Raw genomic sequence first — 72,089 nt, 5'->3', positions numbered from 1 at the left:
AAGAGTTGTGTCATCTTTACTGTGAATTGAGCTACAGGCTCAGTATGATGTTGCTTGAGTGACTTCAGCTTTGCCGTAGGGCTGTCTGAGTTATATTACTATGGGTGAAATCTTGTATCAACATTGACTTGAGGGTATTCCAATCATGCTTTACTTCTTGTGATTGCTGTATGTACCAGGTAGCAGCCACTCCTTCAAACAAAGTACTAGCTTCCATGACCTGTTTATGGGCTGACCAATTGTGGTAGGTAGCCACATTCTGAAAATGATCTAACCAGGTAAGAACATCCTCTGTGGGTAAACCTGAAAAAGGTTTGGGACGGATTTTGGGATCAAGACGGGTGTGATTTGGTGTAACTAAGTGATTAAGGATAGTCTGATTAGTGTGATTCTGGCTTAGCAGGGCTTGATTCGTCTGATTCACTTGGACAATCAAATCACTCATAGCGTGAAAAATCTGCTCCATGTGAAGGGTGGGCACCCCAAACTCGGGATTCATTGATGTGGTTCAAATTGGGGAGAGCCAGGGGTTTGATGGGGTGAAACAGAATGGCTCATCTCGGCCACCAGGTCTCTTACAAGGCTGAAGAACAACGTAGGGTGCTGAAGGGACAGAGTGTGCACAGAGGGAAAGTTGGTACCCCGCGGTCTCCACCAATGTAGTGTGCACACAATTAGTTCAATACTCCGACTCCCTCCCTGGTGTTGGGCGTCCTCTTTCATTATGTAGCCAAGTCTCAATGTACATCAAGAAAGGTTCTCCTCAAGAAGGAGTCATAACTGCCTAACTACCAAGGGCTCTACTTGTGGACCAGCCACACTACAATATTATATTTAATATATAATGTTATATTATACTTATTAAATATAAAATTTTAATATTAAATGTTATAATAATATATTATTAAATATAATTTTAATATTTATTTAATAAATATTTATATAAACAAATAATATATTAAATATAGCATTATGTATTAAGACATGTGTTATGTTTATTATATAGCAAATTATTTACATTATGTATTAATATATTTAGCATAAAGTATTAATATATAATGTTAACTATATAATAATATATGAATATAAAGTTAAATATATAATCTATCTACTATATATTAACAAAAGGTTTTGCAAGGGGGCCGTGTGGCACACGTGAAGCCCCCTCGCAAAACCTTTTGGGGCCCCATCCACATGCATGCCCACCCAATTCTGACCCACCCCCATGCCCATAGTGTCCTCCTATATATGGTTGAGATGCAAAAAATTGTGTTATTCACTCATCCTTTTTTGGTACTTTGATATTGCTATAAGTGCTAGAAGTGTAGTGTAGGAACCCTGAGTAAGCAAGGATGTATGAGAGAAGGTAAGGTGTGATGAGCTATAGGACAAGGGAAACCCTAACCCTAGCCCATAATGAGGCTATATAAATAGCCTGGAGGTCACTCTCAAATGAAGAGAGAGTGTACAAGTTGTACTTGTGAACAACTCATTAAGCAAGATTTCCTTCTTGTTATTGAGCTCTATCTCCGTCTTGTGCACACATCCTTTGACTCCCACTCTACTTTTCAACATGAACATCAGAGCCATCTCTAATCCAACAAGCTTCCTTTAACTCCATTTCACACTAAGTGCACATGAGTATGTCATTTCCTCATCATACCTCTTCACCTCTGTAGCTGCCTACCATACCCACCTCCTCTATATTGGACGACCTAGGGAGAGCAAAAGATAGCATTTTAGCTCACAAGATCTCTTCTGAAGATCTCTTCCCCATCTTAGAGTGCAACATCTTGGAGCATCAAAGTCCGACATTGGGCAGCTAGGATGCTGGTGGTGCTACTGTTTCCAACAATGGTGGCCCTAGTGTGGTCAATAATGATGGTTTGCCATTGTCTAGAAATGGTGGTCAACATGCTCCAATTGCTCCACTTCCCACTACTGCTCCAACCTGTAATACACGTCCTCCAACACATAAGAAGTGAAGATGGAGACCAAGCACAATTGCGCTACGTGAGATAAGGAAATTCCAGAAGAGTGCCAACTTAATTATTCCTAAGGCACCATTCTCTCTAGGTTGGTGTGAGAAATACTGCAAGATCTGCAGTTAAGGCATCGATCCGAGTTTTTTACAAATCAGATTTCTAACACAAAATTTAGCAAAAACCCCTATCAAGAGCCTTACACATAGCTTAAACATGACATCTTATTACGTTGGGTTTACTCTTCAAGCACTAGGTATGCTACATTGCTTCTCGGTTATGATAACTCTAGCAAGTGGGGGGAACAAGTTCTTAGGAGAGATGTCAATGTAAAGGGTAAAAGGGATGGGTTATCTTAGTGAAGGTGGAAATGGATTACACATAAGGGTTGAGTGAGTACGTAGATTTTATCAAAGGACTAGCCTCCAACTACACATGGGTTCCACCTGCATCACCAAGATTTGGGATCTATCACCATCATTAGAGGACACCTCACCCTTGTATACAAGTCAATGTCCACATCATGATGTCATTTGGATCTTACACAAAAGCTTACAAGCATGGACCCCTCTGTCACATGCTTATATTTATTTATATATATATATAAGGAACTAAAATCAAAGCAGCTTTTGGAAGCCATTTTTTATCATTTCAATAAATCCTAGGAGAAAGCGAATTTCAAGAAAATTCTCATGCTACCCAATTGATTTTGACATGGTCTACAAAGTTGCAGAAGAAACTTTTTCCAGATTCTTCACTGATTTGAAGTTACGGAGGCACAGATGTAACGTGTCCACTAGAACTATTCAGGACATGTCTTAGCAGTCCATCGGAAAGGATGTCTAGAAAACTCCGCCCGGCACACCCATAGAATGTTACGGGTTTTGCAATCTAGGTCTTCCCGAGTCTGCCACGTAGCGGAAGTATCCTGGCCGTTCCCACTTTGGATCGACCTGAATTTGGGTTTCCATGTTTGGTCATTAGCTAGCAACAACTAGCGTCAGACCCGAGCGAACTACTTTACGCAGAAACGCCAGGTTTGAAGCGGATTCATGCTGCACTTGGTTCAAGGAGAATGGGAAACGAGAGGGATGCAAGGCTCGACCTCTCTGCCAAAAGGCATAGTCCCATTCCGTTCCCCTAAAACAGCCTGAATCGGGTAATCGGTACTTCCAAGTCATTGTTCTCTTTGCTTGTTTCGGTGATGACGATCGTCCTTCTGTTCGTCAAAGGTTTTGAGAAAAGTTCCCGGCTAACCGGGACCACCCATCCATAGGACGGACCCATGGTCCATCCTCCGCACTTTCCTCGGTTTGTTTTAGTTATGTAATTACCTACCACATTAGTTTGACATATACAAACAGCTTCCTTGATTAGCCCTGTTAAGCACTGGTTCCTTCACGTAATCTTATCACAGGACATAAAGAAAACAATGTCAAACAACTCCTTTATTATCATTATATCCTTTTATCTTTGAAATACAAGGAGTTCCCGCCCGTAGGCGCTTTCATAATCCGCCCGAAGGCTATCCAGTAATCCTTCCTGTGATTACTATCCCAAGTTTTCGCCCGTAGACTAGTATGCGGGCCTCGAGATCCAATCCCGAGTCACGTTAGTCTCTTGTGCAGGGCCCGGAAGGCGAGGGATTTACAGCCAGAGCCCCCCCTGGCACCCAAGCGTCCTCCTGCTCCAAGCAGAACTCAACGGAGAGACCTCTCACGGCGGGTTCGGTCCACGTTCCCGGCGCGGTTCACAACCCCCTTGGTTAGGGTCAGGCAGGCAGTCGGGGGTAACTGAAGCTGCCTCTCAGGCACCAACCTGAAGCTTTAGATATATTTTCATCCTTTAGTTCATTGAGCAAACAATGCAAACAGTCCTTTCTAAACTGTTACAAGCACAATCAATTTCAGTGGTCTTTTAGCTGGCAAACTGTTAAGGAATGACTCCTTTTCTCCGAATGCAACCCGCATTCGATCCGGAATCAGTTGCAACTTGGCAAGATTCCTATCATTCTTGGGTTAGGGTCATACCCTACCAATGCTTAAGATCCAGCGACCATGTCGCTTTAGTTTATTGTCGGGTCATTCGCAAATACCTAACTTTCCTTTTCCTTGGCAATTATTCCCCAAGAAAAGTGAGTAACAGGATGATTACTCATCCTCTTGTAAATTAACTTGCCAACCTCATTTCGAGAGATGACAAAACTCTCTTGTGGACAAATCTCAAGTCTATACAATGTTGCAGCTTTTTGCACATGTATTGCATCTAATTTCCACGGGATCATTCCATTGCTTAGTGTTTTCCGTTCACGGAATTTACCCCAGCCGAGTAACAGGGCTTTATTGGGTATCCTTCAAATCATCCCTAATTATGTTGGGCCATGGTTCTAGGAATATGCAACTCCGTCGGAGTTTCGTCATGATCCTTAGGATAAAACCTTAGTTCATTTCAAGCATGAACATCTAATTGTTTCGCCAATTTGTGAACGTGTGTAGGATCTTTAGATTCACGGTTTCCGTCTAAAGCTAGGTCAAATTGCACTAATCCCTAGTTAACACTTAGGATTCCTATCATATCGACTCAGTCATGTCTATACGAATCCTTGTGGTTTAGATTACTTAGTCAATTCAATTATGCTTGTCCCGCGACAAGGATGATCCTTCTCAAGGGTAATAATCTAAATCTAACGGAGAGCAATAGATACAATTCCACCACTACGCGTAAGCATGCGATTAATTTCCTCTACGTGTCACATGGTTCATGATAACCTATCTTTCCTTGGTGCACGATAATCTGGCTATTAACTTTTCCTAAGACCTACTAAGTCTTTCATCAATAGTCGTACCTACAACCTTGTTGTTTACCCTTTGGCATCTTATGCTTTTACTCCTAATTGCGGCTCTTAATGAATGACATTTTTCTTATGACGACTACGCAATTTGTAACATTCTCCTAGCTACGAAGTAGTTGATGAAACTCATGCAAAACTAGTGTTAATTTATTCCATCTTACAAGCTATTTTTCAAGTCCATACGTACACTTTAGTACCCTATTAAATTCTCTCCGAATGAATGATACCTTATGGTGCTAACCTTTTCCTATGAAATCATTACGAGAAGCATGTTACCTAAAGTGCAGTATACGCTTGTTTCTACCATGTCTAGGACGAAGATAATGCACTTATAAGTTCCATTTCATTGCCTAAGTTTAGACCCATTACTTTGATGATGTACCAAAAATACATGCAACTAGCCTTCTATTCGTTCACATTCACGACATATTTCAATCTTACATAACGCTCGAGAGATGTCCTATCACATGTATTCCTTTCCAATTTCCATATGCTTTTAATTTAAACGTAAACATGAAATTTCCTTTCTAAGCGCGCCTAATCATTTCCTTATGCGGAATTAACACGGAAGAACCTGGACTTGTGGAGTCGGAGAGATGTCCACTTGTACATTCGGAGATGAGCCTCCCGCGGTCGCCTCTTGGGATCTTTTTGGAGCCATTGCACACGTAGGTTAGGTTTCTGAACTCGCTTTTGTCGCCTACGGATTTTTTTGCTTTGACGAGCAACCTTCCGGCCTTTGCCTCTCCTCGTAGGCGGAAGATTCTGTAACGGTAGGTCGCTTGCGGTGAAGAGCCTTTAAAAGACTTATTGCGGGACCTTTTCCGACGGTCTAGTGGGATCCTTATGGCCCTCTTCGATTCCCGGGGAAGGGGTGTTAATGGCCTATTCGGAATTGTGGTGGGAAGGGTATTTCAGGACCGTGGTGGGAAAGAGCCTTTGGAAAAGGGTGGGAAAGTGTCGTGGGAAAGGAGGTTAATGAGGCCCCCTTTGGAAGCTTCTAAAGAAGCTTCCAAAGAAGCTTCTTCTTCAGAGAACACGTGGGCAGGGGAAACGTCGTGGACAGCGTGGTGGTGGGATGGCGGCCTGGCGACTGTGGCGGCAGCAGCGGCGGACTGGGGCGGCAGCAGCGAGTGGCGTTGGCTGGGCGGCAGCGCGACGGACTGGCGGCCTCTTCACGGCGACGACTTCACCTCCTTCACGTCTCCTTCTCACAGCTCCTCCTTTCCACAGTCTTTCCTCTCTCTCCCTAAACACACCCCCTTGATGGGGGGTGTTTTTATAGGCTTTGGGGGTGGGGAAGGGGGTCTCCACCCACGTGGTGATCTTCCCCATGCAACCCCCACTTTGCCATCCTCCCCCCCACACTCCCTTTCCTCCAGCCATGCATCGGCTGGGGGAAGGGATAAATATAAAAAAAATTTGCATTAATTTAATTAAATTGCCCCTCCCAAGAGGGTGTTTTCGTGCGGCTTGCGGTTTTGAACACCCGGTTTGATTTACCATTTGCAGAGGACCCTATTTCCCGCACGCGGCTCACACATTACGCGGTCAATGATTTCAATGCAAAGAGATACCCTTTGTACAGGGTTTACCCGGCGTACACAAGGTTAATATTTACGGTACGATCACGCGGAAATATTACATTCTCTCCCCGTTAGAAGAATCGAGATGTCCTCATCTCGAGATAAACTGGGGATATTGAAGATTGAGAGAGCTTTCATCCATCCAGGTAGCATCCTCTTCGGGGTAATCTTTCCACTAGACGAGGCATTCTCTCAAGGTTCTAGATCTCAACTGTCTCTCCCTGACATCTAAAATCTTTTCCGGCCTTAGTTCAAGGATTCCTTGACTAGGCATTACAATTTGTTGGTCATCAAGTACATGATTTGGGTTGGGTACATACTTTTTCAAGAGACTAATATGGAATACATTGTGAACTTTTAGGTTATCAAGAAGTTGCAATTTATAAGCATTGGGTCCTAGGCATTTGAGGATTTTATATGGTCCACAGTACCTTGGACTTAGCTTCTTGCATTTACCTAGAGATAAAGAACTCTTCTTGGGGCGTACACGAATGAAGACCATGTCTCCTTCTTCGAAGATCCTCTCTTGGCGCTTTAAATCCGCATATGCCTTTTGTCTATCTTTGGCTGCCTGTATGTCTTGTCTTATTGACCTTACTTGGTCGTCCATGTCCTCCAACATTTGTCTTGAAGCTTCCACTCTCAGGGTAGGATTTGAAAAATTTAGAGGACTTCGACAATCATGACCATACAATGCCTGAAAAGGAGTCATTTGAATGCTCTGCTGATAAGAAGCATTGTAGGCAAATTCTACTAATGGTAAGTATTGAATCCATCTCTTTGGCTCTCGACAGTAGTAAGCCCTAAGAATATCCTCAATGATTTGATTTACTCGCTCTGTTTGTCCATCTGTTTGGGGATGGTAGGCAGTGCTAAAACAGAGTTGGGTCCCAATAGCTTCAAAAATAGCTCTCCAGAAGTGAGAAGTAAAAAGAGAATCTCGATCGCTAATGATCCTTCTAGGTAGCCCATGTAGCTTGAATATTTCTTTGATAAACACTCTTGCAATATCGGAAGCTTTATAGTTTGTCTTTACTGGAATCAAGTGTGCAACCTTAGTAAGTATGTCAATTACAACCATAATGGAGTTGTATCCTCCTTGGACTTGGGGTAAGCCCACCACAAAATCCATACTGACGAATTCCCATTTCATTTGGGGAATGTCAAGTGGTTGTAATTTTCCTGGCATCATGACATGTTCAGCCTTGATACGTTGGCAAGACAAACATTCGGTGACATATTTGAGGACGTCACCTTTGAGCCTCTCCCAATAATAGCTCTTCCTAACTGCATTAAGAGTTTTTGCATAGCCGGGATGTCCTGCAAACGGGGAATCATGAGCTTCCCACAATATCTTCTGCTTAAGTGACTGGCTTGCTGGTATACATAGCCTTGTTCTATAGTAAATAAGTCCATTGTCAATAGAAAATTCATGATACTTTGCCTGTAACTTCAAATTCTGATCCTTGGTAGATATTTCTTTTATCATTGCTTGGTAAGCTAGGTCATGGCATGCTTCCCCTCTAGCTAATTCGAGTATAGGGTTGCTTGGCATAGATACCTTTGTAGCCAGAGATCTGGCTGTTGATGGATTCTGCAAGATTAGGGAGTTTAGGAATGCCTTGCGACTGAGTGCATCGGCAACCACATTCTCCTTTCCTGGCCGATACTTGATTTCAAAATCATATTCCTCTAATACTTCAATCCACCGACGTTGCCTCATGTTGAGCTCGTTCTGGGTGAAAATCCATTTGAGGCTCTTATGATCGGTTACTAGAGTAAACTTGTTATCCAATAGGTAGTGTCTCCAAAGTTTTAGAGCATGGATGACAGCTAATAACTCCAGATCATGAGTAGCATAATTCTTTTCGTGACTCTTCAATTTCCTTGAAGAATACGCTACTGGATGACCTTCCTGTATAAGAACACACCCCAAGGCAAGAATGCTAGCATCAGTTACTACCTCGAACTCCTTACTGAGATCAGGAAGTTTCAGAATAGGTGCTGATACCAAACATTGCTTCAATTTGTCGAAGCTATTTTGCTCGGGAGTTGACCATGTAATAGAAGTCTGCTTCTTTAGTAAGTCGGTAAGAGGTGCTGCAATCGAAGCATAGTTTTTGATAAAGATCCTATACCATCCTGTCAAGCCAAGAAAACTACGTATCTCTTTGACAGATACTGGTATTGGCCATTCAAGTACATCTCTGACTTTGGCTAGATCTACTGATGTTCCTTCTGATGATACTATGAATCTTAGATCTTCAATCTAACGTTTGAAGAATGTGCACTTCTTCATTTTCGCATACAACTTATGAGACCTCATTGTCTCCAACACAATCCGTAGTTGGGGTTCATGATCTTCTTCCTGTTTAGAATAGACTAAAATGTCATCGAAGAAGACAAGCACGAAATCATCAAGATATGGCCTAAAAATATCCTGCATTAACCTATTGAAGGTGGCAGGTGCATTTGTAAGGCCGAATGACATAACCAAGAATTCAAAGTGCCCATATCTCGTATTGAAGGCCGTTTTTGGAATATCCTCATCCTTGATCCTGATTTGATAGTAGCTTGACCTGAGATCAATTTTTGGAGAAGATCTTTGCACCTTGAAGGCGATCAAGAAGCTCATCTATTCTAGGAATAGGGTACTTGTTCTTGTCTGTTGATTAATTCAACCTACGGTAATCAATACATAGTCGAAGTGTCCCATCTTTCTTTTTCTGGAATAATACTGGAGCTCTCCATGGGGAACTGCTAGGTCTGATGTAGCCTTGGTCTAACAGTTGCTTGAGTTGCTCCTTCAACTCAATAGCCTCTGGAATGGACATTCTATAAGGTCTCTTTGCAATTGGCGCAGTCCCGGGTATTAGCCCTATTTCATGATCAACTTCTCTTTGAAGTGGGCGTTTTGTTAACTCTTCAGAACTATGTCCTCCTATTCTTTTAGCCAAGACCAAATTACTTTTATCAATATTCATGTCAAGACAATTGTTGATTAAAAAGTTTTATTCCATTCATATCAGCATAGCCCTTTCGTGGTACAATTATTCCTTGGAGCGATGGAACAAGTTAATACATTAATTCGAGGAGAATAAGATATTATTGCATTCAGCTACAGGAACTGAGTAGTAGTACGGATTAGGGTCATCGATTTTCAGGAATCGATAGTTCATTGGAAGATTAGGGTATCTCTTCCTTCGATATCCATTCTTCTCACGACGCCCCAAAACCTTGATTCGGTTGGCAGGGATTCTTTGAATCACTTCTCCGTACACATACTTATTCTGGTTAACCCTTCGACCTCCAACCTGTAGGGTCGCGTTTGCGTGAGCCTCAATAAAGACGAACAGCTTTACGATCTTCAAATCCTCCATCCACTTGATTCTCTTCAAGTTAATTTGAAGGTACGCAGGTTGATAGGCAGTTATGTAATAGATCCCTGTAACACCCATCCATCTCCATTCCACGTACACAGGTGATGGATTGTAAATGCGATCTAGGATGTTCATCATCTCAACCCTTTGTCGATAATCCGTGGAATGCATCGCGGTCATAAACATGATCCGGAATACCAAAAACTTATTCCACGCCTCGTAATTCTGCAAGACAGTACTGAAGATGAGAAAATGTTTGGACAGGAACAAATTCTTTACTTCACTTCTAATGAAATCTTATGAAAACAATTCCATTGTAAGTCGGCTCTGATACCAACTGTAACGTGTCCACTAGAACTATTCAGGACACGTCTTAGCAGTCCATCGGAAAGGATGTCTAGAAAACTCCGCCCGGCACTCCCATAGAATGTTACGGGTTTTGCAATCTAGGTCTTCCCGAGTCTGCCACGTAGCGGAAGTATCCTGGCCGTTCCCACTTAGGATCGACCTGAATTTGGGTTTCCCTGTTTGGTCATTAGCTAGCAACAACTAGCGTCAGACCCGAGCGAACTACTTTACGCAGAAACGCCAGGTTTGAAGCGGATTCATGCTGCACTTGGTTCAAGGAGAATGGGAAACGAGAGGGATGCAAGGCTCGACCTCTCTGCCAAAAGGCATAGTCCCATTCCGTTCCCCTAAAACAGCCTGAATCGGGTAATCGGTACTTCCAAGTCATTGTTCTCTTTGCTTGTTTCGGTGATGACGATCGTCCTTCTGTTCGTCAAAGGTTTTGAGAAAAGTTCCCGGCTAACCGGGACCACCCATCCATAGGACGGACCCATGGTCCATCCTCCGCACTTTCCTCGGTTTGTTTTAGTTATGTAATTACCTACCACATTAGTTTGACATATACAAACAGCTTCCTTGATTAGCCCTGTTAAGCACTGGTTCCTTCACGTAATCTTATCACAGGACATAAAGAAAACAATGTCAAACAACTCCTTTATTATCATTATATCCTTTTATCTTTGAAATACAAGGAGTTCCCGCCCGTAGGCGCTTTCATAATCCGCCCGAAGGCTATCCAGTAATCCTTCCTGTGATTACTATCCCAAGTTTTCGCCCGTAGACTAGTATGCGGGCCTCGAGATCCAATCCCGAGTCACGTTAGTCTCTTGTGCAGGGCCCGGAAGGCGAGGGATTTACAGCCAGAGCCCCCCCTGGCACCCAAGCGTCCTCCTGCTCCAAGCAGAACTCAACGGAGAGACCTCTCACGGCGGGTTCGGTCCACGTTCCCGGCGCGGTTCACAACCCCCTTGGTTAGGGTCAGGCAGGCAGTCGGGGGTAACTGAAGCTGCCTCTCAGGCACCAACCTGAAGCTTTAGATATATTTTCATCCTTTAGTTCATTGAGCAAACAATGCAAACAGTCCTTTCTAAACTGTTACAAGCACAATCAATTTCAGTGGTCTTTTAGCTGGCAAACTGTTAAGGAATGACTCCTTTTCTCCGAATGCAACCCGCATTCGATCCGGAATCAGTTGCAACTTGGCAAGATTCCTATCATTCTTGGGTTAGGGTCATACCCTACCAATGCTTAAGATCCAGCGACCATGTCGCTTTAGTTTATTGTCGGGTCATTCGCAAATACCTAACTTTCCTTTTCCTTGGCAATTATTCCCCAAGAAAAGTGAGTAACAGGATGATTACTCATCCTCTTGTAAATTAACTTGCCAACCTCATTTCGAGAGATGACAAAACTCTCTTGTGGACAAATCTCAAGTCTATACAATGTTGCAGCTTTTTGCACATGTATTGCATCTAATTTCCACGGGATCATTCCATTGCTTAGTGTTTTCCGTTCACGGAATTTACCCCAGCCGAGTAACAGGGCTTTATTGGGTATCCTTCAAATCATCCCTAATTATGTTGGGCCATGGTTCTAGGAATATGCAACTCCGTCGGAGTTTCGTCATGATCCTTAGGATAAAACCTTAGTTCATTTCAAGCATGAACATCTAATTGTTTCGCCAATTTGTGAACGTGTGTAGGATCTTTAGATTCACGGTTTCCGTCTAAAGCTAGGTCAAATTGCACTAATCCCTAGTTAACACTTAGGATTCCTATCATATCGACTCAGTCATGTCTATACGAATCCTTGTGGTTTAGATTACTTAGTCAATTCAATTATGCTTGTCCCGCGACAAGGATGATCCTTCTCAAGGGTAATAATCTAAATCTAACGGAGAGCAATAGATACAATTCCACCACTACGCGTAAGCATGCGATTAATTTCCTCTACGTGTCACATGGTTCATGATAACCTATCTTTCCTTGGTGCACGATAATCTGGCTATTAACTTTTCCTAAGACCTACTAAGTCTTTCATCAATAGTCGTACCTACAACCTTGTTGTTTACCCTTTGGCATCTTATGCTTTTACTCCTAATTGCGGCTCTTAATGAATGACATTTTTCTTATGACGACTACGCAATTTGTAACATTCTCCTAGCTACGAAGTAGTTGATGAAACTCATGCAAAACTAGTGTTAATTTATTCCATCTTACAAGCTATTTTTCAAGTCCATACGTACACTTTAGTACCCTATTAAATTCTCTCCGAATGAATGATACCTTATGGTGCTAACCTTTTCCTATGAAATCATTACGAGAAGCATGTTACCTAAAGTGCAGTATACGCTTGTTTCTACCATGTCTAGGACGAAGATAATGCACTTATAAGTTCCATTTCATTGCCTAAGTTTAGACCCATTACTTTGATGATGTACCAAAAATACATGCAACTAGCCTTCTATTCGTTCACATTCACGACATATTTCAATCTTACATAACGCTCGAGAGATGTCCTATCACATGTATTCCTTTCCAATTTCCATATGCTTTTAATTTAAACGTAAACATGAAATTTCCTTTCTAAGCGCGCCTAATCATTTCCTTATGCGGAATTAACACGGAAGAACCTGGACTTGTGGAGTCGGAGAGATGTCCACTTGTACATTCGGAGATGAGCCTCCCGCGGTCGCCTCTTGGGATCTTTCTGGAGCCATTGCACACGTAGGTTAGGTTTCTGAACTCGCTTTTGTCGCCTACGGATTTTTTTGCTTTGACGAGCAACCTTCCGGCCTTTGCCTCTCCTCGTAGGCGGAAGATTCTGTAACGGTAGGCCGCTTGCGGTGAAGAGCCTTTAAAAGACTTATTGCGGGACCTTTTCCGACGGTCTAGTGGGATCCTTATGGCCCTCTTCGATTCCCGGGGAAGGGGTGTTAATGGCCTATTCGGAATTGTGGTGGGAAGGGTATTTCAGGACCGTGGTGGGAAAGAGCCTTTGGAAAAGGGTGGGAAAGTGTCGTGGGAAAGGGGGTTAATGAGGCCCCCTTTGGAAGCTTCTAAAGAAGCTTCCAAAGAAGCTTCTTCTTCAGAGAACACGTGGGCAGGGGAAACGTCGTGGACAGCGTGGTGGTGGGATGGCGGCCTGGCGACTGTGGCGGCAGCGGCGGCGGACTGGGGCGGCAGTAGCGAGTGGCGTTGGCTGGGCGGTAGCGCGACGGACTGGCGGCCTCTTCACGGCGACGACTTCACCTCCTTCACGTCTCCTTCTCACAGCTCCTCCTTTCCACAGTCTTTCCTCTCTCTCCCTAAACACACCCCCTTGATGGGGGGTGTTTTTATAGGCTTTGGGGGTGGGGAAGGGGGTCTCCACCCACGTGGTGATCTTCCCCATGCAACCCCCACTTTGCCATCCTCCCCCCCACACTCCCTTTCCTCCAGCCATGCATCGGCTGGGGGAAGGGATAAATATAAAAAAAATTTGCATTAATTTAATTAAATTGCCCCTCCCAAGAGGGTGTTTTCGTGCGGCTTGCGGTTTTGAACACCCGGTTTGATTTACCATTTGCAGAGGACCCTATTTCCCGCACGCGGCTCACACATTACGCGGTCAATGATTTCAATGCAAAGAGATACCCTTTGTACAGGGTTTACCCGGCATACGCAAGGTTAATATTTACGGTACGATCACGCGGAAATATTACAACAGACTACTAGCTACACGCAATTTTCTTCTCTCTTTCACCCTTATCATTTCAACTTTCCATTTTATCCTTCTTGTAAATATATTATAATAATGTGCTTTGGGAACCCATCTCTTATAATCTAGCTCCCTTTCTTTAGCTTGTCTGCCATCACCCTTGGCTTCTTGCATGATGACCAAGGTGGAGACTTGTCCCATCCACTATTCTCCATATTATCAAAGATTCCATACATCATCTAGGATTATGTTAATCAAGAAGATTAGCTTAATCTAATCCCTCATGGAGACTATAAAAGGTGCCTATGGAGATGTAAAGGAGACACAATCACAAGCACATGAGAGTACTCTAGATCACCAAGCCCAAAGGGGAGCCACTAAGAGCACATTATGCAACACCCTCATGCTAGTCCATCTCTTTGAGGTAAGCTATGAGTGAGTCTATTTCTTTATGTAACATTCCATGAATACATAATGGCAAGCTTCCTCTATCTCTTCTCCTCTTGTCTCCCTCTCTTCTCATATTCTCCCTCTCTCTCATATTCTAATATGATATTTAGATCATATGGTGTCTGTATTGGGACTAGCAACCATTCCATGGGCAACCGTGGAAAAAAGGTGCCCAAACCTAGTACTAGAGAATAAGTAGAGGAGCCTCAAACATCAAAGCAAAAATACTTTTTCCAAGCTAGAGTTTGTTGGGATGGTCTTGAAGGGTCCAGCCTTCGTCAATGCCCTCAACTTCAAGAAGTTGTCAACAAAATCCGGAGAGCATGTCTCACAAGCTGGCCGATATACTCCTTCAATGCCGAGTCCTGCACCCTTCCTTGGCTACCAAATCAATCACCTTGTCTAGATGAAAATTCATCTATATAGACAATGTCTTGCATCATACAAATTCATTGTCAGACTCACTGTGTTTGACTCGCTGATGCAACGTGAGCCTCTGGCCAGCCTCTGGCTAGGGTTGCTTTGGGGGCTCGATCCCGCCAAAATTTAATGTGCATACTCTTGATGCCCTAAAGGCCTTGCTGGTAAATTTTTACGCAAATCGAATTTTGATAAAATCAATATGATAATATTACCTTCTCAGCATCATCTATCTGCTGCTACAATGGAGCATCCAAGTCTGTTCCTGCAACTGGGCCACCCTCATCTCTCTCTTGGAAATGTACTGCATAGTTGGGTCAAGGTCCAAAAATGCTTTCTTGCAATTGCTCAAACTCCTCATTTGAGATCTCATACTATGGCACCACATTCTCAATCTACTCTTGGATGCTCACAATGGCAGAGATGTCATCGACACTCGTACCATCATATCGAGCCACCTCATCAACATGTGCTGGCGTATCTTGTATATCAAAATCTATAAAATCATCTGGTGCATCACGCACCATGATACAATATAGCTCTTCTTCCCTTAGCTCCAAAATTTCTAGTACATCCTACATAAGTAAATATTCCACCCCCTCGATGATGATAGCATGGAGAGAAGCGAGGGGTGGCCCATCACTTGTCAGCGTCTCAACAGGGCAAGGAGGTGGGTGCACAATGGTTAAGCTTTGTGCTACCTCTACTCTCGAATAGAGTGTGACCTTCTCAGGCTCCCTCTTGAAATACTCTAGCTGTGGCCAAGAGGGTGTGTCGATGTCTTCCTTGCTATCCTCTTGCACCTCAGTGCACAAAACATATATGGCAAATGCTGTATCACACTCGATGAGATCCATCGTGGAGTGGTCCTGGGATGAGGTGGGCACTGCTTTAGCGTGAAGATGCTGCCCCACATGCACGAGGGCTCAATTTATTACCTTTGCATGGCTTGATCCAGAATGTAAACTATATAAGAAATCTATGGGGACCCATCTAAGAGCAAAGTCCGAAATAAAACATGTGAGAGGGTTTGTCGCATCACAAAATGATCCCAGTATACTAGAGCTAGAGTCTACGGCCGAAAGTGAGCTCTCTAGACTCAAGGTCACGCAAAACCTAGGGTATATCTGGTCTCCTATATGTGTGTAGCATGTGAAGCTAATCCATGCGGCGAAGGTGGGAGTGTAGGGAAGTAGAGAATGAAAGTGAAAATAAGTTTGGAGTTATAGCTTTTATGTATCTAGGGTTTTAAATAAAAGTTATTTTTAAACCCTAAAGTTTCAAATTGAAACTCTTACCTTAGTTTCTTTATTTTAATACTTTAAAATAACTGTTATAAAATTACTCATACAAACAAATGCTTTGTTCAACATTATTATATCCTCGAATATACTTGGATCGCTGAGTATAGAAAATATAGAAAAATTTTAAGAAAAGAAATTTAAAAGACCTTTAAAATCCCTTGGATCCAATTTAATATTTACTTTTAAGAAACAAGTAGAAGAGATGAGCTACAAACATCAATTATGCAAAGACAATATTGCATAGATTATAGAACTCTAGCATGCAATTTAATTATGATTTTAACTAGCACGATTAACTAATTACAATATATATTATCATACACTTGGATCATAGTAAACTAAGATTATCTAAATTGAAAGTACTCAAAAGTTTAAAAAAAGTTTATATTCGTTCTTTATAAAGAAAAAAATACAAGGATTCCACTATCTCAATGATATGTGGAGAAGCACATTGTTTACATGTCATGGATTGCTCACTACTATGAATCCTAACTTTTCTATTATCCAACTTGAAATAGAAGTTGCAGAGGCGCTTGTTGGATATTAATTAGATTTCTTGTCTCAGAAAAGAAATGGGCCAATGGCTCTCTACACTGACCACAAAAAGATGATGACCATTCCACAAGATAACCACATCTATGAGAGTTGTATGTGTCTCATCTCGCGTATCTTGATCCAAGCTGATCCACTCCCCTCGCAAAAGTCACCATCTTCTATATCGAAAGCAAATGCACAGAGTTTGTTTAGCGATGAAATACCTATAATAAAAACAAAAATAATGGTAAGTAAATGCGAATAACACAACAATTCATCTAAGCAAGTCAATTAAATCAAGGCATTCAAAGTAGTAAAAAAGATTTACCTGAATGTGAGATCAAATTGGTTGATCGTGCACTCAATCGTCTCATCAAAATGTGTTCTTTTGACTTGCCAAGTCTCACCCAATAGCTGACTCATCCATTCCTTAGATGGACACTTGCATTGATAAGTAATCTTTGTTTCCTTCAAAACATCACATGAACCAAACAAATGTGCAAACAATGAGAAAGGAATAAACCAACTAAGATGCACATCTTTGGAACCTGTGGCGGATTTCATAGCACTATTGATGTCAAATTTTATATTGGTCTTACATGCTCTTGACAACTCCAAGCTACCAATCAACCATTCACCACTAGATAGTGGCGGCAATGGGACATGCTGCAATCTCTGGCTTTCTACTAGATACAATTAATTATAAAAAAAGATATTTTGAGTTACAAGTTGACTTGCAGATTTATTATCATAGATCAAAGAACCTATGCCTTCATGCCAAACATGTATCTTGCTACTCAAACATTCCACATTCTGCCATTCATGCAAAGTTGATGGATATAGAGCTGTTAATAAAACAAGATTGAATTAGAACACTGCAAAGATTTTTAAAAACAAATCTGATGTAAAGAATAAACAATGATAAAATTTAAAAACTTACTATTTTGTTTATAATTTGCAATGTAGTTCTTATCATGTACATAGATTTGTTTGTGCGTATAAACATGTTGGATCAACACTTCTATTACTGTACTTGTTCCATTAAACACTTTTCTGAACTCTAAAATTCTACCTTTCCAATGTTTGCTAGGGTTTGCAACATCCTTACACCTGACCTCGAAACTCCCTCGACTACTTGGGTGCATCAAAATCCAATCCAACTTATAGTACTTATCACAAATCCAATTACCGCCACTATCTTTCCTATTGAAGACCTCCACTGCAAGTATATTACTGATGTTTTTCCTTTGTGAAGACATCTATGATAACCAAATAGAAAAGTTACCTATGAGCATGTGTACAATTTGCAAATGTTCTCTCCGAATGAAAATAAATTTAAATGGAGCAATTAAAAATAAACATTGTACCTCTAATTCTTTTCACAAAGAAGGCCAAAGATGTTGAACAAGAAGTGGACTTATAACAAGACCATTGTTCCTTCACTGACAAATTCCTGGAGTACAAAAACAAAAGAAATATGGAGTCAAAGCATACATATAACTTACATAGGCTTTGTCCAAATGAGTTAAAACTTAACCATGGAGCAACTGAAAAAAGTTACAATATACCTATGGCTCTCTTTGCAAAGAAGCCCAAAGAAGTTGAAGAAGAAGACTCTTGGAGTAAAAAAACAAAGGAAAACTTAGTATGCATATAGCTTGCATACATTTTGTCCAAATGAGATAAAATTTAACTATGGAGAAGCAAGATAACAAGACAACATACCTGTAGCTTTGTTTACAAAGAAACTGTAAGATGTTGAAGAAGAAGTTGAGTGTTCAAAAGATCATTGTTCTTGACTGTAAGAGACTCCTAGAGTACCAAAACAAAAGAAATTACATGTCAGAGAATGCACATAACTTGCACAGGTTTTGTCCAAACGAGATAAAACTTTATCATAGAGCATCCATGGAAGAGAACAATATACTTGCAAAGTTTTGTCAAGAAAATCTTAGGGCTTTGGTAGAACAAGCTTCGCTCTCATAAAACATGTGAAACTCACTCTGTGTTTGTGTAGAGGAAATGAAATTTCACAGTTACAAACATGGCAAGCAACAATGAGACTGTAAAATTTCGTCAGGAAAGAAGAAGCGGGGAAAGAGATGTGATAAATTTGAGTTCCGCCTAAGAAAGAGGGGAAAACTGAAAAGGGGAGAAATGAAAAGTCAATCATAAAAAAATAAGAAAATGAAAATTCGAGTCACAAACTTCCAGGAAGTGTCAACATTGTATTTCCCACATTTCCCCTTATTTTATTGCGGAGGGAAGATTCGGGCCAAGATATGGCTAGAAGATTCATGTTACATGAATTTGGAATCCCAACTCTCTCATTGGTTAGGCCTATATTTTTTAATTCACTCCTTAAGGGGCAAAAAAGAGAGTCCATATTTCTCCTAATGCTTTTCTCTCAATGTTTGTCTTTGGCCATGGGAGATTGCATCCTCTAAACTACAAACTGGCGAGCCCCTTCTTTTGGCCTCTACATAAGTTTTAGAGCTAGTTAGATTGACTGGGATCACTCTTTTTTAGTGGTGGTGGTGGAGGGCTATGATCGGGCCAAATTCATGGTTTGCTACTATAATTTCTCGCCAATGGTTCAAAATTAGTGGGCTAACTTCTTTTAGTATGGTTTAGGGGCAAGATAATAGTAGACCTACTTTAGATCAATATAAGGAGGAGCAAAGTGCTTAACAAGGAGATGTGATTGATTTTTCCTAGTTCTCACAAGTCATGATAATCATTTTGGATGCATCAAAATTGAGCACAACATAATCTTGTACACAATCACCAAATTATGGGGCTTCCAATCTTTGCAATATTTACCTAATCTTAGACAATAACTATTCTTCATATTTTCGTGCATTTTATATTGCTAAAGAGGTATATTATAGTCTTTTGTTAGAGAACTTAAGTGCACTATCGAATTCTAGTAAAAATAGAGTAAAATTGATAAAATCAGGACATATGGAAGGTGAAACTAAATTTATGGATTAGTTGTATTATTAAGATGGGTTTGAATAAGTTGGGGTTATAGAGTAAACAAGTCTCAAAAGAAGATACATTACATTCTCTTTCCTTTCGAGGAATCTAGATATCCTCGTCTCAAGAGAAACTAGGGGCAATCTTTGCATAGAGTGGCTTTATCTGTCCAAGCAGCATCCTCTTCAATGAAGTATTTCCATTCCATAAGATGCTCATGGATGGTCTTGTTGCTAAGGGTTCTCTCTTTAGTATCGAGAAATCTTTTAGGTTGCACTTCAAAAATCCCTTGTCTAGGCATTACAATCTAACTAATGTCAAGCACATGATCATGATTATGTATGCCTTGAGAAGGTTGACACGAAACATGTTGTGAACTTTAAGATGTTGCCAAAGATGCAAATTTGTATGCATGTCTCCTTAGACACTTAATAATGTTGTAAGGATTGCAATATCTCTGGCTTAGCTTCTCAAATTTCCCCATTATAAGGAACCAAACCCTTAGGAAGATCATATCCCCTTCCTTTAATATCTACTTGATCTTTTTGGATTTGCATATGCCTTTTGGAGATCTTGAGCAACCTTGATGGCTTAGTGGATTGCCATTACTTTCTCTTGCATGTCTTCAAGAATTCTCTTGGATGCTTCCACCTTGAGTGTAGGGTTTGACAAATTTAGAAAGCATACAAATCTTGTCCATAGAGTGCTTGGAAAGGCATCATTCCAATGCTTTGATTATACGAGATATTGTAATCTTTTGTTTACATGTTTATTTTGTGGATAGCTAATTTATATTTGTTGTAATTACTTTTGATATAGTAAAAATGACTTATGTTACCAACGATTCTCATGTTAACATTGATTGATTTTAGATTCAACCGATATGTAGAGGTATGGTAAATTTGATTATTAGGCCAGGTTGAGTACTCTTATCAAAATATTACTTTATTTTTTTAGATTATTTTACTTTATTCAATCAGTTTCTTATTCAAAGCTCGTTGTCGAAGGGTTTTCGAAAACAAAATCACATCCACAGAGGACCTTGACGAATTTCAAGATAGAAGATCAATCAAGCGAATAAGCAAGACGAGAAAATGAAGCCAAGACTCTGTTTTATTTCTACCAATAACAAATACAAGGTACAAGAAGAAGAAATACGAGCGGCCTCTGGACTTAGGCCACCCATACATATCGAAGAGAATTTCCAAGAGTATGGTCTTCATCCATGAGTGAGAAAGTGGATGAACATGGATCATCTTCTAATCCAAGCTCCATCATGGTGGCCATTTGCTGATACCGAGATGGCTTACGGCTAGAGACAGTCTTCAAATAGTCCATATTTATAGATTATATCGGCCTTCGATCTGCCCTGTTCCTGGATGTTTTTCATGAAAGCAAACACACAAGTTTTTTTTTTCCTTTCTGCTTCCTCCTTGGCTTGCTTTAATCATGCTGCTTTAGCGGCCACGATGATTTGCTATGCCTCCTGCTCGGCTGCAAGAAGCATCTGTTTCTTCCTAAACTTGGCTTCTCGTCGTGCTTGGTATGCCGCAACTTCCCTCTATGTCAGTCTGAATAGTGTCTTCCACTCTGCCGATTTCAGAGTTGCCTTCTGACGACCTTCTCAATCTCCACAAATTTGTTGTCACGATCTTCCCAATCACACACACACTTCTCAATCTCCACAAACTTGTTGTCACGATCTTCCCAATCACACACACATTGCAATGTATGAAGCAAATTACAGGTTGCTTCTGGAAAATCAGATCTGAAACATAAAGCTTGACTTGTCATTGTATCTGCCGCTTGACGATCTTCTCTGATGCTTTTTTCCCCAAAAGCTTTACATAGCCAAGCTTTTTGATTATCCTGCATTGCCTCTGCATCACTACCTACATCATTGCAAAAATTTTCAGCCCTGGTTCGACGTTTATTCGTGGAGAAAAATGCTTTTTCCATCAAAGCAGAAGCTTTCTGTATCCTTCTAAGAAGCTTCTTAGTTAATCATTGGAAATGCTTAAGTTATCTCTTTTCACACCTTCATACTTGAACTCGTTTCAGTTAGTGGCCTTTCACACCTTCAAGGCTTCTCAAGCTCGATTTTAACTCTCGGCTTCTTGTATTTTTTCTTATCTTAAATCCAGGATTTCTTGTACCGCTTTGACAGCTTCAGTAATCTTCCTTGGCATTAGTTTTTTCAATATTTTTGACACGCACACCCTCACAAGCATTCATTCACACACGCGCAGAGATAAATGCACACAGATAATATTATTTACAATGGAACGAAGTCCCAGCACACACACATGTTTGAGATGATAACTGGAAACACACTTACGGGAAACCTAGGGTTCATACACACACAAGCACGCAAGCCACACACAGAACAAAATGCAAACACAACGACTAGGTATACATGAAACACGAATGTCACACACACAAACTTTCGGTGGATTTTCACACTTTGGATGCGCAACAGTACGACATCCACCCCCTCTGGTCCTGTGCATCCTCCAGATGGGCCAACTACCCATGATCATTGTCGTCCAGATCCACGAACAAGTCAATCTCTTCATCTTCTACTTCGGTTATACCTATAAGGTTATCTGACACATCATCCATTTTATCTGTCTCTTTTGTTGGAACTTCTTCTTGTTGCTCTTCTCTTGCAAATTCTTCCAATGCATAATCCTCCTCATCTCTTTTCTTGAAAATATTGATTCTTTTTCCTGCAATGGGCACTCTAAGCACTGTCCCATCCAATTCTGTCAGCTCATATGTTGCATTGTCAAAGACATGTCTGACTATGTACGGCCCAAACCATCTTTTCACCATCTTCCGAAGTGCAGTATGCTGATTTTCAAGGCTGATATCAAAGACTAATACCCAGTCTCCCTCTTCTATTGCTCTAGGCCGTAAGCGATGCCTGCTGTCAAATGTATCCTTATTTCTAAGTCTAGCAACCTTTAACCTGTCAATAGCTAGCTGAATATCCTCTGTTCTTCTCTCCAACTGCCACATCCGAAGAGCTAAGAGCTCCTCTCTTGTCAAATACTCCTGCCAAGGTAAAACTAACCAAGTCAAAGCACAAGTCTCAGTCGGCATAACCGGTTTTTGGCCATACATCAACTCTGCGGGCATATATCCTGTGGCAACACTGTGAGTCGTACGATCAGCCCACAAAGCAAATGGTAGAAGTCTCAGCCATTCTCCAATCCATCCTCTGCATGCTTTGGCTAATGCTTTCACTATCAACGGATGCCCTCTTTCACTCTTTCCATTTCCCTCTGGATTGTATGCTGTGGTTAGAGCCAACTTGATTCTTAGTTGAGAGAAAAACTCCCTAGCTTCATCTGCATCTAATTCACCGCAATCTGTAGTGATCTTACCCACACAGCCATACCTGTAGAAAATTTCTTCCAATAAGAACTTACACACTGCACTAGTGGTCTTCATTCTCAAAGGTTTGCCCTCAACATGATTGGTAAGATCCTCTCTAGCCAATACAATATATCTCATCTGCTATAGACCCATCGGCATAGTAATCAAGTCAACTACCCACTTATAATGAATGCATAGCGGATAGGTCGGGTGAAGCTCGTCTCGATGACGCACTACAGAATACATCTGACAATCTCTGCAAGTCTCTACAAAGCGAGAAACATCTATGTACATGCCTTTGCACCAATAATTTTCCTTGATTTTCTCATAAGTAGCCCACACTCCTCTATGACCAGCCCAAGGACTCTCATGAAACTCTCTCATCACCTGTAACTGGGTCTCTTTATCGCAGACAACCCGCAAGGGTAATCCACCTCTTTTCTTCGGGTGCTTCCAAAGATATCTGTCCTTGAGAAAATAACCATAGGCTTTTCTCCTGATCTTGAACTCTTCATCTGTCCATTCATCTCTTTTGCTTAGTATACTAAGATACTTGCCAATCTGCAACCAATCTCCAGCATAGAGTTCTTCTATGAAAGCCACAATATCATAGACATGGCAAACATGATCAACCATAGCGGCTGAAATTTTTGCATCATCCTCTTCTACAAGTAGTGTCTCCTCATCATCATATCTGGCTCTAGACAGCATATCTGCCATTGGATTATCCTTCCCTGCTATGTGTTTACATTCTGGATTTAATGACTTGATGTATGCAATCCATCTCAGCATAGCTATGTTTGGAGTAGAGCAACTCGTAATCATACCTATCAATGGCAAGCAATCTGTCTCTACCACAACTGGGGCTCCAATAAAATACTCCTTGTCGCATTTGAGAGCCGTAACAACCCCCAGTAATTCCCTCTTGATTTGCAGATACCTCCTCTGTCTCTCGTTTAGGACTTTTGCCCCAAACCAAATAGAGTACATGTTTCCATCTGCATCATCTTGACCCACAACCCAACCTATGCCAATTGGACTAGTATCAACTGTCAATACAATAGGCTTTCCGCAATTATAATCCACTTTCCTGAGAGTAGGAGCAGTCTGCAATAACTTCTTCAATTTCCGCATGGCTCTAGTGTGGCTCTCATCCCAATAAAATTTCTGCCCCCTTCGAAGCAGATGATATAAACAATCTGCTATGTGTGCAAAATAGGGTATCCAAATCATGTAAAACACACAGGCTCCAATGAATCTCCGTACCTCTGAAGTGGTAGAACAATACTTTGTGATCTTTCCTATAGCATCCACCTTCGTAGGTGAAGGTTTCTTGCCATAATACCCACACATATGTCCAACAATGATGACCTCATTTACTCCAAAAATAGATTTCTGCCCTGATAGTGTCAAGTTCACTTCTTCTAACCTGGCCAAAATCTTTTCACAAGCTGTAATATGATCAGCCACAAAGTATCTGCATCCCTGCTCATTTAGACTCTCATTCTTCTCTTCTTCTGCACACCCCTTAATGGGCACATCATCCAAGAAAGGCATGGTAAGCTGAGGTATGTACTCGCGAAGGACCTTATGCATGGCATTCATCATATGCGCGACAGAATTAGTGGCACCTTGAGGCAAGGTACACATCCTGACAAGCCCAATAGGAGTTCTCATAGTGGTTAGGTCCCTGCTTTCCAAGGCCAACTGAAACTGATCATATCCCAAATACAAGTCACCTAAAGAATAGAGGGCATGTCTAGCAAATGCTTCTGCAAACTCATCCACAACTGGACCTATACCAACATTCCTGATAGTAACTCTGTTTACTGGCTGCATGTCCTGTATAAATCAGAGAGTACCATTCTTCTTTGGAACCGTAAACCACCTATTTGAGTATGGCGCAAATGACGGCTCTAGGATTCCCATCCTGATTTTCTCATTCAGCAAGTCAACTAGCTTTGGCAGGTGTGCCCTAGGCACTGGAATAGGTCGGAGGTTCCAGGGAATATGAGGGATAGTAAAGATCACCATAGGGGCAACAATATCCGGATTCACACAGCCAATCTCATGTGAGAAGAAAGCAAACCCCCTTCCATGTCGCTCAAGCATATCCTGAAAGCACTGCTTCTCTCAGGGTAGTAAGAAATCACCATTTCCAATTTTTAATTCAACAAGAGTCTCTGCTAAAAATTTATGGCCTATATGCTCTGGGTTCCTCAAAATTGGTTGCTTGGCATCCCTCTCTATTTGCTGATCACTGTCAAGTGGAAGCAGTCCAGCTACCGGCTTCACCTTCTTATCCATAGTCTTGTATTTCGTGTCAACCCTAGCTTCATTATGATCCTCTGCACTACTCAAATCTTGATGTATATCAACAATTCTACCCTCTGGTAGGGCTGAATATCCTCAGCCCTCTGCTCTATGGACTGCATAAGAACAGCCCTAAACTCTGGATGCTGAAATATTTCAGCAGTAAACTCTGTTGGCTGAAAGTTTTCAGCCCTCTGTGTCTCTATAGGCTGATCATAATCAGTCGAAAACTTTGTTTGCTGAATTTCTTCAGCACTCAACACTTTTTGCTGAGTCACCTCAGCCTCTGACTCTATCTGTGAGACAGAAAATCTGAAATTTCATGAAACATGTCCAAGGATTGCACTGATACATTACTGGGACAACTCTGCATATCAGCTTTCAGCATATTTTCCATCTTTTTCATCGTATCTGCACAAACCATACTATCATACATCCCGTCTATATGCTCATCATCCTCTAAAATACCTGCATTTTTCAAATCTTTCTCCTTCCTGCATATGTACTGCCTGGTAGCTCTAGGCAACTCAGAAATCTTATGATAACTCATTGAACTGTTTGCTGAAATTCCAACAAAATTGGAGGAGAAAACACTGCTTCCAGGAGGTGAGAACTCCAATCTCCTCTGCTCTATACCACCATCGTCTCACAGAACAGTAGTACCTAATGAAAATCCGAATCCCTTGTAGTGGGCAAAGGCGCATCTCGAAGAGTATCCCTATTTCTAGCATGATTTACACACACAGTCATAAATTGGACTGCTCTCATACTATCTTTACTACGAATCCGTGCATAAGCAGACCCGTCATCCATTACTTTCATCTCCATGTGCGTCTCTGTGATGAATGGCTGTCCTAGGATTATAGGGTAAGAGCATGAATCCTGCACAAAGAAATGGAAATCCTCCTCTACATCTCCAATAGAAATCCTGACATTGGGACAGGCAGCATACAAATCACTTGCAGTGTTGTTGGCGACTCTCATACGCCACCCATGCTCTGCATCCATAGGCCATCTATTACTTTCATAAACTCTGCGAACTATTAGATTAATCTCTGAATAATGATCCACCAAAGCACATAAGGCACCTGTTTCTCTCCAATTTTTACCATTGTTTCTGTAGTTGCCCTAGCCCAATGACTCCGCGAAAAGTGACTGCGTGGTACCAAGATAGGCTCATCAGTTTCAGCATAATGCATAGGTTGAACCCTCTTCTCTATCAGCGCGGATAAACAGAAGCATTCTCGACCATAACCTCATCCTCATCCAACTCCTCAATCAAAAATCCCTGTGTATCACTAGTAGGCAATGTATGTCTTTTTCTCTTCAAGACTTCTTGGAAGTGATCTTGAAACTCTCTTTTCGAGATGCCCAAAACCTTAGAAATAGTAAAAGTCACCTCACTGCCAAGTATCTTGTCATTAAAGATTTTCTTCATGTCCGTAGATGTCTCAATATCGGACATTAATCTAAATCCTCGCTGCTTTCTTTGTCTAGGTTCCTGCCTCTTTTCTTTCTTCTAAGCATCCTCCATTTGTCGTTCTAGCCCTGGTCTCAAAGACGGCTCTGTAGTAGGTGGAGTAACAAACTCATCCCCTCTAGTCTTTTTAGCTGCATTTGGATTCTCTTCATCTCTCTTACGCTTCTCCTCAACAAGTACATATGCTCCCTGAGATTTAGCCAAGTAGGCATAAATAGTGTACCTGTCAACAGGAGAATCCCAACCTGTCTCGGATCTGATGCTAGAACGTGCACTGGACAAAATAGTCTGCTGGATTTTTCCCTTGTTTGCAGTCTCTATAGCATAGGTCCATAATGCTGATTGACTCTCTGGCCCTTTCTCAATTTGGACTCCATATGTAGAGGCATCTCCTCTAGCTGCCACATAAGAAGTACGCGTAGCCATGTCATCCACTAATTTCTTCATTCCGCCTTTCCCAAAATTGGTAGCAAAGCGGAGCTCCTGTTTCAGTCAACCAGATCTTGCCATCTTGTCCCCAAAATACCAAATTCTTCCTTCTTGCATCTTGAAAAGATTCGCAATCCCTGCAATGTTGATGGTCCGTACTATCACACCAAATACATCTTTGATCTCTCCTAGGTGCACTAGGAGCACTAGAAGAAATAGTAGGTGCAGTTGAGGCAAACTGATCTTTTAATTTTCCCACCAATTTTGCTTTAACTGACTCCAGTGTCGAATTCGTTATGCCTTTGATTATGTCATCAAGAGAGGAAGGAACCAAAGGAGCGGATGATTTCGAAGCAAAAAGAGCAGGCATCGGTCTTGGAACAAAAGGAACGAGAGGATTAGAAACAGTAGGCACTGGAATAGGCCAAGTAACTGGCTGAGGAAGAGAAGAAATGATAGGGGTAGAAGTAGACATAGGAGCAGAAGACAACGTCGGAGTCATAGATCCATTCTGTAGTCGGGTCTTCCATATCCGCCTCTTGGTCAAAGTCGAGACCGCATCCTGAGCATCTTGCTAATCTGTTCTAAGACCCATAGGCTTCGTGTGATCCTCAAGGAGCTCTCCTAATTCTTCCTGAAGAGCAGGATCTGCAGCTTGTAAGAAAAGCTCAACTTTCTCAATATCCAATGCTCTTTGTTTAGTGGCATCAAGCTAACTATACCTCTCTTCAAATTCTCATATCAATTCTGAAGCAGCTAGACCTTTGTTTGGCATGTAGATCCACTCTCGGAATGACCGTCGTGTAGCCATCTCAAAGTCCTCAAGAAAATACTCCTCTTTCAGGGCCTTCTTAAAATCTTGCCAATGCGAATTTTGAAGGAAAAGATCAGTCACTTTTACCCTCAAGGTGGGTGTGACAAGGCGAAGAAAATATTTGGTCATAAGTCCTGTCGGTACTCCAAAAAATCCCATCTTAATCTCATATGACTTCAAATAAGCCGATACATTACGGCCATCGAATAGCTTCTTTTCATTTTCAACTACTTCAATCACCTTAGTTGCATTGATTGCATTCTCTTGCTCCGAATATAGTTGCCTTTGCTAAGACAACTATTGTTGATGTAACTGCTACTGCTGCTGCATATACAATTGTGTCTGCTGATTTTGAAGTTGCATATACATAGACATGTTCTGCAAAATTCGCTTTAAATCATCTGTAGAAGTACTTGAAGAAAAAGTCGATGACGGAGTCGAAGTAGAGGACAAAGTAGGAATCGTAGAAGGGGCTGAAGTTGATGCCAAAGTTTCTCCCATCCTAAAATTATTAAATGCGACGCGTTTCACATTGGGTTCACCAAAGATGTCGAAGGGTTTTCGAAAACAAAGTTGCATCCACAGAGGACCTTGACGAATTTCAAGATAGAAGATCAATCAAGCGAATAAGCAAGATGAGAAAATGAAGCCAAGACTCTGTTTTATTTCTGCCAATAACAAATACAAGGTACAAGAAGAAGAAATCCGAGCGGCCTCTGGACTTAGGCCACCCATACATATCGAAGAGAATTTCCAACAGTATGGTCTTCATCCATGAGTGAGAAAGTGGATGAATGTGGATCATCTTCTGATCCAAGCTCCATCATGGTGGCCATTTGCTGATACCCAGATGGCTTGTGGCTAGAGACAGTCTTCAAATTGTCCATATTTATAAATTATGTTGGCCTTCAATCTACCCTGTTCCTGGATGTTTTTCATGAAAGCAAACATGCAAGTTTTTTTTTCACTTTCTACTTCCTCCTTGGCTTGCTTTAATTGTGCTGCCTTGGCTACTTTAGTGGCTGTGATGATTTGCTGCACCTCTTGCTCAGCTGCAAGAAGCATCTGTTTCTTCCTAAACTCGGCTTCTCGTTGTGCTTGGTATGCCGCAACTTCCCTCTATGTCAGTCTGAATAGTGTCTTCCACTCTGCCGATTTCAGAGTTGCCTTCTGACGACCTTCTCAATCTCCACAAATTTGTTGTCACGATCTTCCCAATCACACACACACTTCTTAATCTCCACAAACTTGTTGTCACGATCTTCCCAATCACACACACATTGCAATCTATGAAGCAAATTACAGGTTGCTTCTGGAAAATCAGATCTGAAACATAAAGCTTGATTTGTCATTGTATCTGCCGCTCGACGATCTTCTCTGATGCTTTTTTCCCCAAAAGCTTTACATAGCCAAGCTTTTTGATTATCCTTCATTGCCTCTGCATCGCTGCCTCCATCATTGCGAAATTTTCGGCCCTGGTTCGACCTTTATTTGTGGAGAAAAATGCTTTTTCCATCAAAGCAGAAGCTTTCTGTGTCCTTCTGAGAAGCTTCTTAGTTAATCATTGGAAATGCTTAAGTTATGTCTTTTCATACCTTCATACTTGAACTCGTTTCAATTAGTGGCCTTTCACACCTTCAAGGCTTCTCAAGTTCGATTTTAACTCTCAGCTTCTTGTATTTTTTCTTATCTTAGATCTGGGATTTCTTGTACCGCTTTGACAGCTTCAGCAATCTTCCTTGGCATCGGTTTTTTCAATATTTTTGACAGGCACACACACACAAGCATTCATTCACACACACGCAGAGATAAATGCACACAGATAATATTATTTACAATGGAACGAAGTCCCAGCACACACACGGGCTTGAGACGATAACTAGAAACACACTTACGGGAAAGCTAGGGTTCATACACACACAAACACGCAAGCCACACACAGAACAAAATGCAAACACAATGACTAGGTATACATGAAACACAAATGTCACACACACAAACTTTTGATGGATTTTCACACTTTGGATGCGCAGCAGTACGACATCGTCGTATTACTTTTGATGACTATTCTTTAGTATGTCACATTATTATTATTTTGGTGGTGTTGCCCCATATATTTTAAATGATGCATCAACATTTTTTGAGTTATTTTATTTGTTTAATTTTGATTGACATTTTTTAAAATTAGTTGCAACCGTAGAGAAATGTTGCAATAGTTAGAGGCCTTTCATATTTTCAAAGGTCTAAAAGTTTATACTTATTGTAGTGTGCCACAAAGGCATTATCTATTTTTGTAAAGGCTATTTCTTAGCACAAGCTTTTCTAATTCATGAAGTACTCACATTCTACCCTCTTATGCATTGTTACGCGAGCGGTGATCGAGAGCAAGCCTTACTCACAACTCAATAACAAGACGCTAAGGAGTGACAATTAGGGTAATCGACTTTGTTGATGAACAACACAACATGACAATTTTTGAAGATTCACAAACACCACACAAACCACACACAAAACCAAACAACATACAATGCCTCTTGTAGCTCAAATGAGTTTTAATTCAAACTCAAAGTAGAGCATCAACAACTTTTAAACATGAAAATCTTGAGCTTGAAAAAAATAATAACTTCATACCTCTTTAATTTTTGATACACCATGCATCAGTTCAATTGCGTCCGAAACTTCCACAAGATTGGACAAACTCCTTCACAAAAACCATACTTGCGTATGGGACCCTCCTCTCACATGTCAATAAATTTCTTACAAAGTGGGAAGGCCCCTGATGCTAACTCTCTTCTTCCTTATGTAGTTTTTTCTCCAATATACAAGTTTGAGTTATTTTTATTTTTCAAAAAGCACAGAGGCTTTTCATGCTTTTAAAGACAATTTGAAAGCTTTATAAGTTATAAAGATTTCTAAAAGCTTTACGTTTTTTTCAACTCTAAAGCTTAAAGCCCTATAAAAGCTTTTCATAAAGCTTTTTTAAGTCTTAAATTCGTTTTTGTCACCAACTTCAGGCAATTCTGGCACATCCACCTACCCCCCAGGGAAGGCTAAGCCTAAGCCAAAGCTGGTCGAAACCCCAATACCAAAAGTTTCATACTTTTATGCATTCGTAGGGTTGTTCCCGCAACACTATGGATTCATGTCTTTGCATAAAGAAGGCCCATGATGTTAACCTTATCATTTTGCTACTATATGTTGATGGTATGTTGATTGTTGGGAGTCCTCATGCTAAGTTAGATGCTTTGAAGACTCGTCTCAAGAAGAGATTGAAGTGAAGGACATGAGACATGCCTCTCACATGCTTGGTATGCATATTATGTGCAATCTATCTACAAGACTTCTCTACTTATCCCATAAAGAGTACACATATAGAGTACTTGAGTGATTCCATTAGTTGGGTGGTAAGTCTATTAGCTGCCCACCCATTGCCTTCTCATGGTGGCCGAGATATTAGAGTCATGGGCTACACAAACTTTGATTATACATGACATACAAATATGTGAAAGTCCATCTCTTACTATGTCATCTTTGTTGGAGGTGTTATTTCTTGGGTGTCTAGGATGCAAAATTGCATTGCCTTGTCTACTATCAAGGTTGAGTACATTACAGCCATCACTAAGGCTTGCAAGAAGGCTCTATGGTTAGGCCATTTGGTCTATAGACCTTGGTATGACTATGATCCTACATTGCATTTGGACTCGATAACTACCATCTAGTTGGCACATAATCTAGTCTTTCATGCGAACTCCAAGCATATTGAGGTCCATTACCACTTTATTAGAGAGGTGGTTGAGAGCAAGCAGATAGAGCTTATCAAGATCTCGTTTGTTAAGAATCCTATGCATTTGCTCACTAAAAGTCTCCTAGTGAAACGTTATGCCTTCCTTAAGAAGATGATGGGTGTAGAATGAGATGCCATTTATTTCCCTTATCATATATACTTCTATTTACACATTGTACTTTATCTCCACACTTAGGTATATTTACCTTTAAGTGGGGGGTTATTGAGGATTAAAGGTTGCATGTGCCTAGCCACCTACATTTGCTTGTATTTACTACCTGCACATCTATACACTACGAGCGGATGATGCCAGGAGGCATATTCCATGGTGGATTCCATGAGACCACGGTGGATTCTATGAGGTTTTTATTCCACGGTGGATTCTGTGAGGTTTTGTAGTGGATTTCATAAAACTATATTTATTTGCCATGGCTTGTACACAAGGTGGATTCCTTGTGCGAGAAGTTGACGAGGACGCCTATCCTTTTTGGGTGTCAGATTAATTTAATGTGCACATGGGTGATTCTGCAAAATACATATTAAATTAATGGACGTTTATGAGTTTAGAGTGCACTCATATTAAATTAAGGTTAGGACAGAGTTCCAACCTATTTATTTATTTTGTAGCTGAAGACTGCTAGGTATTCACTTTTGTCGATTTAATTTTATTATTTTCTAACAATTGTGAATGCTTCAGTTGATGTGTAGAGCAAGCAATGGTGGCATTCGAAGCACCGGGCAATGGCGTGTATTCAAATTACCTAGAAGAATTATTATTTTTTATGGGCACGCATCTTATCATTAAAGGCATGGTGCTAATATTTATTTAGGCGCACTTATTTATTGAAGCAATTGACAAACATTTATTATTTTGCATGTGCATAGGTGCTCAGTTTAAATATTTCATTATTGGACATTGTATTTGGGCATAACCCAATTTTGGGGATGCCTAACCGCTTTATTCTTTATTTGGGAAAAAGCAAACACGAAACCCAAAGCATGCTAATTGTAAATTGGGCTATTTTTGAGCTTGGAGATTAGTAAATTTATAAATACATGCCTTGTGAAGCGCTTACACAAGGCATGGGGGGAGATTGTACCCAATTGGTCTCTTTGCTTCATGTCGTGCAAATCTTTCTTCTTGTTTTATGAGCTTTTGTAGAGTTCTTTGTTCTTCAGGACCTTCCGGTGTTCACTACGCGCGCATACAACATCTGGTTTGCGCACCAGTGGCGATCATGCGTCACTGCCACTTTATTATTTATTCTTTCTATGATAATAGAATAAGGGATGGGGGGTCACACATTGTGACTATGAGAGTTTCCACATATGCTCTCTCTCTCTCTCTCTCTCTCCCTCCATAGCTCTTGCATCCTCTTCCTTTCGCTTGTGCTCTCACTTTGGCTCCATCTTTCATAACCTAGTCCCATATTTGTTTGAGAGAGACTCCAAATCCCATAATCAAAATTCTAAATACCTTCCTCTCTTTAATCTCCTTACAACCCTCATCTATGAGCCATTGTGGGGGGGGGGGGGGTTTAATTGCTAATTTAATTCCAATCTTAGCTAGATTGAATATTGATCCTAATGCTAGGCAAAATACTTTTTTTGCAATTCCAGAATGAGCGAATCGAAGAGGGGTCATTGTTCATAGTGCCATTAGTGTCATTTGCAAACATGTTTAGTAGCACATCCTAGTTGCTAGGTAGCTTTAATCTTGTTGACCTCCCTTCCTTGATCTCATCCTTCACTAGCCGTCCCAAGGTATCAACTGAGATGGCTAAGAGTGATGGGGCCAATAGGTAGCCCTATTTGATAGATATGAATAGAGGAAATGGAGTTGACAACTCCCCATTCACTACAATTCTAGCACTTACATTTCCAAACAATGTACTCACATACCTAATAAATCTTTTCCTTGATCCATATCATGGAGTGACTTCAATATAAAGCACCAATCAAGCATGTCATATGCTTTATCAAAATCTATTTTAAAGAGCATAAATCCCTAATTTTGTAATTAGAAAATTCAAAGCATGTCATATGCTTTATCAAAATCTATTTTAAAGAGCATGAATCCCTAATTTTGTAATTAAAAAATTCAAAGCATGTCATATGCTTTATCAAAATCTATTTTAAAGAGCATAAATCCCTAATTTTGTAATTAGCAAGTTCAAAACCTTCCCAAAAACTAACAATAGAGTCAAGAATGTACTTCCCTTTTAATGAAGCCCTTTTGTTCTCTCTTGAGCCAACCGTCAAGATGAGTCTCCTTGCCAAGCACTTAACAAATATCTTATAAGTAGAAGATAAACAAGTAATTGGTCTCCAATTGGAGGGGGAGCTTTTACTATCTCTTTTATATATTAATTTGATAGCCCCTTGGTTGATGGCTATAAGGAGGTCTCTAAACCTCATTGCTTTTTTACATATCAAAAGCAACATCTAAATAAGAAGAGATTTAAATTCTCTATAAAACTTATTGGGTAGGCCATTCAACCCAAGGCTCCATTAGACAGATTGTCTATTGTGTCTCCTAGTTCTAATTTTATAAGGTTTATGCCCAAAATTTTAGCTATGGAGCTAAGTATTGCCTTGGGTCTCACATGGGATAACATTACTTCCTATGATTGTTCCTTGGGTGGGGAGAAGATTTTCGCATAAAAGTTCATTGTTGTTTCTAAATTTTCTTCCTTTGAGGAGGAAATACTCCTATATTTTTTAATAAGCATGGGAACTAAGTCCTCCTCTTTTTTCTTTTTGTTTGTATTAAACATCTCTTTTGTGGAATTGTCAATTTTCCTTGCCCACCAACTTTTGGTGTAGAGTCTAATGGAGTTGGCCTCTTCCTCCTTTACAGCTTGAAGTCCTTGCTCAACTAAAAATTAGTTCTTCTTGTAATGTGGTCTCACCTCTCAAAGGATTCTAGATTCTAATTCTAGTACCTTGGCAAACAACTTTCCTTTTCATCGTCTTCTTTTTAAACTTGTCTCGTTACTCCCCGAGTAGCTTTGATAGCTGCAGCCCAAGATTGTGCAAGGGCTTTTGTAAATAGGAAAGCTTGATCCCAAAGATTTGAATTTCCTCCTTAACTTCCTGATCTTTAAAAAGTGTAGGATCAGTATGGAATCGTCTAGCTCTAATAATATTAGTGTTGCAAGAAATGTGAGTTGAAATTGGAAAATGATAAGAAAGAACAAGATCTTTATGGATTTTACATTAACATTAGCAAAAATGGAGAGTAGACCTAATGAAATATATACATTGCTAAGGTTCTTGATTATTTGACCATGTGAAGTGTGTTTCTTCGCTCACATCTATCAAACCATGGAACGAGAAATGATTCATCCAATCTACTTTTTCATCACCTGAGATGACTAGGCCCTTCATTTGATACCTGTCTTTAGTATCTTCCACCATGTTAAAGTCGCTTGTCAGAATTATTGGGCACTGTATTTGTAGTAGAGCATTCCATAGGGAGGTTCTCTCTTGTGCATTACAAGGGGCATTAATGATACTACAACAATTTCCTCACTTTCTTTCATGTGTATTGTTCCCCATCTATTCTCTTTCACCTATTGTAGTTTTATGGATAATATTTTTAATTTTACCAACGATTCCAATTATTGCTCCTTCACTCCTATTATTATGATGAATGTAGATCCATTCAAATTCCTAGTAGATTAAGCTTAGATTATTATATAGTTATTCATCCATAATTCTAACCTCCTACAAGTAGAGAATATCAAGGATAGGCGACATGTCTTTAAGCCATCCCTTTAAAATATTGGCTATGTTAGCTTTATTGATTTATAGTTAAGGGAGATCAAAATTAGCTTATTCATGGATGAAATTTATTTTTTGTTTTTATCTTTTCTAGTCCCTTCCTTATTCTTGGAGAATGGGTTGTTGTCACTATCACTAACTTTTGAGTATGTATCTTCTTTTTGAGTTTTTTCAAGAGTTGTCCGATACCATTTTTTGAGGGCTCATAGCCATTTCAGGGTTTTGAAACTAGTCATAGCCCTCTTCATGATCTTTTATATCTTTTACGAGAACATAATCACAATTCTCATTTAGATCCGGATTGATATTCTCTTTTTTTTTTGTGGGTTATCCACAAAACTTTCCTCATTTAATCTAGCATAAGGCAGCGGTAATATCTAGTACGTTCAAGGAAACATTGAATGTCCTTATGGTTAATGGGTGGTGGGAGATACATTATTATTTTGATCTTAGGAGTATCTGGTGCAATACCTTTCTTAGAAACCACATGACCCAAAATGATGCTGTGTTTAATCTAGAATTGGCACTTCAAGGGATTCAAAGAAAGTTGGTACAATCAACATTGTTCGAAGACTAATAGAAGCTTTTCGAGGTGCTCCTCCCAACTGGAGTGGACACAGAGGTTGTCAATGATGAATGCCTCAAGCCATTGTCTTATCTAGGGCCTATTCAATCATGAAGGATCTTAGTGATGAGAAGAGGGGTGTACATACTGTGATGCTATTGTTCGACCTTTTGCTTGATTATTATTCTGATTTTACTGGTGATTCTTTTACCTTTTTTTGTTAACGGATCGAAAGCCTATGGTGCCTTCTTCTCCTCTTTGGTATTTGTTATCTCATTGCTTTATTGCTTGCTTTTTATTAATGCCTTCCCTATTTTTTAGAAAAAATCGATCTAGTGTCCTCTTGTTGCCCCCGTGTAAGCTTGGGGGAGGAATGCCCTTGGGCTGGGATACCGAACCTAGTGGGAAACATACACTAGATCTCAAAATTTAGAGGGTGGTGAAGTATTCCGACCAAAGGCTTCGAAGGATCTTGCAACCTTCACTAAATCTGCCGGACACGATTACTAAATTTTTTGGACAGGGCTGCCATTTCTGCATCTGTCTCGCTATGAAGGCATCTTCTTCAAGACATATAGCAGTTTTGCCTCTCTCCCCTAGCCTACCAAGCAGGGGTGGATGTATAGAGAGGAGCTCTCCAGAAGATATTGATTTACTCTTATCTTCATGGAATGAGTATTTCATCGATCCCTGGGACGATTCCAACAGCCAGGTGATCACTCGGTACTGTGCAGGTCTTGGGAATTCTATGGTTTATCATGTGTACCAACATCCATTGGCTTGCTGTTTGTGACAGAACATGGCTTTGCATCACAGACCTTCTCAAGATACGAAGACTTCAAGCACAAATTTGCCGAAGGGGCAGTTTGGATCCATGGCTCTATCAATTCGCCTTGGGTACGAGAAGAGCTGGCGAGAAGAGAGATGCAACCGCTGCTGACATTAATAGAAGAGCTGGGCAGAAGAGGAATGCAACCACTGGTGAGTTTAATAGAAGGAAAGTTATGTGAAGTGAAGGACAAAGAATGTCATTTTAAAACACAACCTGGGGAAAAGGAGCAAGTGCTGATTGCTAGGCATGGCAGCCACCTGACATCTCGGGAGGATTGCGGCCTAGTGGCCATGCTGCAGACTTGTGCCAAGCAAAAGGATTTGTACAAAGGCAGCAGAATACATGTTGATATTCTTGCAAGGGGGGTGCTTGAAAAGAACATTTATATTGGTACTTCTTTAGTTAACATGTATGCCAAATGCGGTGCACTTGCAAAAGCTCAAGAGGTGTTTGATTTGATTCCAGTTCGGGATGCAGTATCATGGAATGCACTAATTGCAGGTTATGCCCAACATGGTCATGGTATAGAAGCACTGAACTGGTATGAACAGATGCAATCTGAGGGCCTTTCTCCAAACCCAATCACCTTTATATGCATTTTGAAAGCCTGTGGTAGCATAGGAGCAGTTGAAAAGGGCAAAGTCATTCATGCTGAAATAGTGCGAAAGGGTTTGGTAGAGAAATATTGTTTCATTGGCAATGCGTTAGTGGATATGTATGCAAAATGTGGTGCACTTGCAAAAGCACAAGAAGTATTTAATGAGCTTCCAATTCAGGATGTAGTCTCATGGAGTGCACTTATTTCGGGATACACTCAATATGGGCATGGTGAGCAAGCACTAAACTGTTATGAACAGATGCAAAGGCATGGTCCTTCACCTGATGCAGTTACCTTTATTTGCATCTTGAAGGCCTGTGGCAGCATAGGAGCAGCTGACAAGGGCAAAGCTATACATGCTGAGATTTTGAAAAAGGCATTATTGAAGAAAAATCTTTTCATTGGCAATGCATTGGTGGATATGTATGTCAAATGTGGCATGCTTGCAAGAGCTCAAGAAGTGTTTGATGAGCTTCCAATCCATGATATAATCTCATGGAATACACTAGCTGCTGGGTATGCTCAGTTTGGAAAGGATGATGTTGTTTTTAATTTCTTCAATAAAATGATAAGTGAAGGTATAATGCCAAATCTTGTCACACTCACTGTTATGCTACATGCATGCAGTCACTCAGGTCTTCTGGATGAGGGTCAAGTGTGCTTTGAAACTATGAACACATCCTATGGGATTATTCCAACTTTAGAGCATTACACATGCATAGTTGATCTTTATGGCCGTGCAGGCCACTTTGACAAGGCGCTAAGAGTGATCGAGAAGTTTTCATCTTCTGATCATCTCCCTGTATGGACTGCCCTCTTGGGTGCTTGTCGAAAGTGGGGAAATGTGAAGCTTGGAAAATTTGCCTTTGAACATGCCGTACAATTGGATGAAAAAGATGTTGGAGCCTATGTTTGCATGAGTAATATCTATGCAGGTGCAGGCATGCAAGAGGATGCACACAAGATTGAAGCTATGAGAGTGAAAAACAAAGCATGGAAGAAACCAGGAGATTGGTGGGTGTGAGTGGAAATTTCATTTGTTTCTTTCAGGGATAAGAGCCATGTGAAAGCCAATTTATGTGAAGCTGGTGGGTTTCTCCTTGCTTTAGGTGTTATGATTGGAAGAGGCTCAGCAACCACCAGGAACTTTTTCAAAAATAGCAGTTATATTTATGATGTGTAAACTGTGAGCCCATGCTTTATATTGTTGACTACTCCACACATTTCCCCAAAACATGTTTGGAGTCTTTTCAAAAGCAGCAAAGAAAGATGTCTCGAGTTGACATACTAAGAAGTTGGGTATTGCATTGGCCCTCATTAATTCCACCAGAAAGAACACCCATATATGTGAATGAGCATGCAGCTTCACTGTGACTACCACTTGCTACATGACTTGTATAAAAAATGAAGCAGATTTAAATTATTTTTGCAGATGCACTGATCTTATGGATTGTACAAAAGATGAAGCAGATTGAAATGGTTGCAGGTGCACTGATCTACATGAGTTGTACAAGAAATGAAGCAGATGTAAAAGTATGGTTGCAGATGCAAACTGATCTCATGTTTTTTGGGATGAGATTGGTGCTGGTTGCTTCACTTATAGAATGCTTGTACTATTTTTCTTGTCGTCTTCTAGGCTAATTCGTGAAGCAAAGCAACTATGTAGGAGGATGTTAGGCACATGCATTTGGCTTGTTATTGGGAGCTTGCATTGGCAGTTGGGCGGCTCATTTAGGGCTAGTCCATGCCCATGTGTCTTGGGTCTCACCTTGTAGTCTTTATATACTCCACTCCTCCACTCTTATTCTAGTGGGCCACATCCACTTGGAGAGAGGGAGATTGAAGGTACTGCTGGTCATCATATGTCCCATCACCTGTGTGGTTTGTACATTACATATCATTGCCCATTTGTTTATTCTTTGAGTTCTCTCATTGTACATTCTTCTTGTGTTTAATAGTTCTCTTCTACTTCTGTTACTCATTCTCACATATTATCGGACTTCGAGTGTTGCTTGTTTTGGTGCTTTGTGTAGCTTACTGTGATAGATTTGCTACAGGCTGGTCTACTGCTACAAGGGTTGTCAGTCACTGCATTTTGCCACTGCAAGCACTTGCATTTTTCATCTTCAACCTTCATCTACTGCTGGCGACCTGCTTATATGCTGGTGACATCTTTCTTGATGCAGGTGACCTGCGGTCCAACTGAAAAGGAGCCTGTATCCTGCGTTTCTTGGTATTGCCACTGTTGTTGAAGTTTGGGACTTTTTGTTTTATTGCCATGCTGTTTCACTTGTCAGGGATCTTGTTTTTACTGGCTGACTGCTCTGACAGTGGTACACTCTGCGTTTTTGTTGATCCGATCTTATTCACATTTACATTTGTGTTTTTAGCTGTATAGGGTCTCCTGTGTTGGTGGTTGTGATTTCTCACTACATACTCTTCACTGCTGTTCCCATCTGTGTTTTTGCTACTGCTTGTGTGTGTTTTGTGTGTGTGTGTGTGTGTGTTTTTTGTGAATTATGGAACTCCTGTGTTGTTCTGGCTGATTGACCATGAGTATCTGAGGTGTCTCCTACTCTCTATTCTCCATCATCATCTTGCATATCGCCAATCTTCATTATGACTGCTCTATCTGATTGACTCCAGATTCTCTCACCATGGTCCTAACCTTGTTCTTTTGAGGCTTTTCGAGCTTGGGAGGATGCTTGGATTTTGGTTCGCAGCTGCAAATTCTTTACCTTCTACTTTACCCATGTTATGAGCTTTGTGGATTTACTCCATCTTTGGTGCTTCTAGAGACTTCTTTGTAGGTTGGTGGTTTCCAGCATGTTTCATTTAGTCTTCTTGGTGATTGCTTTTTGGTGGCCTTGGTGACCCCATTTATATGCTACATAGATGAAATGGTGTCATGCAGTTTCTGTGGTGATTATGCTAATCAATCAATGGTGGTGGCCTGTGCAGAGAGGGTCACTGTGTCCTTTGGTGGCATGGCGAGTTTTATTCGGCTGATGGGCAGATGGTTGCTACATTGACTCTTGACCCCTCAAACTGACTTAGATGGTAGGTTTGGAGTCGAGGATGTAAGCCGACTTCTGATATAGCATGGGTAGGTTGGATCTGTGAGAGTGCGCAACGGAAGAAGAACACGAACACAGAGGAGGAGAGTGAGAAAGCAGAACATGAAGGAAGAAAATCTGCACTGACTGTAATGAATGCTGAATACACCAAAGTGGACTGATCAGTCCCTGCACGCAGCCCGGAGCGTCAGTGAGGGCACCAGAACAGACTGGAAGCAATGGCAGCACCAATGCCGGAGTGGGAGAGGAGGGAGTGTGTGCAGAATCTGCAGAAGAATGTATGAGAGAATGACTGGGGGGGCTGCTATAAATAGCCCCAAACTAGCCAAAACTGGCCGACCTGGCTGAAACTGGCCGACCTGCCCACAAACTGGCCGATTGCACACAAACTGGCCGACCTGCCCAAATATGGGCCGACTGCACACAAAAAGGGCCCATTTTGGGCTGAGTGCCACCCGAGAAGGGAATGCAGACTAAATCAGCAAACACAAAACTGACAGAGCTCCTCTGTCTCCTGCCAGACTCTGGCAGGAGCTCATAACTAGGAGATGACAGACTGAGAATGAAAATAGAGCAGGCTAACACCCCCTCTCAGATCCTGGGAGGGTCTGAAGACCTAACAACCGCATGTAATGGAGCAAAGAAGCCTGAGGCAAAGGCTTCGTGAAGAGATCAGCCGCATTGTCCGCCGTGGGACAATAGGCCACCGCCAGCTCCGAATCCGCGATCTGCTCTCGAACATAGTGATACTGAACCTCAATGTGCTTTGTGCGAGCATTTGCCAGAGCAAGAGCACTCTGGTTGTCCACGTGCAGCTCCATAGGTCCCGTCTGGGAAAAGCCAATCTCCGCCAGCAAGCGACGGAGCCAAACTGCCTCCATAGCGGTCGAACATAGGGTCCGATACTTAGCCTCTGTAGAAGAAAGTGCCACAGTAGGCTGCTTCTTGCTGCTCCAAGAGACAGCACCAGATCCAAGGGTGAAAAGCATAACCTGTAGTGGATCGTCGCGAATCCACATCACCTGCCCAATCAGAATCATTCCATCTAGAAAGGGGGATCCCGTCTCCATACATGATCCCGTAGGATCGAGTCCCCTGTAAATACCGAAGAACACGCAAGGCTGCCCTCCAGTGATCCTGTGTAGGAGTCTTCATAATAGAAGACAACAAAGCCACCACAAAAGAGATATCCGGCCGAGTGTGAATCAGCCAGATGAGAGAGCCTACAAGGCACCTGTAACGAGTGGCATCTGTAAGGGGGACTCCATCTGCCAAAAGCTTGGACTCAGGGTCCATGGGGCAAGATATAGGCCGACACTCGGCCATACCAAACTCCGAAAGAAGCTCGGAGATGTACCTGTGCTGCGAGATAAAGATGCCATGTGCCATCTGATAGATCTCCAGTCCTAGAAAGAAGTGAAGGATCCCTAGATCTGTCATGTCGAACTCCTGCCGAAGAATGGACCGAGTATGCTCCACCTACTGAGTGTCGCTCCCTGTAATGATAAGATCATCTACATACAAAATAAGGAAAACAAAAAGAGAGCCCACAACTCCAAAGTAGAGGTTGGGATCATGATCGGAGTGCTGAAAGCCACTCTGTAGAAAGAAGCGGTCAATCCTTTGGTACCAAGCACGAGGAGCTTGCTTCAGGCCATAAAGGGCCTTCCACAGCTTGTAGACATGATCCGCCTTCCCCTACACAAGAAAACCAGGAGGCTGTGAAACATAGATCTTCTCCTCAAGGACGCCATTCAAAAAGGCTGACTTGACGTCCATCTGATAAACAGGCCAACGGTGGTGAGCTGCAAGAGCCAAAATAACTCGAATGGTAGACATCCGAGCTGTAGGAGCAAAAGTCTCGAAGTAGTCCAATCCTGCGCGCTGTGCAAAACCCTTGGCAACAAGCCTAGCCTTATGCTTGTCCAAGGAGCCATCTACAAGATACTTGGTTTTAAAGACCCATTTCACACCTATTACCTTCCGTTTCTTGGGACGCGGTACAAGCTCCCAAGTATGGTTCCGCTCGATGGAATCGAGCTCTGCCTGCATAGCCTGTCGCCATATATTCTGTGCAAGAGCCTCCTCCACAGTGGAAGGCTCGGAATCGTGAAGAATCTGAGACATAAGAGCATAGTTCACACATAGTGAACTATCCCGCTGGGCCTGTAAGCGGGCTGATCTGCGTGGACATGTAGAAGAAGCAGGAAAGTGAGTAACACCTGAATCCTGCATGAGCCGGCGATACCATAAAGGAATCCTAAGAGACTCCTCCTACTGCGAGGGAGGCCGAGTAGTCGTCGGAACCTGCAAAGCACTTGTGTCTGCGAGGGACTCCCCCTCACCAAGTGAAGGTAGATCCTTCTCATCGGAAGAAGGCTCCCCAGCCGATGGCGGGGGATCCCGAAAAGACTCCGGAGGGGAGTCGGAAGGGGTGGAAGAACTCGTAGAAGGAGTCACATCCGCCAAAGGGGGAGGAGAAGCCGTAGTAGGAGGAATGGGAGGGGGAGGAGGCGATGATGGAGGGGTGCTAAGGGGTATCCTGGAAGGAAGAGAAGGCAGAGAAGGTGGGGGGTGGTTTGTCGATGTCGAAGAAGCACCTGTAAGAGAACCATCAATCGGATCCTCGGAGGCCGAAGCCTCATCAAAGATCACATCCCTGCTCACCTCAATCTTCCGTGTCATCGGGTCGTAGAGCCGATATCCCTTCGTGGTCGTGCTATAGCCCACGAAGATAAGCTTCCTCGACTTAGAGTCGAGCTTCGTCTTCCTCTTCTTCTTGTCCACATGGACAAAAGCATCACACCCAAAGATGCGAAAGTTGGACACGGAAGGCTTCTTCCCAAAGAAAGCCTCATAAGGAGTCATGTCCTGTAAAGCCGAAGTCGGAGAGCGGTTGCGAATATGCACCGTTGTAGCCACCGCCTCACCCCAAAGGAAATGAGGAAGACTCCTATGCTCCATCATAGATCGGGCCATCTCCACTATGGTCCGATTCGCATGCTCCACCACACCATTCTCTGATGGTGTGTTTGGATGGGAATACTCCACCCGAATGCTGTGATCCCTGCAAAACTGAGAGAAAATGTGAGAAGTGAACTCGTCACCATGATCAGCTCGAACGCCACGAACTTTGGAAGTTGTTTGTGTCTCCACAAACACCTTCCACTCGCAGAAACGGGAGTACGCCTCGCTCTTGGACTCCAAGAAATAAGGCCACACATAACGGCTGAAGTCGTCCACAATCAGCATAAAATACTTGGCCTTCCCAAGGGAGGCCGTGCCCATAGGTCCGCAAAGGTTGGTGTGAACCAACTCAAGCGGAGAAGTAGCCCTCTTAGAGGCAACCTGAGGGTGAGGCTGCCTATGCTGCTTGCCCCTCAAGCAGCTAGGGCACAAAGTGTGAAGAGGAGGGAAATCTGGAAGTCCCTCCACCATCTTCCTCCCAGAAGCCCACCGAATAGAATCGAGGTTCAAATGACCATACCAAGCATGCCAAAGCAGCCCAAGCTCGTGGGAAGCCCTCGCAGCCAAGGCTGTGAGCTTATAAAGCCCACCATCCTGTGTACCTGTCCAAAGAGCATCACCTGTAGAAGCATCCTCCACGGTGATTGCATCCTGTGTAAAAATGACTCGGGTACCTAGCTGAGTAAGACCATGCACAGACAATAGGTTAAAGCCCAAATTAGGTACATAGAGAACTTTGGCGGAAGAAGACCGCTTGTTAGAAAACATAGGTAGAGTCCCCACGCCTCGAACAGGAATTGTAGAATTGTCACCAATGGTGACAGTGTCCCCTTTGGAATGAAGATCCTGAAGCCAATCCTGTTTGAAGGTCATATGTGAAGATGCTCCGCTGTCCACAAGCCAAGGCTTCTCCTGAGTGGTAGAAGCTAAGGCTATATCCTCCTCAACAAAGACATGCACAAATGTAGACTCTGTCGTGGCGGGGGTGTTGAGATATCGAGCTCCACTCGTGATATGCCAGGGTGACCGTTGTGCATTTATGTCACCGACTTGTCAGTTGTAGATGCAGTTGGTACACTGCCCATGAATAATAGCTAGATAACAGCTATCCTTATCTACTCTAGTTCGTGTCTCAGTTAGTATGCCACCTTAGTTAGTTGTCTTTGGTTTGAGACCCATATATAGGGTTTTTCTATTTCTTTGTAAGAGAGTTCTTTTTTGGCTTACACAACTAAGAAGAGGAAAACTGTTTTCAGCCTCCACCTTTGTGTGTATTCCCCCATTGTGCAAGCAAGAAAGCTACAAGTGAGACTTCTTCCTTCTCTCCCACAATCTTGACATGGTATCGGAGCCTTGTTCGTGGTAAGGAGCTCAAGAAAGCAACCCTGTTTTTTTGATTTGAGGCCATTTCGGGGCCTGTTTTGGAGGCGGAAGTTTTTTGCACGCACTCAAGAAAAGGCCTAGTTTTATGCTGTGCGACCACTCTTCTACAGGTCGGTGAAAAGTTACTGTAGAAATTGCATCGTATGCTTGTGTACAGAGATATTGGGAGTTACAGAATCATCCTTGTTGCCTGTTGATGCAAAATCGTCACTAGGAAGTGACTGTGTGGTCAAATACCACTTTCGTCAGTTTTGCAGATTAGCCCTTGTGAGGCTGAAGCTGTGTTCTTTGCAGTGACAGAACTTTTTGCAGTGTTCTGTAATGGCGTCTGATTCTCTCTCACAGATTGTCACTGAAAAGCTTGACAAGAACAATTTCCAGGCATGGAAGTTTAGAATGACGAATTTCCTTATGGGAAAAGGATATTGGGAATTTGTTGCAGGAAATGAAGAAGAACCATTTCTTCCTGATGTTCCCAATCAACATCAAATGCAGGCATTTAAAGCATGGCATGAGAGAGCCAAGAAAGTTATGTACTGGCTGTCTATCAGTATTTCAGACTCTATGATTGTGCATATTCAGGATGCAAGTACGCCAAAGGAGGCATGGGATACTTTATCAAAAATGTATAGCAAAAATACGCAAGCCAGGAAAATGCAGCTCAAGCAAGAGTTGCATAATGTGCAAAGAGAAAGTATGAGCATCAATGACTACCACATGAAGGTGAAGAAGATTGTAGATGCACTTGCTTCCATTGGGTCGCCAGTGAAAGATGATGATTTAGTTTTTGTGACCTTGAATGGTCTAGGAAAGGATTATACACAGTTTTGGATATCCATTTCAGTTCGTGAAAGATTTCCTGATTTTGAGGAGTTGATTGCTTTTCTAATTTCTGAGGAGCAGAGAAATGGTGGTGCATCTTCTTCAGGAGGAACTTCAAAAGAAACTATCTTCTACTCAAATGCTGGAAGAGGTAGAGGCAGAGGTAGAGGAGGTTGATTTGGAGGCCGTGGTAGAAATCAGAATATGCAGCAAACTCAAGAAAACCAGTCCTATGGAGGAGGACGTGGTAACTCTAGAGGCAGGGGGAGCCAAAGAGGTCGTGGTGGATGGCAAAGAGGTCAAAATGCAAACAACAATGTTGAATGCTACTACTGTGGTAAAATGGATCATATGGCCAAAGACTACTATAAAAAGCAGAATGACATCATGAATGGAAAATTGCAACAAGGGAATTATGCATCTTCTAGTAGACAGGGTGAGGACAGAAATGAGCACTTATTTATGGTGGAGCACATGAACAATTCTGTGACAAGTGCAGAAGAAAACAATGATGTATGGTATGTTGACTCAGGTGCATCAAACCACATGACAGGTCATGCAGAATGGATGGAGGATGCAAGGAAAATAAAAAAACCAGGATTTGTGGAGACTGGTGATGATACTGCACATCCTATTGTGCAGATTGGAAAAATTCCTTTGTCTATGTAGGATGGAAAAAAGAAATACCTGTCAGATGTATTTCATGTCCCGAATATCACCAAGAATCTGGTTTCTGTTGGTCAAATGGTTGAGCAGGGCTTGCAGGTCAGATTTAATCCTCATGGATGCTTTGTTGAGGATATGAAAAATAAAGGTCGCTTGATAGCAAAAGGAAAGAAGAAGGGCATAATGTTTACGTTGGATGCAGACATGTCTGAATTGAGTGCAGCAATGTTTGCACATGGGACCGGTGTAGTTGTAGATATTGATATCTAGCATAAACACATTAGTCATGTTAATGTACAATGACTTAAATCAATGCAGGCCCAAAATATTGTTGCAGGATTGCCAAAATTCAAGGTTGCAGAAATGCATAAGGTATGTGAAGCCTGTCAGTTTGGAAAACAGGCAAGGAAACCATTTCCTAGACATGTTCAAGAGAGTAATAAGCCATTGGAATTAATCCACTCTGATGTGTGGACTACTAAAGCTGCATCTCTTGGAGGCTGTCATTATTTTATCAGTTTTATTGATGACTATAGCAGAAAAGTTTGGGTGTATTTTATGAAAAAGAAAAGTGAAGTTTTTGGGCATTTCAAAACTCTTAAAGCTATGGTTGAAAAAGAAACAGGCCTGCAAATAAAATGCCTAAGGTCAGATGGAGGGGGAGAGTACCTCTCAAATGAGTTTGCAAGGTTCCTGCAAGAGCATGGTATAAAGTAGTAATATTCATGTAGTCATACCCCACAACAAAATGGAATTGCAGAAAGGAAAAACAGGCATATTGGAGAGGTATCTCGTGTCATGCTTAATGAAAAAGACCTGCCAGATTTTTATTGGGCTGAAGCAGTTACTACAGCAGTCTACATAATGAACAGGACTCCCACTGCAGCAATACATGGAATGAATCCAGAGGAGAGGTATACTGGTAGGAAACCATATATTTCTCATTTGAAAATTTTTGGTTGCATTGCTTATGTATATATGCCAGATGAGTTGAGATCCAAGTTGGATCCAAAAACTGAGAAGTGCATCTTTATTGGTTACTCTCTGCAACAGAAAGGGTATAGATGCTATAACCCTTCTAATCGTAAGTTTACAGTGAGCAGAGATGTTGTTTTTGATGAGATGAGTAGCTGGTATAAACCAGTAAATGTGATTGATGATGTAGATGCACAAAATGGTAATGCTGCACAGAATTCACAGTAGCAATCACAAAATATTAGTGGACCTGGAGTGTCCTCTAGCAGTGGTTCATATTCTTCGCCATGGACAGGCAGATTGAGATCAGGAAAATCTCCTCAAAACAATGCAGATAGTGGTATGCAAGTTTCACGAAAAGGAAAATAGAAGATAGATCAACCCATGTTTGATGTGAATGCAGGTCACTCTTATGTGGATGGCGAATCCAGTGGCTCAGAACAGAGCATTGATGATGAGTTGGGTATCCCCTCTATTGTTACACCTGGAGTAAGGAAGACCAGGGATGTTTTAAGAGCACCTGGAAGTGAGCCTACTTTGCGTAGGTCTACCAGAGCTAGGTATCCTGTGGATAGGCTGAAATATGATGGATTTATAGCCATCCACTATATATATATGGTCAAAGTGATACAGGAACCAGAACCCACTTTTTTTGAGTAAGCCATGGGAAAAGAAAAATGGGAGAAAGCCATGGATGAAGAAATGGATGCCTTGGAAGCAAATGCTACATGGGAATTGGTATCTTTGCCTAAAGGTAAGAATGCAATTGGCTGTAAGTGGGTTTATAAGGTGAAGCACAATGCAGATGGTTCTGTGAACAGATACAAGGCAAGATTAGTAGTCAAGGGGTATGCACAAACATATGGCATTGACTATGAAGAAACATTCAGTCCGGTTGGAAGGATGGCAACCGTAAGAGCAGTCATTGCTATGGCTGCATCAAAGGGATGGTCTTTACATCAGATGGATGTAAAGAATGCCTTCTTGTATGGTGATTTGCAAGAAGAGGTCTATATGGAGCAGCCACCAGGTTATGTGCATGTTGTTCATCCTGAGTTTGTTTGCAGGTTGAAGAAAGCCTTGTATGGCTTGAAGCAAGCACCTAGAGCATGGTCTGACAAGATAGGACAGTATCTTGTCACTATTGGCTTTCAGATTTCCAAGGCAGATTTGTCACTTTATGTGAGAAAAACAGAGAAAGATATTATGCTACTTGTCATTTATGTTGATGATTTGATTATGACAGGTGACAGTTATGAAGATATCCTTCATGTGAAAATGCTATTGAAGCAGAAGTTTGAGATGAAGGATTTGGGAGAGCTGCGTTATTTCTTGGGCATTGAGGTGATTAGATCACCAAGTGGGATACAGCTCCTGCAGAGGCAGTATGGATTGGACATGCTATCCAAATATGGGATGACAGGCTGTAAGTCTATTTCAGTTCCTTTGGAGCAGAATGTGAAGCTGAGCGCAGATGCATGTGAGCTTCTGGAAGACCCTACTATGTACATACACATAGTAGGAAGTTTGATTTATATGACTATTACCAGGCCAGATTTGAGCTATGCTGTTGGATTGGTAAGTCAGTTTATGCAGGCTCCAAGGAAACCGCATTTGGATGCGGCTAGACGCATACTCAGGTATGTGAAGTCCACATTACAGTATGGACTATTTTATGAGATTGGGGTTCAGATACAGCTGCATGGATACACTGATGCTGATTGGGTTGGTAGTATTTCTGATAGACGATCTACCAGTGGATATGTGTTCTCTTTTGGGAGTGCTGCAGTCACTTGGAGCAGCAAGAAATAGCCTACAGTTGCCTTGTCGAGCACAGAGGTTGAGTACAGGGGCGCAGCAATGGCTACATGTGAGGTAGCTTGGTTGCATAAGCTACTTTATGATATGCATCAGCCTACAGATGGGCCAGTTGTCATTTATTGTGACAACATGAGCAGTATACACTTGGCAAAAAACCCGGTCTATCATGCTAGAACAAAGCACATTGAGGTGCATTATCACTATGTGCAGGAGAGGGTTTTACTAGGTCTTATTGATCTAGTTTATGTCAGCACAGAGGATCAGGTAGCTGACATATTTACGAAGGCATTGGGCGTAGAGAAGCTGCGCAAGTTCAGAGACCTGCTTGGTATGCAGGAATTGGGATTGAGCTTGAGGGGGAGTGTTGAGATATCGAGCTCCACTCGTGATATGCCAAGGTGACCGTTGTGCATTTATGTCACCGACTTGTCAGTTGTAGATGCGGTTGGTACACCGCCCATGAATAATAGCTAGATGACAGCTATCCTTATCTACTCTAGTTCGTGGCTCAGTTAGTATGCCACCTTAGTTAGTTGTCTTTGGTTTGAGACCCATATATAGGGTTCTTCTATTTCTTTGTAAGAGAGTTCTTTTTTGGCTTACACAACTAAGAAGAGGAAAACTGTTTTCAGCCTCCACCTTTGTGTGTATTCCCCCATTGTGCAAGCAAGAAAGCTACAAGTGAGACTCCTTCCTTCTCTCCCACAATCTTGACAGGGGGCCGCCTTCGAGTCCTTCTCCTTGGGCTTTAAATGGGGGTACTTCTGCCAACACTTCTCCTCGGGATGAGTACCCTTCCCACAGTGGGGGCACTTGGGCTTTTTCTCCTTCGCATCCTGCTTGTCCTCCTTCTTCTTGTCCTTGGCCTTCTCCTTCTGTTGCTTCTTCTTCTTGCCGCTACCTGTACCTGCTGTAAAAGCCTTGGTGGAGCCACTGGCACCTACCTCTTTGAGTCGCTCGTCATGCTCCAAGACAAGTGGGGAAAGTTCCTCCCATAGGAGTTTCTCGCGGGTCCTCGAGGTGATGAGGCTGGTGTAGAAGACATCATAGCAGGATGATGGCAGCTGAGTCAACAGAATCATCGCCATATCCTTGGACGATATCACACGACCATGAGAGGCTAGCTTGCCTCGCATATCCTCCATCTTCGTGATGTGCTCCTTCATGGAAGAAGAATCATCAAGACTGAGCATCCGCAACTTCTTCTCCAAGGAAATCTTGTGGGCAAACGTCTTGTGCTGATACAAAGATGCAAGCTTCTTCCATACTTCCGTCGCGGTCTTTAACCTGTGAACATGTACTAACCAAATCATGTAAACTCATAAAAAGAAAGGAACGGGCTCGAGAGTTGAGCCTATCCCACAAGGCTGCACAGTCCATGGAGGCTCCATATGATGAATCCACGGGAGGACGGTCGATGGGTGAAGAAACAAGCTCCCATAGGTCGAATGTATCGAGGATGCACTCCACCTTGCACGACTAGAGGGAGTAGTTGGAACCATCCAACTTATCTTCCTTCGGAAAGGAAGGGAGAATCGGCACTTGAATAGAGGGAATCAAGGAAGGCATCCACACATTTGAAGCAGTCTTCACGATAGATGGAACCCTCTGAGATGCATGGACTGAAGAGGGAGGAGTGCGAGGAGTCTCCTCTCGATGTCGAAACTCCTAATAATCCCGCCTCCGCTCAGAGGAATGATGAGAAAGGAGCTCATCCTCTGAGTCGTCAAAGCCTGAAAACTAGTAAGACATCTTCCAATCTGCAAAATACCAAACACCAAAGAAAACTGTGCCGAAGCCGAAGTATGACCAGAAGTATGGTCACCAACCACCAAAACGCAGGCTGTGATAGCCTACAAACACTTGGAGCTGCAAAACGCAAAGATAGCTGATGAAGATCACCAGAACAGAAACTGCCAGCACCAAAACGCAGCCTGGGAGTAGGTCGCCAGTAGGAGATGAGCCGCCAGGAGTGGAAACGACCACCAGATTAGAAAAAAGTAGCCTGATGATGTGTCGCCCAGCTGAAGGAGAGGCCGCCTGATGGAAAACGCAAGCAGGAGGGGTCGTTTGATGACGTGACAGCCTCGGGAGTAGTCTGCAGCAAACGCAAGAAGAATGGCCACCTGGAGGGGCCGCCTGGGCAGTTGGAGATGAGGCGACAATAGCAGAAGAGAGGTGAGGTATCTCTCCACAAGGTTAGGTCCTTCGTGCTCTCAGTCAGGCGATGAAACCATGTGAGAGTGCGCAACGGAAGAAGAACACAAACACAGAGGAGGAGAGTGAGAAAGTAAAAAATGAAGGAAGAAAATCTGCACTGACTGTAATGAATGCGGAATACACCAAAGTGGATTGATCAGTTCTTGCACGCAGCCCGGAGTGTCATGAGGGCACCAGAACAGACTGGAAGCAATGGCAGCACCAATGCCGGAGTGGGAGAGGAGGGAGTGTGTGCTGAGTCTGCAGAAGAATGTATGAGAGAATGATTGGGGGCTGCTATAAATAGCCCCAAACCAGCTAAAACTGGTCGACCTGGCTGAAACTGGCCGACCTGCCCACAAACTGGCCGATTGCACACAAACTGGTCGACCTGCCTAAATATGGGCCAACTGCACAGAAAAAGGGCACATTTTGGGCTGAGTGCCACCCGAGAAGGGAATGCAGACTAAATCAGCAAACACAAAATTGACAGAGCTCCTTTGTCTCTTGCCAGACTCTGGCAGGAGCTCATAACCAGGAGATGACAGACTGAGAATGAAAATAGAGCATGCTAACAGGATCAATGCTTGGTGGGTTTGCCTATGCAAGTATTGACATTCTTTGCTCTCCTCTACTACAACATCTATTCTCCTTTGCTGCATGTCTTTGCATGGAGCAAGGATGCCCTTGTCCTATAATAGTAAGAGTGTCAATTCTCAGGTATCTTTGGGCTAGAGGGATGATTGTAAAAGGGGGGATGTATGGCATGTTGATGCTCGCCATACATCTACATGATGTTGACCTTTGAGGGAGGCCTTTTATATGCATCGACATAGCTCTTGGTTCAAATCCAAGAGCTAGTTTGACTTTGAAATCCATAGTGGGATGTCTCGATAGTGATGGTGTGTAATCTTAGTCTGTTTCCACACGATTGGACACTTCGATGGTTGACTGAAGGAGAGAAATCCATGATCATGATGTTGAGATGGCAAGCTCAATACGTGCGGGCATTGATGATGGACCACTTGGCTAGATGGGTCTGCACATTTACACTTAGCACGTTGGTGGTCATTATGATACTCACATGACCACTCACTTATCACTTATTATATTTAGTTTGTTACATCTACCTACAGCTAGCAAAGATATAGCGCCAGTCGATTAGTGTAGTCGGTTATGCACCGTTTGACTTAGTAGGCCACTTTCCTTTATGTTGTATCTTATCTATACTTTGTGTACATTGTATAGTGTGTGGAAGAAGAATAAAAACCAGCAAGAAAACGTTTTGGCGTCCATCTCTCTTCTTGTGTTCTTGAGTGAGCTTCCTCTTGTGTATACAGTGTGTGTTTGGCGTAGCAGCTTAAGCACATCCCCCTATTACGCGATTCTTGACATGGTATCAGAGCCACGCCATTGAGAGAGGTTGATTTTGAAGGCGAAGTGAAGGAGAAGAAGCAAGGTTCAAGCAAGCAAGCAACGTATAAGAAGCTCTCTCATTCTTTCACTCTCTCTCTTGGATAGTGCCTGTGGAGGCACCGGAAGCAGGGTCGAGAAAAAATCTCAGATTGCTGTGAGATTTGGTGTGCGAGCAGATCATTGTATATTCTGCAGATAAGCTCTTTGGAGCCTGCCCGCATTTTTTTGGGTACCTGAGGCCGTTTCAGGCCCCGTTTTAGAGCCGCAAGGTTGCGGACAGCAGTTTCAGCTATATTGTGATTTCGGCTATATTGACCGAAAGTAGGTACACAAGTTACAGATTGCGAATCTGTAATTTTTGAGGTGTTTGCAGGAAGCAAACATAAGGTTTATCTGCAAATAGGTTACAGATTACATGTACTATTGAGCAATCAGCGAAAATGGTTGCTTGGTATATTGCTGTGTACGTGTTGTGAAAGATTGCAGAATACTAGCTTGTTGTGTTATATCCTTATTTGTGATAATGATAGAGAACAATGGAAATCCCATTATTGAGAAGCTCGACAAGAACAACTACCCTTCATGGAAGTTCCCTGTGACGAAATTTCTCATTGGAAAGAGCCTTTATGAATTTGTTTCAGGTGAAGAAAAGGAGCTAGAGCTGGGTATCCCTCCGACTGCAGATGAATTAAAAGCATGGAAAGAATGGAATGCGAAAGATAAAAAGATGATGTACTGGTTATCTGCAGTCATTGATAATATGATATTGGGACATATCAGGAATGTAGAAACTTCACATGCAGCTTGGACAATTTTTGAGAGCATGTTTTCAGTAAATACAAAGGCACGAAAGATTCAACTCAAGCAAGAGTTGAATGCCTTGAAGAAAGAGAAAATGTCTGTCAATGAGTATGTGTTGAAGGTGAGGAGCATTGTAGATGTTTTAGCAACGATTGATGCAATTCGGATGATGATGATTTGGTTTCATCCACTCTGAGTGACCTTAACAATGAGAAGGCATGAAAATCATTTGTTACTTCAGTATATGTACAGAAGCCATTTTCAGATTTTAATAAGCTGATCTCTCTCATGATTACTCCGCGTTTTTTCATCTGAGCACTGTCGCTATTTGCGTCGCTATTTGTGTCACTATTTGCATCGCTATTTGCATCACATTCGTGATGCAAATAGTGAGGCCGCTATTTTGCATCGGAAAGCACAGTTGCTATGCCTCTCTATCCTTGTAGTGACTTTCTTTTCAAGGTGGATACACTGTGCACTATTTTAACACTGAATTGCTTTTTAGTCTCCTTCTTGCTACACTTAATGCTAGGATAATGTGGATCTTCAATAATAATATCAAGGTGAAATCAGAGCCGCCCATCTTGAAGCTTTGTATCTTCATAATCGGAGCTCTTGATTATCCTCATCATTTCTTTCAATGAAGATTCTCTTCTCTTCTCTCTGAAATCAGACTTTTCATATCCATCACTCTTCTTGTGCTTGCAGCTCAATGTATTCATTGTCTTGACCTCCAATTGAGCCTTTTGAGGCAAAACTAACAAGACAACATGAATATAGCGATGCATATACCTTAGCTATTCCATCAATTGACTCCATAATATCTATAAATGGGATGACTTCACTTCCAACCGATCCTTTGGCATAATGTATGTCCCTTTCCTAGAAGCTCTAGTCTCTTTCTTTATTAGTTTCATCCAATGCTTAATCAACTCGGAATAGAGAGAGAGCTCAATCCGAGGATGGCTAGAAGAAAGGTAATGCCATAATTACAAAGAGACAAGTTGCATGACATAACCTCGAACCATCTCATCCTCTAAGCACTGAAAATAGTGAATTATGAACAATAAGTAGTTTATATTTTTCTCGGCCAAGCTCAACCCTCTTTCTTGGTCTTTCAAGGTAAGGATCCACTGTTGAAGAAAAGCTCAAAATTTTCTTTCCTATCATGAAAACTCCTCCATGCAGGCACATTTTCACGGAACTTTTCATTTACCATAAGTATGATTGACATGAGGTGTTCCAATGTGTTAGCATAAAAATTAGGTGGTAGGTATATCTCCAAGTATTGACTAATCTCCAATACCATGACCTTTTGCAATGGCTTGATCACTTCAACAAGTGTTGAAATGCAATGTGCCCTAATTATGCTATAAAACTTCATGTCCAATCATTCATGATTTGAGAAAATATGCAAATTAAGATCTATATGATGTAGTCAATCAATCAATGCTCCACACAAAAAATTATGAATGCATTGAAGAAATTGTACTAAGACTAACTACTTGTGCTCGTGCATCATGCAAAATGCAATAAAAGAAGACACATAAAATAGAAAATAATTTCCTAATGACGCTGACTAATGTTTTCAAATTCTCGGCGAAAATCTTTGCCCTCAGGTTTACAATGGTGGACGTGCAATGTCATGACATCATTAATCTGAATTGGTATCACCTCTACCTTCTTTCTAGATTAACTATAATCAATAGTGCTTAGATTTATTATTTCCTTGAGTTATGTGGATTTAGAACCTCCAAAGAATGGGTAGTAGAATTTGTGGTCTATAGACTTACCGAAATCTGTGTTTGATAGATTTGTGGATGAGCTAATTTATAATGAGACACAACTACTTTCTTTCATGTATCTTAAAGGAGATTTGCAAATCCCTGATGAGGAGGACATGAATGTTTATGTAGGTGATGTGATCTTATAGGTTGTCATGTATGTACATTCAGTTGAGACGACTTTGGCAGATGGCTTGAGAAATTATTATCACTAGACATCTCGGCGTAGAGGATATGCTTGGCATCCTCCTTTGGACGATGGTGTCATGGATTCACAATGTTGAAGGAGTTTTTTTTCATAAATGTGATATCTAGCCTTTAGGCACTCAACTATTAGCACATTAACACATATTCCAGATAATCCCTTGTTCATAGATGAATTCTTCCAAACTTTTAAATCTCATTGTCCTATTTATCCTTATGATCCCAATGATCTCCTTTCGTATTCCCTTATTCTCTATCATCTACCTTTGTATATTTCCATTATCAATTTTAATCTCTAGATACCATTCCTATCTTATCTTTCACTCTTGCAAACTCCCCTCAAATTCTTTTTTTTAGTAATTTTCCATTCATTATTGATCCTACATCTTCTCTTGCCCCTTTTTGAACCTCTTCCTATTGTTTCACCTATTCACTCTATCTTTTTAGCAGAGTCCCTTCAAGCATTTTTATTATCTTTTCATCCTTTTCCATCCTCATAGTCCTTTTAATTATCATCCTTTTATGATTTATCTTATCCACCTTTGTAACGTTCTCCTATTATTCCAGTACCCCCACCCACTAAATATATCAACCATTCTCCACGATCTATGATAGGTACTCCTAGATATGATAGTGATTTCCTCCATCGACTGTAGTGGATGTTATATGATTCTTTGACAGGACTAATGTTTAATTGGCCTCTTGCTCCTGGGTCTTGGGATAGCCCTTCAACCTGTTCACACTCCTACATTCAGTTTTCTCGGCTACATGCTTAGTTTGAGGATACCTTTGTACGTCTTGTAACTCATTTTTATTGGTATCTTGCCTTCATGCAGCATCAATAGTTCAATCTGAATACTTGAAAGACAATACCTAATTTACAGATTAATCCTAATGAGGATGTAATAGTGGCTCATATGGATGTGTTCTACTACTTTGCACAAGCTTTTCCTACTAGATTCATTATCTTGTTGGAAAGGATGTTGTGTCTTCAGTCTCTCCAAAATATGCCTATATATTTTGTAGATGAGAGCAAAGCCTTGAAATGTCTCAAGTTGAGCATGAAATTCAAGAATAAATATCTTCATCCTACATAACAGTGGAGTATTTTTTTTGTTTGTATCTTTAATGAAAAATCTTCTTATTTTTGCTGTCCATTTTTTTGGGGGAGCATGCACCATTCAAACTACATCATTATAGCGTATATGTAAACTCTATGTTCTATGATGTTTGTGTGAAGTGTGTGTGTGTGTGTATGTGTGTGTGTTTTATCCTTGTCATGTCGAGATAAAGCTGAAGCTGAAGATGATCAAAGCTAGATGGTGGTTGAAATTCAAAGATCTTTTGGAAGAACATGTGTTAAGATGTAGAGAAAACTCTTATATCCTTTAATGATTTGAGTTTATTGGTTTAATTATTAAAGTAATGGTTCATAATGGTTATAGTTTTCCTTTTATATATATTGTTAGATATAGGCTTATTCGTAGAATACATGTTTAGGTCATAGATTTTTTTGAGCTAGAGTTGTTGATTCAAGAGGATTATTTTAGAGCTTTGATTCTCTTTTTCCAAGGTTGCGAGGCATCTAATTAAGTGTGGGGATATGTTGAGAGATGAATTGACTTGTTTTTTGAGATAGTTTTTTAAATTCTTATGCACAAAATAGTTTATTTTGAGAGCTTATTTATTGAATTTTGATGTGTTGGAAGTGTTTTGAGATGGTTTAATTATGATTGAGAAGCTCATGAAGTGTTTTGGGATATGATGTTCCAATTGGTTCTGTGATGTGTTCTGTGTGGTTTTGTTTTGATACATTTTCTTCCTGATTGTGAGGTTATGATTGTAGATGAATGATTTAAGGAATGATTGAGAGTGCGTTGGATGGTTTTTGATGGATTGAATTGGTTTTGGTTTGCTGTTGATGAATGTTTAGTATGGAAATGTTTTGCAATCTTGGAAAGAGATGAATGAAAGCTCTTTGAAGCTTGAAGAAGTAGCCGATGAAGACTTGTAGTGATAGTGATAGTAGTGAGCTCTCAAGGGTCACTGTAGTATCTCTAGTGACCTTTCATACAAAACATACCATTTGGGAGGGGTCTTGGGGGTGCACCTATTAAAAATGATCCATATAATGTGCATTCAAAAGATATTAAGAAATACATTTTCTTTGTATACTATAAGGCCATAAAATGACCCCTTTTACTTTATTGAACTTATAGATTTTTTTCAAATTGTAATTTAGAAATCCATTTTATAAATAGAATCCTATAATAAGTCTTACTAAATAATATACCATTTCTTTTGAACTCACATTATATCTTATATATTCTATTGTTAGCTATATATAGTCTGTCTATATATAGCGCCCCAGGTCCCCTCTATGTATTCCTATCATGTGTGCTCAGTTGACACACTTCTGGGGTTCCACTTCCGGTGTCTCATATCTCTCTTCTCTCCTCTCTTCCTTTCATCTCTTGTCTTCCTCGCAGTTTCCAACATGGTATCAAAGTGCAAAAATACGCCCGACCTAGAGGAGAAGGAATGGGTGCTCTCCATCAAGGGCATGCTCGACGCCTGCTTGTGCGGGCCGTGGGACTCCTCCCCCTCCATCTTCATGGCCTCCAGTCCCCTTCGCAGCCTCAAGGACGATGTCTTCGTTCCCCAGGTCATCGCCATCGGCCCGTATCACAGCGACCTCAGCCCCCATCCCCCACCATAGCTCCTTCTCGGACAATCAAGAGACAGAGCGCTACAAGGATGTCGCATGCTTTCTTCAACAGCATAAGCCAACACTTGTCAGACCGCATTTCCTTGTTTTTTGTGCACACCAACGCTTGATCTTCTTGTTCATCAACATCCCTGCGTCTGACTTCCACTGGATATGGAATGTTGGAGGATTGTATGGTAGCTATCGCTCCAATTTAGCACTCTTTTGCATCGAGGCGGAAGTTGCATACTTTTGCATGAATTCCTTTCAGGCGGAATTGAAGGAAGGGTGATTTTAAAGGGGCTTCTGTCAGGTTTCTGTTATGCAACTTTGAAGAACGGCGATTTCTCACAGGATCATCTGTTACAGCAAAGCTGTACAAAACGCAGTATTGAGGCTTTCTAGAATTGCTTCTATGCAGGGCATCCAGCCAGCATCGTCATATTTTACACATGATCTGATTGAGTTCACAAAATTTTACCAGTGTACAACCACACGACGCTGGATCTATTAATCGGACCACGCAAAAGTGTGATCCACACGATTGTCAAGCGTAGTTTCTGTTTATGCTGTGCATGTTTCTGCTAGCTTCCTTTTCTCATCACAAAAGCAGCAGTTCCAACTATCTTTCTCGATAAAAATGCTTTTATTATGGATCATGAAATTAAAGGGTATTGCTATCAGGAACAGATGGCTCACTGGTCTGGCTTGTGGTTTAATGCGCGTGGATTTGTGCATTGAGTCTAATGATTAGGTTGGTGTCCAAACCTGCATGGCTGGGGCAAAAATCTTGCAAATGAGTTGGTTACCTCTGAAGAAAAGGAAAGGTGGACCATTAGGACTCAAGAATCTTGGAAACACTTGCTACCTCAATAGTGCCCTGCAGAAACTGGATCTGAAACTAGAAGTGATAAATTGAAAGACAGCAATAAGCTAGAGACATCAAATGCCAAGAGCCAAAATTATACGTCTCTTGGTAAGGGTAGCACTGTACAGTCATCTGTAAGTTGTGGTGAACAATGATGCCAGACATAATCTCAGCACCCAAATGGAGTTGCTGATGCTGATGAGGGTCTATATTCCAGCTGATGACACATTATTTCATTTATATTCTTTCTAGCTAATGAGCGTCTATATTCCAGTTGATGACAAATTATTTATTTATATTCTATTCATGGGGCCCCACATGTATTATGTTGTCTATAGAGCGGCGTCGCGAACCGTCTCTTTAGACCTTGTGTTGTTCTAATGTCACTGTAACGTTTTTCTTTAAGTTTTGATGTGACAGATATACTGCTTATATCCCAAGTTCAGTTGAAGGAATTTCTTGGAGATTTTATCTTTTGCATTGATGTCGCTTATCCTTATTTTACATGTTGTATATTTAGGAGTGATAAAGCTATTTTGATGCCTCTGAATAGGCTGTTGTAATTCAGGAGTGATGTAGCTCTTGAGTGATGTAGCTCCTTCTCTGTTGATGTTGTAATTCACGAGTGATGTAGCTCCTTTGATGCCTATGAATACTAGGCTCTTGTAAGTTCAACTTTGTAATTTTATATTTTGAATATTAATATAACGGTAGGCCTATATAGAGCTGTGGTTTTTTCCCTTGAGCTCCCAAGGGTTTTTTCATCCATAGTAAGGGACCTTTATTTGAGCGCGGGTGTTAGCTATATATAGTCTGTCTATATATAGTGCCCCAGGTCCCCTCTATATATTCCTATCATGTGTGCTCAGTTGACACACTTCTGGGGTTCCACTTTCGGTGTCTCATATCTCTCTTCTCTCCTCTCTTCCTTTCATCTCTCGTCTTCCTCGCAGTTTCCAACATCTATAAGGTATATCCCCCAGGGGAGAGGTATCCACAACTAAGAGAGGATTATTGACTATTATTCTTTGTGTTATTCTAATGTACTATTAAGAGAGAGAATATGCAATAGAGATAATGTATGAGAGATAGCTAATTTTCTATGAAAAACAATGTACCTATAAGTGAGATTATGAGAGAGATTGAGAAAAAGACTATGAAGACTATAAAGATGATGAAATATGAATGCTATGTGATGAATTCCAAATTTCAAAGTTGATCATTCCTATGTGTTCTCTTAGTTTTTGGATGGTTTCCATGAAGAATATGTTGAAGATTTGTTGTGATAAATCCGTGAGAGATGTGCTATATGATGTTGTGTGAAGATTTGTGGTTCTCGGTGTTCATTTTTTTCTTATGGTTGATTAAAGTATGAAGAACATGCTTGTTGCTGTGACAAGATAGATTTTCTTGCAGTAGTTTCCCTGTTTTCTTGGTGTTCCTCTTGGGGTTCCAAAAAGTTGCTCATAAACTTAGCATATGTGTAATGCACTATGACCTATGTTAATCCATGCAATTTAAACACATGCTCCATAAATTGAGTGGCCACTTGAGATTATGTGTACTGAGTCTTGGTAGGATAAAGTGGATAGCTTTCATGAGTTTATCTACTACCACATATATGTTGTTTGATCCTTTCTTGGTTGTGGGCAGGTCTGTAATGAAGTCCATAGTGATATATGTCCACTTTTCCTCAAGGATAGGCAAGGGCTATAATAAATTAGTTGGTTTAAGTTTGTTATCCTTATTCTATTGGCACAAAACATACCTAGAGACAAAATCCTTGACATCCCTCCATACGATGTCGGAGCATTTGGGGTCAAAAGTCTACTACGGGATAAGAGACAATAGGTGAAGGGAGATTCAAGGAGAGGAGTAGATAGAAGAGAAGGGGTTTAAAGAAATAGAAGATGTAGACGAGTACTCAAAGAGGTGAAGCTTGTGAATTTATTTCTGCATTCTAAGAAGATAAATCCCTTCCAAACAAAAAAAAAAACGTGAATAAAATAGTAGCTTCCTCTCTGTTGCTCATACTGCCAATTTGATGCTTCTATTGGTTCTGAAAGGGGAGGTAAAATATCAGGACACTTGGTTGGAATTCTGTCATATCACTCCTTCTCCTAGTTTGGGAGTGCTATTTGCTACCTATCAACTGCGATTGCACACCATGTGATTTTACAAATTCTTCTTTTTGCATAAAATCCCCCAAAAATAGCTAAAAGCCACTTGATTTTTTTTAAAATGTCATGCTTTTCTAGAAGTTTTCTACAACTTTTGGATATTTATAAGAAATAATATCCATAATATAAAAAATAGGCTAAACTTGTCCAAAAATCTAGTATTTTTGAACCATCCATACTACGGACACTCACACTAATGACTAATATGGCATTGCCTCTCTAGATCAATAAGAGAGCCGAATGATGATGCACTCTAGAGTTTTTCACACTGTGTCTGTGTAGTCACACGCGACATCCACCCTCTCTTAACCTACACATCCTTTGGCATGTGCCAAAGTCTTATGGATCTGTAGTGTCAAGTCTTCTCATGCAAGTACAAGACAATGGATAGCTTGGTTGCAACCCATCTCTATGCTTTACCATGGAATACATTTGATAGTCACTACAAGATTCCACATAATGCTCCACATCTTTATACATGTTCTGCCACCAATACTTCTCTTTGATCTTGGAAAATATGCCCCAAACTCCTCTATGTCCAACCCATAAACTTTCATGAAACTCTTGTATCATTAGTTGTTGAAAAGCCCGATCACCTAATACACGTAATGGAGTTTCTCTCTTTTTCTTTGCATGCTTCCATAAATATGTGTCTTTTAAGAAAACTCATAAGCTTTTCTTTTAATCCTTTTGAATTCAGCTTCAGACTGCTCACCCTTCTTTGTCATGAGGCTGAGATATTGGCCTATTTTTAGCCAATCATCCTCATACAACTCTTCCAAAAATTGTATTCTCATTGAAGCATAACACTGATGATGCGTTCTCTCTATTGCCTGGTCTCTCCTCCATGGCTGTAAGTTCTTTTCTTACTATTGAAATCCCTATTACAACAGTTGTACCTATTATATTTGCTATTATGATAGTTGTACTTGCATTAATGACAACTGTATCTATTGTTTTCAGTTCTGTACCTGTAGTAATAGCAACTGCATACTCCTTCCTTGCTGTCATAAAGTCATTTTCAGTGCCTATCACATCATTCTCTTCATCTTCCATAATCTCCTCTTCATCTTCAAACGTTGCTTGTGAAAGCATGTTAGCCATGGGGTTTTCTTTGCCTACAATATGTTGAAAATCATGGTTAAGTGACTTTTTATATATATTTAATCCACCGTAACATTGCAATATTGGGAGTTGAGTAATTTACTATCATGCCCAATAGAGGTAGACAATTAGTCTCTACAACTACATGAGCTCCCATAAAATACTCCCTATCACACTTAAGGGCTATCACTACACCCAAAGCTCTATTTTGATTTGAGAATACCACCATTGGTGTTCATTGAGGACCTTTGCTCCAAACCAAATGTCATACCTATTCCCATCAACATGATCTTGACCCACTAACCAATGCCAATTGGGCTTGTATCCACAGTGAGAATAATAGGCTGCCCATTCTCATAATTTACTCTCTTTAGTGTTGGGGAAAAAATCAATAAGCTCTTTAACTTTTGAACTGCTTTTGTACGCTATTTACCCAGCAAAACCTTTGCCCTTTTCTCAAGAGGTGATATGAACTTTCAGCCACATGAGCAAAATGCGGAATCCATATCAAGTAAAAGACACATGTACCCAAAAATCTTCTCATCTCAGATACATTCAAACATGTCTCCCGCATCTTGCTTATGACATCAATCTTTACTGGTGAGGGATTTCTCCCATATGGTCCACACATATGCCCAACAACTAATATTTTCTCCATTCCAAAAACTGACATTTCTCCTAACAGAGTAAAATGAACTTCTTCAAGATAGCTCAAAATCCTGTCATCATCAACAATATGATCAGCCACAAATCTTCTACATCCATGCTCATTCAACTCTTCATTCTTCTCATAGATATCATATCCTTTGATCGGCACATCATCAAGAAAGGGTAAGGTCAACTAAGGAATATACTCCCTCAAAACTTTATGCATAGCATTTGTCAGATGCGCCATTGAATTGGTTACTCCCTGTGGAAGCATGCACATCCTAACTAATCCAAGCGGTATCTTCATGGTAATGATATCCCAACTTTCCAATGCAAGTTGGAACTGATCATATCCTGAATATAAATCACCCATAGAGTAAATTGCCTTGCCTACAAATGCTTCTGCAAATTCATCCACTATCGGGCATGATCCAACATTCCTTATGATGACTTTATTAACTAGTTGTAAATCATGTATAAACCTCAAAGCACCAATCTTCTTTGGAACAGTAAATCACCAATTTGAGTATGGAGCTGAAGAAGGCTCCAAAATACACATTCTAATATTCTCGTTCAAAAACTCTAGTAGCTTAGGCAAATATGCCTGAGGCACTGGAATAGACTTTAAATTCCATGGCACATGAGGTACTGTAAAGATCACCATAGGTGCAACTATGGTTGGATCAACACATCCAATTTCATTTGGCTAAAACACAAAGGCTTTCCCATGCCTTGCCAACAACTGCAAGAAACAACTTCTTTCTGAAGGCAAAAGGAAGCTTGTATTACCAATTTTCAGCTCTTGCAAAGTTTCAGTTGTAAATTTATGTCCTACTCCATGTGGATCCCGTAAACTAGGCTATTAAGTCACTTTTTCAGCCAACCCATCACTTTTAGGTGGTAAAGGCAAAGCCACATGCTTAACCTTCTTTGCAACTGTTTTGTACTTTGTATCCACCCTTGCTTCACTCCTGCTTTGTAGCCCATATTGAATCTGCCCATAACATTCATGCTTAGTAAACTCTTGAATGACTTCATACATCTCTAAAGTGTCAACATAAATAACCTCTTTTTCTACCCTGTTTTCAGTATTAACTGCCGCAAAATTTTAGCCACTATATCAACATTAACCAGCCCTAAAAACAACCTTGAAATATCTTCATTGTTGTAGCCATCAAACCATATGTCTACAGCTCTTTTTCAACCCATCCTACATATTTCTTTTTAGCTCTGCACATGGCTAGAATATTCTTAAAAGTGCAAAGACTACATGTTGTCCATTCTTGCAATCCAAAAATAAACACAAATTTTACCTTTCTTTGAGGCATAATTATCTTCCTAGAGGCATTGCCATAGCCTCCACTTATAGCAATGCTGTCTTAAAATCCTTAAACTCTTGTGCATTAGGTGGCATGGGATTATCCCATAGCCTATCCCAATTGCAGGGATGATTCACACAAATATTGAGAAATTGTACCGCCTTTGTATTGTCTTTACTCCAAACTCGAGCATATAATGAAGAATCATCATCCAATCCTTTTGTTTCGAGTCTTGATTTCGAAATATAGGGCTACCCCAAAATCACTTGATAACTACATGAATCTTGCACAAAATAATGTTATTAATCCCTAACATCTCCAATAGTCACATGTACATTCGGACAAGCCATATAAAGATCCCTTGAGGAATTGTTTGCTGCCCACATGCGCCATCCTGGGTCTGTCCACATGCGCCATCCTGGGTCTACATCAATCAGCCAACCTCCATTCTCACACAAGCTGTGTGCCATAACATTGATTTCGAGACCATGATCCAAGAGAGCTATGCAAGGGATCTCTCTTTCTCCCACTTTAACAATTGTCTCTGTTGTAGCACGAGCCTGATGCATTCGTGAATAATGACTGCTTGAAATAAAATGAGCATCTTTTTCTTCATGTACTTGTTGATGGACATTGCCATTATACATAGCCTTCTCTCTATGCTTACTGTTGGTGCATAAGATCTATTTCAGCCACAAGCTTGGTGTTTATACTCCCATTTAACCCATTTTCAACATGAGCCTGCTCCAAATCAACATTACATGCATCATCATATTCCCTCTGAAGTTGTTTCTCTGTGTCTTTGTCAACCTACATCAATGCTTGCAAAACTTCAACATCAAACTGTCTTTTTCATTTGGACATATCAATGATTGCATCATGAAGTTCACGCTTTACAATTCCAAGTACTCTGCCAAGTGTGAATTTCACTCTATTGCCAAGTATGTGATCTTCCAAGACCTTTTTAAGGTTTGTGGCAGTCTCAAGATCTGATTGTAACGTGTAACTAGGTTGGTTGTCCCTTTTCTTCTATTCTTGTTTCTTCTCTTGAGATGCATCCAAATTTTTGACCTTTGCATAGATTTTTGTCAAATTCAACCTCAAATCATGCATGCCTTTGATTAATTCATCCAAAATATCACCTTTAAGAGCTAGCCAATAGATATAGCCAGTTGTTCTGCCATAGCCACACACGCCTTGGTTGCAATTTCAGCCCCCTTCTGAGCACTGGCAAGTGTGGTGCCTGTACCCCATCTTAATTTCATCCGCTCTCTCTTTACCAACATATGCACTGCTTTAGTTACATTAGCCCAATCTGATTTCATCGCTGTTTTAGAAGAGGCGTCTTCTAAATGATCAATCATCTTCTCCTCCAAGACACGATTTGCAACCTTTAGAAACAAATTAATTTTCTGACTCTCTAATGATTGTTGCTCATCGGCATCCAACTGTACATACTGACTTTTAAATTCATGGAGCAAAGTTGTAGCAGCCAATCCTTTATTGGGATTTTCAATCCAATCTATAAATGTCTTTTTAGCTACCAATCATGCATCTTCCAAGAAAAACTCTTCTCTCAAAGCTTTCTTAAAAGTTGCCCAATCAACATCTCTTCTATGTAACTCATCAATCCAATCAATGCAATGCATGCATGGCTAAACGGGAGAAATATTGAATCCATGCATACTGCGGTACCCCATGAAACAATATCTTTTCTTCATACAACTAGATGAAGGATGAAACATTTTGACCCTTAAACTGGTTCAATTCCTGTCCCACTGCTTGCAATACATTCACAGCTAAGGAATCAATTCTTTTTGCTTCCTACCAAATTTGCACATGCTATTGTAACAACAATTGTTGTTTTTGTTGTTGTTGCAAGAAAGCAATCATCTCTTGTAAAGCATCACCACTACTTGAACCTGTAGAATCCCCCATCTTTACACTCGTGTTGTCGACTTTCACATCGGGTTCACCACTGTCTGAGCGTTTGGGGTAGAAATTCTACCATGGGAGTAAGAGATAGTAAGGTGAATGGAGATTCAAGGAGAGGAGTAGATGGAAGAGAATGGGTTTAAAGAATAGAAGATATAAAAGAATACTCATAGAGGTAAAGCCTGTCAAAAGATAAATCTCTTATAGACAAAAAAAAACGTGCATAAAATAGTAGCTTCCTCTTTGCTCCTTAGACCGCCAATTTGATGCTTCCGTTGGCTTTGAAAGGGGGGTAAAATACAAGGATACCTGGTTGAAATTCTCCCAGATCACTCCTTCTTCTCCCAATTTAGAGTGCTGTTTGCTGCTTGTCAAGTGCGATCGCATGTCACACGATTTTGCCAATCCTTCTTTTTGCATAAAATTTTCCAAAAATGGCTGAAAGCCACTTGCTTTTTTTACATGTTATCCTATTCTAGAAGTTATCTACAACTTTTGGATATTTATAAAAAATAATATCCAAAATATCAAATATAGGCTAAACTTATAAAAAAATCTAGTATTTGTTAACCATCCACACTAAGGACAATGACACTAATGACTAATATGGCATGGACTCTCTACATCAATAAGAAAGCCGAATGATGATGCAATCTAGAGTTTTTCACATTGTGTTTGCATAGCAGCACGGCAACGCCCTTCCAGAAAAACTTTTGGCAATTTTATCAAATGTCTTGAAGACAACCAATGACCAGTAGTGGGGCAATAATGCATCTCTTCCATGATCTTCCATGTGAATGGAGAAGTATGGGGGATGAAAATTTTGCCATGGACTATAAGATTCTATTCTTAAGATGATATTGGGAGTTTTTTTCCATTGCCCTATGTTGCAATTTATGAAATATATGGCTGAATTCTTCATTTAGCACAAGTAGGCTGCCTAGAGCTCCTCAATTCAATCACTATGAAATTTAGATATGGATGACACTTTGCATGTCCACATTCGTGAGGGTGAATCAGCCACCACCACCAATACATTATCTTTGCCCTAGTATGAGAGATGTCAAAATCATAATTCTGCAAGGTTGTCACCTATCTCCTCTTCTTAAGAGTCAAAGTAGATTGAGTCAAGAAGTGTTTGAGGAATTGAAGGCCACTCTTCATTTTAAATTGGCTTCCATAGAGGTTGGGATGCCATTTCTTAACAACATGAAGGATGGCTAACATCTCCCAATCAAAAAACCATTCATCTACATTTTCCTTTTCATCAAGCTTACGACTCTCAAAAGAAATCACACCATGCTCTTGCACCAAAATAGCACCTATATGCCACCCACTAGGATCAAATTGAAGTTAAACTCTTTTGAGAAGTTAGGGCATATGAGGATAGGAGTTGAAGTGAGCATCTCCTTCAGTTGATTGAAGTTATGATCAACTATGGTATCCCAAAAAAAAGATTTCTTATTCAAAACCAATCTATCACGGGTATTGAAATTGTTGCATAATGCTTGATAAAACTCCTATAGAATGATAATAGACGAAGGAAACCATGCAACGAAGTGGTATTGGAAGGTGTGGGCCAATCCTTTACGCATTGTAACTTTTTGGGGTTAGCTTGTATGCCATTTTCACTCATAATATTACGTAAGTACTCCATTGATGTATACATGAATACACACTTATTTTCTTAAGAAGATTATCTACGCTCTCTTGAGATATCAAACACCTTCTTGACATGTGCCAAGTTCTCTTTCAATGACTTGTTATAAATAAGAATGTCATAAAAAACTACAAGCATGAACTTGAAAAGGAAGGGGTCTAATATTTTATTCATCATAAGGCTTTGGAATGTGACTGGGGTATTTATCAAACCAAATGGCATCACTAGGAAATGGTAAAGCCCAAGGTTTGTTATGAATGTGGTTTTTACCTCATCACTCTATCTCATGTGTATCTAATGATAGTAAAATCTTAGTAAAATACCATGCTCCTTTTAGCTCATTAAGCAAGTAATAAATCTTCGGGATGGGTTATTGGTTCTTGACCATAATTTTGTTCAAGTCTTTGTAGTCAATGCACATTTAGAAAGATCCATCTTTCTTCTTGACTAACAGGACTAGGGATGCACAAGGAAAAGAATTTAGCTCAATAAATCACATCTCAAGTAACTCGTTGTTTTTCTTTGCAATTGCATCATGTTCATACTTCGAGAGTCTATAACGTGGCTTGTTCATTGGCTTAGAATGGGGCTCTAGATCAATGGGATAATCCACTAGCCTTTTAAGAGGGAGGGCTATAGGCATCTGAAACAAATCCTTATACTCTTGTAGCAAGGCATATGGCCAGTTCTAGTGGTCATAAAGTCAATGTCAAGAATAGTTTCAGGTTCGAGGATTTCAGTTTCTTCTTCTAACAAAGGAGGGGTTTTCATAAACAGGGTGGATTGGTAATTGGCATCTAAAAGTTCGTAACAAATAGATATGAAAAGTATTATGTATCTTCCAATGTTCGGGTAGTTCTAATTTAAGTGCATTGTCATTGATCTTGTGAATTATTTTGAAAGGTCCATAAAATCTAGGTGCTAACTTAACAAGAGGGTGTTTCTCAACACTTTGCAATCTTCTCTTTTGAATGTGTAACCAAACATATGTTGAGATATCGAGCTCCACTCGTGATATGTCAGGGTGACCGTTGTGCATTTATGTCACCGACTTGTCAGTTGTAGATGCGGTTGGTACACCGCCCATGAATAATAGCTAGATGACATCTATCCTTATCTACTCTAGTTGGTGGCTCAGTTAGTATGCCACCTTAGTTAGTTGAGTTTGGTTTGAGACCCATATATAGGGTTCTTCTATTTCTATGTACTTGAGTTCTTTTGGCTTACACAACTAAGAAGAGGAAAACTGTTTTCAGCCTCCATCTTTGTGTGTATTCCCCCATTGTGCAAGCAAGAAAGCTACAAGTGAGACTCCTTCCTTCTCTCCCACAATCTTGACATGGTATCAGAGCTTTGTTCGTGGTAAGGAGCTCAAGAAAGCAAACCAAGTTCGCGGTGTTCTGGTAAGAGGACCAGTGTTGCTTTCACTACAACAAAAAGGCCTCATAGACGCACATTTAGACGCAATTTTTGAATATAGATAAATTCTTAAGGGCGCGTCTATCCTCCCGTCTATTTGCACGTCTACCATTTCGCGTCTATAATCGCATGTATCAATGAATTTACACGCACAAATAGACACGCAATAGACGCACATATACACGCGTATATAGACACGCTGGTAGACGCGCTTTTACAAGCACTGATAGACGCGAACGAAAAATAAAAAATGTCATTTAAAAAAAGATATTTAATTTTTTTTTAAAATTTGAATTATGAAGCGCGTGTATAAGCGCGTGTAGTCTGCATTATAGGCATGTATAAACGCGAATTATCTGCAATTTAGACACGCTGATAGATGCACAAAACAGAACTGGAGAAAAAAAATACCAGACAATGTATCTTAGGGCACGAGAATTAAAAATAAAAGTCCATGTATTCATTATATATCAAAAGCATTTACAAGGGAAGTTTAAGTGCTTGCGACCTAAAGCGTGGCCGCAAGCAGTAGGCTCAAAGAGATATCATACATATACAAGAAAAGAAGGCCTCATGAGGAGGTATGGTGCTCCTCTACGAATCTGAAGAGGAAATATCTTCGCTAGTACTACCATGGCTACTAGCATTGCTATCCCCCTTCTCGCTATGCTCCACATCCGGGTTCGCCTACACACACAAAAGATCAGGGTTGCTTACATAGACAAGGTGGAGAAAAAGTTATAATTAGCTATACTTTTAATAAGAAAGTAAGAAAAACATACCTCCTCTGGCTGTCGAATCCTCATGGCCCGGTTGTATTGGTCCTCAGTGATGATGAGACCCTCCTCATAAAAGTGAAGCCATGTCGCTGCGCGGTTATGGCCTCGATGGTAACCTACCTCTCTAGGAGTAGGTGTCCTACCAACGATGGTAGTCTGCAAAACATTTAGAGATATACAAACAATTATGAGTCACAATATATTAGACTAAAATATATAAAGAATTGAAAGAAATATAAATTAAAAAAAAACTAGAAATCAAAATATACTTATAAACTCTGCCTCCCACGACTCTCTGCCACTCGATCCGTAATGCGACGATCCCATTGTTTCCATTTGGATCCGTCGCGCCTCTGTGTGCTAGCGACTCTTCACTTTCTCAGCTGCTTTCTTCTTGGCTTTCTTCCACTCTATGCGGTGGCACATACGTGGTTGGCTATAGGCTCCACACCCCTCCTCCAGCTTTCGCAGTGATTCCCTGGCCCGTGTCATGAGGTGCGATCTTTTGTTGTGAAGCATATCCCTCACTTTTGCATGTCCCCAATCATCCGAGAATCGCTGACCCTCAGGATTTGGGTACCTCCTATGGACTGCCCTCAACACCTCCTGCTACAAGCCGCTTTTCTGATTTTTGAAGGCAATGAAACAATCTTTATACGTCGCATGCACGACGCTCCTCATGTACGCCATTACATCCCTTCCCTCATCATCATGAAAGATGCCACCAGCATCTATAACTCTATAGTACTGGCGTACAACCTCCTCTACGTGATCTACTGGTGAGGGTGATCGCTCACCACCTCCTAGGCAATCCCCACACAAGCCTCGTCCTCCCCCTCGACTCTCCCTCCTCCCTCTCTATCGACTACCCTCTGCCTCGCTGGACGTACGAGCTTCTGCAGATGCACGTGCTTCTGCAGATGCTTGTGCTTTAGCCGATGCACGTGGAGCACGTGGAGTACCTGCATATGGAGTACCTGCATATGGAGTACCTGTATGTGGAGTACCTGTACGTGGAGTCTGGGAAGTAGTGCCAGGCAAAGACGTCAGAGGCATCCCAGACATGACACTGAACACCTCGTCCGCTATGGGAGAGCAGCCAAGGTGTCTGGTCATCTCTTCCATGAAGTCTTCTCTACTAGAAAAACCTTCAAAAAATGCATTGACCCCCTGCCAAAGGAGGCCAATGTATCATTCATGCGATCCACATCTGGGTCATTGCTAGATGAACCAGGATACGACATCTGCAAAAAAAACACAGGAAAAAAATAAACTTATTTGCATACAAAGAATCATATATTACCTACATTTTCAAAGAGCTTTCTTTAGACATTGAGCATAACACTTAAGTGCTAATGCTTCTCTTAAATAAGAAAACTGATAAACACAAACATGGGATTGTTCACATTCATCATTGCAAAAATATATTGTTTACTATCAGAACTGGGAGACCTGGCGTGTGTATCCCCCCATCTACATTGCAGGTTAGACGTGCCCTCAGACGCGCTCTAGAGTGAACCTTCTGTCCAGCGCGTCTATCTGCGCATCTAAGATGCAGCATAGACGCGCTGTCAAACGCGCATCCCAGGTCTATGCGCATGTATAATCGCGTGTAGACTGTAGGTCGACCTTCTGTGTAGTGCGTGTATCATCGCGTGTCCACTGCAGAGCACACGCGCCAGCACAGGCCTCTAAGACGCGCCCTCAGATGCTCTGAGAGGAAACATTTTTTGTGTCTATGTCTGCATCTACACTGAGATGTAGATGTGCTATCAGACGCACTCGGTCGGCCGATTTTAGGCTGACGACCGCCATTGATGATTTACAAAATGCAATACAT

General features: G+C 41.1%; 2 protein-coding genes across 3 annotated transcripts in view; one reads left to right on the top strand and one right to left on the bottom strand.

Annotated features, from left to right (window-relative positions):
- Positions 1-558, bottom strand: part of LOC148015074 (uncharacterized) — a 1,045-nt gene extending 487 nt beyond the window's left edge. Inside the window, exon 1 of the mRNA XM_087666028.1 lies at positions 1-558. This exon is cut by the window's left edge and continues 487 nt beyond it. Within this exon, the coding sequence (XP_087522154.1) occupies positions 1-14 (14 nt within the window). The 5' untranslated portion in view covers positions 15-558.
- A 35,887-nt stretch (positions 559-36,445) lies between these two features.
- Positions 36,446-42,117, top strand: LOC148015073 (pentatricopeptide repeat-containing protein At4g33990-like). 2 transcript variants are annotated; one of them, XM_087665581.1, is made up of 2 exons: positions 36,446-36,797; positions 36,902-42,117. In XM_087665581.1, exons 1-2 carry the CDS (start codon positions 36,636-36,638, stop codon positions 38,537-38,539), a joined length of 1,800 nt encoding a protein of 599 aa, XP_087521707.1. In that variant the 5' UTR covers positions 36,446-36,635; the 3' UTR covers positions 38,540-42,117. The 2 variants fall into 2 exon arrangements, with proteins under 2 accessions (XP_087521707.1, XP_087521708.1); XM_087665582.1 differs by having other exon boundaries at positions 36,660-36,797; positions 36,882-42,117.
- The last annotated feature ends 29,972 nt before the right edge of the window (positions 42,118-72,089 follow it).

This window comes from Lygodium microphyllum, chromosome 24 (genome assembly GCF_053477565.2).
Source record: "Lygodium microphyllum isolate KBCC chromosome 24, Lygodium_microphyllum_v1.1.10, whole genome shotgun sequence".
In the NCBI taxonomy this organism is placed as follows: Eukaryota; Viridiplantae; Streptophyta; class Polypodiopsida; order Schizaeales; family Lygodiaceae; genus Lygodium; species Lygodium microphyllum.
The sequence above is the reverse complement of the archived record's forward strand: the minus strand, read 5'-3'. Positions and strand labels throughout refer to the sequence as shown.

What these genes read in the sequence shown, in the direction of transcription:
- LOC148015073 (XM_087665581.1), top strand. Translation starts at nt 36,636, where the DNA reads ATGAAGGCATCTTCTTCAAGACATATAGCAGTTTTGCCTCTCTCCCCT. An exon ending in GGGACGATTCCAACAGCCAG is followed by an intron (nt 36,798 to 36,901) that starts GTGATCACTCGG and finishes TTTGCATCACAG; the next exon opens with ACCTTCTCAAGATACGAAGA.